Consider the following 72,089-nt stretch of genomic DNA (forward strand, 5'->3'; position numbering starts at 1 on the left):
CTAAGTTGAGAGCACGCAATAAGCTAATATGCGATATGCAATAAGCTTGAAATGCGAAGAAGAAGAAGAAGAATAAGTGCTTATTCAGTCAAACATTTGCTTCTTCAGATTTTAATCAGCTCAAATTGTTTGTTGGGGAGACACGACACATTGCGCAACCTGATCTTCGAGCGGACTTTGGATTGTCGAGCCACGCAAATGCGATGAAGCGACATGCTCACCGATCGCATTTGCTTTCTCCTGTGGGGTGTTTACGAGCCGATCGTCATCATGTTCATCTTTGAGTGATGGAATGGGTTTGGGGTGCATCTTTAGTACCTTGGCAACCTTCCAAAATGGTCTGGAGCGGTTGTCCAGATTCTGGACAACATGCCCGAAATTTTCATTTGGGAGTGAGTCCATTTTGGAAGCAGCCTGTTCAGATCGGCCCTTTCACGTTTTTTGCCCAAATCTCCACTCCTCTGAACCTGGCATCTACGAACATTTCTCAAGCGAATCAGTGATTGGGTGTGGGAATCAATAGCAACAAACTTACCCCTCACAGGAACTTGTCGAGCACACGCCCCGTCAGCCACGGATATGGCCCGGTCGATGTCATTTACGGTGTCGAGCGGTGGATTTTCTTCGATGTTTCTGTCCACCATTCGTCCGTACTGCACCCAGTTAACATGGTGGTAGTCATTTTGCATGCAGCTTCTAGCAGGAACCAAGATGACAACGACTGACTGAGCTGAGATCGTTGTGCGCCTCCGGCTTGGATAGTCCGATGTTCGACAGGAAAAAATCCAGGGTGGATGGATTACCCTCCGGAGAGATGAAAGTTGGTTCGTCTGGAAACTGCACAGTGTACAGTCCATGTTGGGCGTGGTCGAACAAAAGACATCCGTTCCGGTTCCACCTGTAGTTCCACTGGTAGTTCCGCCAAGTTTCATGGCGGGAATTCAGGTCGCCCCCAACGAAGAATCGGAAACTAGTACGAGTGGGGATGGTCAGGTCGTTCTTGAATATGCTTGCTAATCCGTTATTAGCAGCACACTGCCGAGAGCAGTAAACAGGGATGAACCGGACATTTCCAGTTAGCGATTCGACCTCCACACTAAGAGCCTCGATAGAAGTGCGGATGTGAGGGATGTGAAATAGGATATCTTTGGTTTTAGTGTGATTGCTTTGATAAAAAAGCGCAAAATTTCAACTATACCGAGGGGGCAGCATAACCAAAAAATCACCTTGCATACGGGGGGTATTCATTGGATGAAAGAGGCCGTGAAAGAAGACACTAATATAGACAGTTTTTTATTCCGACTGTTTCATCTTAGTATTCTTCTTTGTTACGTCGATGTTATGCTTGCGGAGAATATGAGCAAGCTCAATCTTTTTGCTCTTATAGAGCAAGCATTCTAGGTCACGATAGCGGTTTAGACGCCATACTGGATGATGAACTTACCGAGTACTGCTCGGGCTTGGCACTTACGAAGAGCACTGATCAAGTTGACGAAAATTTAATCCGCTGAGAACAGATCGGAGTTGTTGTTTTGCACTGTTGGTTGTCTCCAGAATCCAGCAGAATCACCGGAAGCTTCTTGACGGGGGACGGATTGCACCCGTGAATTCGCTTGTCCATGATGAGGTGGAAAGCCCTCCGCCCTGAAAACCGGGGCCTTATCCTTCCTTCGTCCTGGTTGATTGTTGGTGGCGCCTGTTTTCGGATGCGATTGAAATCCTCGCGTTTAGGGCACTGCTTTTCGGATCCTTGGTGAGCACCACCACAGTTGGCGCATCAGCCACAAGTTCATCCGCAGCACATTCTGAGGTGGCGTGGTCTTGAGCGCAATTGCCGCAGCGGGTGCCGTGTCTTAAGTTCAGACCGAGGTTCAGACATCGTTGGCACTGAATCACATCGCGATGGCCACCACGGTATGGCTCCCAGTGGACGATGATGGAATTGATGGAGCGGACGGCACTTGGGGCCAACTTGTACCGGTCCCTGATTTCAGCTTCGATAATCTTCGGGTCGATGTTTGGTAGGCCCCTGATGACGACCCTTCAAGGGTTTCTCATCGGGAATGTCGTGGGTGAAGAATTCCACCTTGGAAGTCTTCAGGTGGGTGACGACCAAGTCATACTCCGCTTTCATACGGAGCACCACCTTGGTGATCTGCCCAACTTGAATTCGGCTTTGACGCCCAGCGACGGCAGATCCGCGATGAGCTCGTTAAGATGGGCATTTTCACTACCAACGGAGGTAGCTTAAAAGGTAGAAATCTCCAACATCTCTTCGTCGCAGTGGTATCGTCACGACCAATCCTGTCATCGAACTGGCCCCGATTCTTCTTCCTCTTCTTGCTGCGCTTTTCAGTCACAACTGGCTGGTTATTCCTAACGATGGAAAGAACAGCAAACCTGTTGGATGTAATCCACAGTAGAGTAGAGTTGCGGCCTTGTAAATTATCTCAGAGTTAATATCAATTGTACCCATTTACTGGAACGTTCCTGGCAGCCAGTATAACATGGTCGTCACTTATTATCTCATTAGTGAATAAACTGGCAAACTTAAGAAAAAAAAAGGTGGACTCCCGGACTCCCTGCGTTGCTCGTTCACGCAGTTACAAAAGGATTTCGTGCGTAGCTTAAGTTTGCGCTGGATGCCTCGTTGGAAACTTGAAAAGCTTTCACGACTAACTCGCTGGTACATGTGATTCAACCGCACATACATAATGTAGTTTCAGAGGAAACGTGCGATACTTCGTAAATCTTCTCAATGCTGCTCTCTTGATTAACTTCAATCTACGCACCTAACTCTTTTGTCTGCCTATCTGAGTTCTTTTCGGGACGTGTCTGTCACTTTTCATATGCAAAGACATGTGAAAAGATTAGCGCTGCAGCCTTAACGTCATCAGGATCAAACATTTCTCCCATTGCATGCTAGACAATATATCTGTGATGATACGGTGGTCAGCTTTACGGAAGTCATAAGAAACCGCAGCAGGATAATCGTCGAAATCACGCATGAATTTGTCGTCAACAGTTACAATTGGAGGAGGGTGATGCGGAACTGGCTTAGTTAGTGTACAAGGAGCCGAGAAAATTAATGGAGCCTTGTCATGAGTGCTCACCAAGTAGCGGTCCACACCACGTTTATGTTCGTTAACTACATGGTTAATTTGAGAAAGCGTTGCTGCGCTGTAGTCGATAATACTAATAGTTCCTGCGTGAAATGTAGAGCTATTAGTGAAGTTACCCAAAATGAATATCTCATCAACTGGAGTGGCACTTTCGATAATTGTGAAAACTCTGTCGGTCAGTTTGAGTTTTGATGAGTTCATTGTCCCGGACTCGATCAGTTGGAATGTATAGAGCACATACAAATAGTGTGCGATCACCCAGATTGATGGCTGTCCAAACCTGCTCCACATTGTTCCATGATTCGTTCTTGATGGTCTTTGCCTCCAACCCGCCATGGAGTATGGATTAATGATGTAAATCCAGTACTATAAAGTGGGTGGGGGTTGATCAAGTTTTGATTTTTCAGGTCAAATAGTTTCAGGTTAGCGCTCGGAGAGTAGGTTTTATGATTTATCTTGGACGGACATGTGGAGGTGGCGGTGAGCCGAATGTAGACGTTTGAAAAAGCATGTTTAGAAAGCTTGGGCAGACCTGGTCTAGGTATATGTTTCTGAGATTAAAATAGCGGGCCTAGCTGTGGCAAACAGAAACCTTTAATTTTTGGCAGAGCAATCTGAATTTTGCGATAGAATAATAGTGGATTGCGAGTTTATGGAACTTCCAAAAGTAAGTCGCACCCAATAAGAATCTCTGCCTAGGAATGTTCACACATCTAACAGACAAAAATGTTTCATCTTTTCATCAGATTTATTGGATAAGTGTAATAAATTGAAAATCAAAGCAAATCTCCCATTCTTACCATCGCTGCTTAATCCTTCCTCAACTGGACGGTTTCCTCCTTGATGCCGTCCTTAGTAATGATATTGATTATAACCGAATCTCCCGTGTAGATGTCCCGTTCCGTAGCGGAAATGAAAGTATCCTTAATAATGGAGATGGCCTTATCCAGCTGCACTGGAGTCGGTTCAACGTTGACCATATTTTTCAATCCGATCTGGTTATCGAGAACCGGTTGCAGCAATGGTCCGGCCGAGCCACCTGCACGGTAGGTAGTCTTTTCACAATGCCCGATAGGATCGTAGCTGTAGATTACACCCTTTCCATCCTCGTCCAACCCGGCAAGGACATTGGACACGTAGTACGGGAAGAACCGCCGATTGTACATCAGAATAGACAACATTTGAGCCACTGCTGGAGTTGACATGTTCTTCTGGTGTTGATCCTTGTACATTTGCATTCGCACTTTGACTAAGCTGGTCAGAGCAAGAGTATCGCACCAGCATCCCGTCGAGGCAAGTACTGTTCTATCGGACATCCGGAACAGTTTGTTCTGCGTACGCGTATGAATGGAATATCCCGAACTCAAGCGAGTGTCCGCTCCAATCACTGCGAAATCATCTCCAGCAATTGCAACCACGCTCCTACAAGAACAAAATAGTATAAAACAATAATTCAACGTTAGTTTTCTTGTAAAACGACTTGTCATCCAAGCTCAAGCCATAACCTAACCGGTTGTCAGACAACAAAACTTTGAACTAAAAAATAACTTACCCTCCGTTAGATTCATACGGGTAGAATTGAACCTGGCGCACACCGGGGACTTCGTATTCTGGAAAGTTTTCAAAACCCAGCATCTTGATAGTAATTACAAGGAAAAATGAGAACAATTCGCGAGAACAACACAAATTCTGCTGACTGTTGACTGCTAAGGTTTTTGATTTGACGGACGACAACGAAAGCGAGCGAGTGAGATTGGCGGACACAGGGGTGTATTCAGGATGTGTTGTTATTTCTGACATTCGACGTGATGTTAGCTCAACACGATAAGAATCGTATACTCATATTTAGGTAAATATACACACTAAGTCCCAGCAATAAAGCTAATCATAATGAAATTCGCTGGTGCTCCTCATTTTTAGGTAACATGCCTGTTACTCAGAAAATGAGTTTAAACCCTCAGGAAAAAATTAGGCTAAATAGTTTAATGACGGTAATGCCATAGAGGTAACTCTAAGACTAGAAGGTCCCGAAACAACGTGCTCAACTTTTTGGCTCAGCTCTGGTACTCTCTTCGGTCCCAAGCTAATCGATTCACCCCTCGAAACATAGGAAAAACCAATAACCCCTCATTTTATCTGTCAAATTTTCATAGCGAATCAAAACAAATATTGCGTAGTACTAGAATTTCGATTAGAATAGGGTACGTTAATCGTTTGCTTGGGACCAATAGGCTAATAAAGTGGTGAGCCAATTTAAAATCGTTAGTTTCGTATTGATTGTTGGTAATGCCGTGATCAGACTCGAGAGTTATAACATTTTATAACGGTTGTCAAATAATTGCAACACAGAGACCACCATCAAGATAGCGCTATAACATGTTATAACCATAGAGGTATCTCTAAGACCACTGGGTCCCGAAGAAAATCATTATTATTTTTGGCTCACTCAGTACCAGAACAACGGTCCCAAGCAGTCCCAAGCTATTTCACTCACCCCTGCATGTTCTGCATGAATCCACACACCCCTGATGTTATCTGTCAAACTTTCATAGCGAATCAAAACAAACATAGTGTAGTAATAGAATTTCAACTAGAATAGGGTACGTTAATCGTTTGCTTGGTACCAATAGGCTACTAAAGTGGTGAGCCAATTTAAAATCGTTAGTTTCGTATTGATTGTTGTTATAACCATAGAGGTAACTCTAAGACCACTGGGTCCCGAAGAAAATCATTATTATTTTTGGCTCACTCAGTACCAGAACAACGGTCCCAAGCAGTCCCAAGCTATTTCACTCACCCCTGCATGTTCTGCATGAATCCACACACCCCTGATGTTATCTGTCAAACTTTCATAGCGAATCAAAACAAACATAGTGTAGTAATAGAATTTCAACTAGAATAGGGTACGTTAATCGTTTGCTTGGGACCAATAGGCTACTAAAGTGATGAGCCAATTTAAAATCGTTAGTTTCGTATTGATTGTTGTTATAACTCTGTAGTCTGAACGTACTATATAAGCTTCAACTCAGATTAACCTTTAATAACGTCCCTGTTTGAATGATCTGCAAAATTTTTGTTTAGAGTCGTGTTGATTAACTCTGATGTCGGCATCAAAGCATCCGAATATTCTTGTTACGGATTAAATCTGAGGATAATACCGGTTGGAGCTTACCACCATAAAAGCAACCGGTGGAAACTAACGATTTTAAATTGGCTCACTACTTGACTAGCCTATTGGTCCCAAGCAAATCGATTGACGTAACCCATTCTAGTCGAAATTCCAGTACTACACTATGTTTGTTTTAATTCGCTATGAAAGTTTGACAGATAAAATGAGGGGTGAATCTTTCCTATGTTTCGAGGGGAGCATCGATTGGCTTGGCACCGAAGATAGTACCAGAACTGAGTCAAAAAGTTGAGCACGTTTCTTCGGGACCTACTAGTCTTAGAATTACCTCTATGATAAAAGTTTGAATACATTTCTATTAACCTGACTGGCCCATAGTTATAGCTACCCTAATATTTGTTATGGTTATCATTCAAACCGTTCTAGGAATAGTTCTATCATTTGGGTTTTTGTTCATGTATGGAATTTTTTTTATTATGGTTTATACTGAGGCAAATAAACTTGTGAATTCCATAACCATATACAACATAATAAACCTTAACAATTTTTATTTTTTTCATTTTTTTCATAAGACACTTATGTATTGCATATGCGCGACTTTTTAATGATTATCGTACTACAGGAGCTAGTTCTTACACGAGAGTTTTCAAGCGTTGATAGATGTGAGCTCAAATCACGTATTCAATCATCTGAATGTTCCGAGGGGGGCGACACATCTAAATCTCAATTCTAGATGCTCGAAATATCTCACACTAGCGAATCAATCTTCTAAAAATCTTCTTTCATTTCTCGCATCTACTTGCATCGCGCATCATCTTTTTGCAGGAAATCTCCAAAATCGTGATAAATCTTCTTTCTATCTACTCAGCATACACGCAGCTAGCCACAACAAAACACAATAGTTCCTGCATCGTAGATAGAGTCTTCCCCCTCGCAATGTTCAAGGTTTGACCTCGTAAAAAAGCCATGGAGGAGCAAAAAAATGTATTGTAACCAAACAATAGACTTTATAAGTTTAAATACAATATATGGTTAATGCAGGGGGAACGACACTCATTTGGATGTATTTTTTCAGTCTAGTAATTACTTGGGATTTTCGGGGAAAAACATAATTGATGGGATTTTTTTGAGTGTGTCGTGTTGACGAAAATAGAGCAGGGATAGAAAAAATAGATGGGAATAGATCAGGCAATTGATGTGATGTGAGGGATGTTAAAAAATTTCAGAGGGATACTAGTCTGAACGCGTAGAGGATAGGTGTAGAGTCGGTGTATAATGAGTCACGCCAAGAGAAAAACAGTTGAACTCGCATCACGGTTTTCGAAAGATTCCCTTTCTTTTCACTTGGCAACAGAGGACTGCTACATCAACTTCAAATGACTTCTAGCGAGCAAAAAAAAATAGCGGCTGTTGTAAATCATTCTATCAGTGATTTTGTCAAATCATCTTAACAAAAAATAGTAGAAATTCTCATTACTGATCGTTACCAAACGTATCCCATGACAATTTAATGCTCACTGAGTGTTTATGATCATTTCTTCGATTATATTTTATATTTTATTGCGATACCTTTCGTGGACTTTTAATAGCATCGTAATGTTTGTTTACTTTGCACGATAGGTAGCCGGTTTGACAGTTCAATAGGTAGACTTGGCTTCACTCTTGGCGTGACTCATTATACACCGACTCTAGATAGGTGTAAAAAGAAGCAAAATTTGCTGCAATGAAGCGTCCATGAATTACGTAACGCTTATAGGGGGAGAGGGGGTCACCTATATCGTTACGAATTATACATAGGAGAGGAGTAGTAAAGCTTTGCGTTGCGTAAAAAAGAGAACATTTTGTTTTTTTTTTCGTTTCTTGATGTAAAGTTTGAAAATACAGGTCTTTTTTGACGTTTTTGGCAACGACAACGAAGGCTATCATCACTAAATCTTGCTTTACAAAATGGATCTGTTTTAATTTTATAAATTGAGATTTTTGCTATCTTGAACTTTTATGAAAAGGAGGTACTCGATGGTACGCTGATCTTTTGTTTTTGTTTTGAATATTAATAATATAATTAATTACCTAAAAATAAAAAAATACAAAACGAAATCAAACAATAATTAAATGAAAAGGCGGGGGAGGGGGGCTTATAGAGCGTTGCGTAATAAATAGAGGGGGGTCATTTTCAGTGTACCGTTTTGTTCCAAATGGGGGGGGGGGGGGTCAAACATATTGATTTTTAGCGAAACGGAATTAATGGACACCGCTCAGGACACCGCCCAACTATAATAATCAAAGCTCACAGCTCAAGTGCAGAAAACGGTTCCGCACCGAAAAGGTCGAAACTGCACAGTAGGATGAACGGGTGATGGCGATGGATTACAAGGTTCCAGTTAATATTCCCAGCTGTATTTGGACGGGAATTTGATCCGCAATATTCTCGCACAGAAATACATCACCCGGTGGGTGTCTTACTTCACCATTAGCTCTTTCTTATCCGAACCCTTGACCAGCAGCAGAGACGAGTAAAACTTGGGCCGAGTGGAAAAAACGACCTGAATTCCTTTTCCACCTGCTTGTCGTAGGGGGTTTCATTGGTAAGGCTTTTCCAGGGGCTAGAATCAGCAGTTCGAACGAAATCAACAGTTGCTTCGCGCCTGTTCGGTAACTTCCATGCTACAACACACAGAGACCCGGGCTCTTATCCGTCGAATTCGATCGGTTTGAGTCCGGGAAATGGATGTGCGTTGCCGTCTCCTCCGTGATGCACTTGATGTTTTTTGCCCCCGAGACCGATTATAGACGAATGGTCCGTCATCTTTTTTTAGTTTTCGCACCGATTTTTTACCGGCATGGTCAGCTGACATACGTGGTGTTTGTTGTGGAGAGTGTTGTAAACTGACAGTGAGTATGGTAGAGTGCTTCGCGGTTGACCTGAAAACTTCGAGAAACTGCACGGCTTGCTTGACAATTTGTGTGCATGCAGAAGTGATAAGTTGGGAATAGAAAGAATAGATAGGATGGATTGAAATTTTGTGCACGTTGAAAATTATATGAGAGGTTTGAGTAAAAATGGGATAATCTTGAAGTGTCGTTCCCCCTGGGTTAATGGGAAAATCTACAAGAAGGTTGTTATGTATCTTCTTAACTAAACAAAAACTCTTTTTTTCGAACAAACTTGAGCCATTTACCATTACTATTAATATTTTTCTATTGTTCACAATTCATGCTACATAGGATTTTTGATTTTTTTTAAATTGTTTTGACTTATGAATTATGTTTCATGTCAAAGTAATTATCGAAATTAGTTCCGACTGACTGTAGGGGAAACTCTTCCGGTTTAATAACCTCCATAGCAAACACGGCTCTTTATTGGGAGCTTTTTTGTTGGATGGATGTATATATGGAATTACAACTTGAATTACAAGATTGTCGAGAAGATTGTTATCATAGTGTAACATAATTGGTAGCGTAAATACGAGTGTGCATGTAGTAATGGTTTTTTTTTTAAAGTTCTGTGTGACTTACGTGTAATTCCCCTAGTGTAATATGACTGAAATATCATTTGCCGCCTTTTCCGGCTGCTGTGAATATGACATCCAGCTCATAAGTAGCAACTCGAGTGATTCTTCCCATTCAGCATCTTTTCTTCGATGGATATTTCGGCATTATTTGCTGGATCTACGAAGTGATCCAAGTGCAATTGACATTCCAACCCTAATAAACAAATACCATAAACGAACTGTATCCCGGATGGGTAAACTATCGCACAAATGGTTTGGATGATACCCCGAACACGTCGTTAAGCTCTCTTTTATGGTTATTTTTATTAGGGAAATGGTAAGTTCAATATTTTCAATGTTATAGTTTCGGATTTTTAGATTCTTTTTTAAATCAGACTACGCAATTTGCCAAGACGATCTGTTAAAGGATCAAGCCCTACGGAAGCGCTACGCAACGGATAAACGGTTCTTATGAAGTTCTTAATTTATTTGCCTCAGTGTAGTGTTCTTCTTTGCTATAAGGAGATTCCCTCATATTTCCTCATATTCCATCATAGGTACCATACACAAAGAATATCATAGATAGTGCGACCACACCGCATAGAGTTGGAATGATATTCCGTATTGGTGGTTAGCCACTTATTCTTATGGTTAAATAATATTTCTCGGGTTTCTATCCGATGAACAAGAGTGTGCGTGAAACCACGGGGTTACTTTTAAAGTAATTGTGATATTGCGATACCCTTTTTTGTTCTACGTCTTCTTCTTCTTCTTCTTCTTTTTATTCTTAATTTTTACATATGGAAGATGAACTTCAGTGTTCGTGAGATTGTGCTTGTCAAGGAACCAAATTTTGTACATTTAAATCAAAAATATAGGTATATGTTTATTAAATAAAAATATGAATAGTTTAAAGCAAATTAAAAAAATGTTTTCAACAAAAATGTGTATGTTTGAATTAAATTCAAAAGCATATTTATTTCATCAATACACAATCTGGGTAAACAACTTTTAGCGTGTCCTCCTTTTTATGCTTCTTGTTTACATTCGGCAAACTCAACCGAAAACGCCCTGCAAGCGTCGAAACCAAAGTAGAGGGTCCGGAAACTCACACAAGCAGGTGTTCCAAGCTCGACAAAACCGGTGGAACCCCACAATATCAACGTCACTACATGTCACTACGTTGTTTCTGATGCCGATCCCCATATCATCCTGACCCCCCACTCGACGTCGAAAGAAAAACAGATCATCCCCCAACACCAAACGTAGAAAGAGGGCGATATGAGGACTAGCGTCAGAAACGACCATACGTATTAGCTTTACAAAGTTTCAGCGGTTTTACTGATCTGAAACCCACGGAAACCCACCTCGACGGTCCCCCGGATCTCGGACCTAGATCCCAGCAACCAGGTGTCCTGTCTGCAGATTTCCATTTATTTGCGAAACATTTGAAATATTTTGTTTTATCCCGCATTCAAATGCAAAAATAATTCCAAAATATGTTTGTTTATTTTAAACATGAAAAGCATGTTTAAAAAAAAAACATATTTTTTTGTGATTACATATAGTTGTCAAATCAAACAAAAATATTCACGTTTATTTTCAACACGAATATTTTTAAAATAAACGTAACATTATTTTTGTTTTAAGCATTATTGTCAACCCTAATAAAAATTGTATGGTTAATTTGCTTAACGACGTGTTCTGGGTATCATCCAAACCATTTGTGGAATAGTTCAATGATTTGGGTTATCGTTCGTTTATGGTTATTTTTTTATTAGGGAATGGCTTCAAACATGGAATACGTTTGAAATCAACCTACACAGCAAACAAAAAATTAATATCGATCAATGTAATTCAAGCTGATGTATGAAATAATGATGTAATAACAAAAAGTAGATACAATATTACATCAATGAATGTAATTTTTTTTCGCAAAATCGATGTACATCGTACAACGTTATATTACACAACCGATGGATTGACCTGGTTGCAGCAATTTGGATGTAATTTTCAACAACTTTTTTTCTGTGAGTTTATGTTTGTGGCCAGAACAAACTAAGTTTACGATTAAATTTACCTCAAATATGTTTCGATGGTAATTTTTTCTGCGTGTAGATCTCTAAATTTTTGTTCATTTATCCGGCTTTTTTAGCTCTGACTGTAATATTATGCAGATAAAAAGAGCTAACGATGCGTACAGTATTGTCAATATTTCATAACAGTTTTGCTTTTGGTCGAGTCGAGTTTTGTACTTTTTGCGACTTTTTAATTTCGTTCAATAATTTTATATTGAATAACAACATTCACTGAACAATTAATAACTTGAAGTAATGGCAACGTACCGTTTGGGCACCGTTAGTCGCTCAGTTGTGCGTTTTTCGACTGGTCTCGGAGTGGTTCGCAGTCAACAGCGACACAATGTGGTTAGGTTGTTAGGTAGTTCTGCCGGGAGACAGTCTTCCGGTGGTTCGGTGCGACTTGCAATGAAAGGAATCGCTGTTGGAGCTGTACTGGGAACCGGCTGGTCTGGTTACAATTATTTCAGGGGTGCCCCAACTGATCATATGATTAACGAGAAGATTGGGCCTACGTATTTAGATCGATTACCGGATGTTAAAATTATGAGGAAGGTTGTGAATCCGAAGGATGACTCCGGCTTGGAACTGGTGCTGTTTCAATTTCAGACGTGTCCTTTCTGTTGTAAGGTAACACATGTTTTGAATATATACTACTAGGCACACTTTAACTCCATCTGTTAATGGATTTTAGGTGCGATCGTTTCTAGATTACAGTGGATTGTCCTATTCGGTCGTAGAAGTAGACGCGGTGCTGCGACAGAGTATCAAATGGTCTGGTACAAAGAAGGTGCCAATCTTGCTGGCAAAGACACAAACAGGAAAATACGTTCAATTGACCGATTCAAGCATGATTGTCTCAGTGTTGTCTAGTTATCTGAACGACAAAAACCAAGATGTTGGCGAATTGGCCAAGTTTTATCCGTCCATTTCATTCGTCAATGAGGCCGGTAGGAAAACGAGCGATATTATGAACAAGTACTTTCTCATGTTGCAAGATTCAAAACAGCACAAAGCGAATGATGCTCAAGAGTAAGTTACGCGTGCATCCGATTTAAGATTGTTTGAATATATCTAAATTTGTCACATCTTGCAGTGAAGAGCGGAAGTGGCGTTCGTGGGCAGATGATCATCTGGTACATCTAATCTCACCGAATGTCTACCGTACTAAAGACGAAGCGATGGAAACTTTTGAATGGTTTTCGGACGTCGGCGAATGGGATGTGCATTTTCCCAAGTGGGAACGGGACTTGATGGTGTACGTTGGAGCCATGGCCATGTGGGCTATCAGTAAACGGCTTAAGAAGCGACATCAACTCTCGGACGACGTTAGATCACACATTTACGATGCATGCGACAAGTGGATAGCGGCTATCGAGAAGAAGAAGTCACCGTTCCTAGGTGGACAAACGCCGAATCTTGCCGATTTGGCAGTGTTTGGCATTTTGAACAGCATGGAAGGCTGCCAGGCTTTTAAGGATTGTTTGGACAACACAAAGATTGGCGGGTGGTTTTATGGAGTGCGCAAAGAAGTCATGAGCAATCGGGGACAGGTGGTTTAAATAAATGATTCATAATTTATTGCCAGTCGTTGATTTTAGGATTGTTAATATATGTAGATTCTTATATCAAGATTAAATGTGTTTCCTTACTGGATATAATTCTTTAAAAAAAAACGTCAATGCCATGCGATTTACACAATGTTTACAAACCCCCTGTTGCTGATCAATGAGTTAATTAATCACGATATTGCCCTTTAGATATTTTTGTGATAGTCAAGAGTGAGGTTTTAGAGTATTTTATTGAATAGCTTGAGACATTTCTTGCAAAAGTTTTCTCCCCTTAAAACGATACATGTATAATTATGTGAAACTGATGAATTGTTCTGTTCGTTATTAGTGATTAGGGGTGATTAATATTTCTTGTTGTGTTGTATTCGGCAAAATAGATGACTACACTGAGGAATCCTTATTCCCGGATGGTTTTTATCGTTCGTATGATTTTTTTTCAGGATTCTTGGACGCGGTTAGTTAGCTGAAAAGGATAGCATATCCGGTCAGCATTCTACCTCTCGAAGCTAGAAACCCGAAAAAAGACTTAAAGAATAAAAAACCATCCGGGAATAAGGATACCCGACTGTAGCTTTACTTAATTTTGGGTCGCTAGTCTAAAGCGGAAAAATACCCTAAAATCGCTTTTATGTGGAAATTGCACGGTTGATCAGATCGTTCGAAATTGAGCTGAGTCGGCTCGATTTCGTCAACAGTGGATTTACTTAAAAGCGAGTTGAATTTTCCGGGAAAAAAAAAACTTTTCGAATATGATGAAAATAGATAGAGGTTTCACTCAGTCTATTAGTATACTCATAGACCAATAAACGGTTCATGGATTTTCCTCATATTCGAGAAGTTTTTGAGTAAAACTACTTTTGACGAATTGGCTCAAATCAATTTTGAGTTTGTCTGACACGGTCTGTGATTCAATTGCTACATTCAGGCCCTTCGCAATGCTGTTGTATTTTATAAGGACTGTTTCAATTGACCACTTTGTTAAGCAGTTTTGGCTTGACTTTCTACCAGCGATTTCACAAAACTGGACCAACTAATTTCTATTTTTTTTTATAAAACGCACAAATGTTGGCTACTTTTCTCGAGGTTCTAGAAGAAAAAATCTCAAAATAATGTTTTATTTCAAAGTTCGAGTGGTAGTAAACGTCATTTTAAGTGCTCGAATGAAGTGGTTAATTTGAAACTAGAACAGAAACGCACCTCTCGCAATGCTGAGTTGCAGTTTCATTATTCGAGCACGATTTTGCACCAGATTTGCAACTGCTCGACTATTCGGTTTTATTTCTGAGCGGGTTTGAAACACGAATGGAACTCTGTTTCAAATTTCTTTGAATGTTGTATTTATTTATGTTTCTCGTAAATGTTCAGAGAACTTCATATAAGTTGAGAATATTCAATGCAAATTTGGAAATTATACATAAATGTTGGGAGCTTCTGGGAAGTTTTGAGGATATTTTATAGAAATTCGGAGAACTTTTAGGCCTATTCTGCGCGGCGTGTGAGGTGAGGTGACAGTGAAGTGACAATTGTCACCTCGGGTGAGGTGACTCTCCATTTGATTTGCACGGAGAGTCACCTCACCCGAGGTGACAATTGTCACTTCACCATCACTTCACTGTCACTTCACCTCACACGCCGCGCAGAATAGCCCTATTTATTTCAATTACGAAGAGCTTCACAAAAAATCGGAGAACTTAAGTAAACTTATGGAAATAGCATAGACAAACAGACATAAAACTCGCAAGGACAGATTAAGTTTTTCTTTCACTGCGCGGATGGTGATTCGTGGATCTTTTTTAATCTCAGGGATAATCCTGGTGTCTGTTCGTGAATCACTTTTTCGTTTTTGTCCTCTTCCAGATTGATCAGCAACACTTCCAAGCAATTGATACTTTAAATAGATCTTCAGAGTTGCATCACGGCTTATCCCATATTTTTCGGCTATTTTGCGATGCGATTCATTTCGTTGGAAATCACGCAGGATAAGATTTCGGACCTGCAGAGAAATTTTCTTTCCGCCAAAACCATGAAATACGAGGGGTGTGCCAATGTTATTCAGACGGTTTAATATTTCTTCCGCTGGTGGATTTTTTTTTATGCCATACCGGAGTATCCTTATGAATTTAATTTACAGTTGGCTGAAACTGATGTTTTTTTTTCAATATGTGCTATGAAATTTAACAAATGATGCTAGTTTTATATTCAAAGTGTTTTTTATGTTACTTCATACGCGAAGTTAACGATTTTCAGAGTTGGTTGGAAATGCTAACATGAAACTTTAGTGTGATGATTTATTAGCTAGAGAATGATCTTTAGAAGAGGGTAGGTGGATAGTTCCGTTAGAGTACGGCAGTATGAAAATTGAATAGAAGTTGAAAATGAGCGAAGGGCCATTAAAGCGACAGTTTTCAAGATAGACGCACATTTTTGCCTAGCCCGTACGATGTACGCGGGGACTTGAAGTATGTCTCCAAGTCCACAGGCAAAAATGTGCGTCCCTCTTGTTGCTCATAAACTGACTGCGGCTGTGGAATAGTTCTAGCGACGTTTTCATCACTACCTAAAGCCCCACGGTGCGAGAGCGTACATCGTACGGGCTAGGCAAAAATGTGCGTCTATCTTGAAAACTGTCTCTTTAATGGCCCTTCGCTCATTTTCAACTTCTATTCAATTTTCATACTGCCGTACTCTAACGGAACTATCCACCTACCCTCTTCTAAAGATCATTCTCTAGCTAATAAATCATCACACTAAAGCTTCATGTTAGCATTTCCAACCAACTCTGAAAATCGTTAACTTCGCGTATGAAGTAACATAAAAAACACTTTGAATGTAACAACTCAAGGCGGGAGTAGCCGTCAACAATGCTGATGATGGTACAGCACGCAACAACCACCCTACTGCTTTCTCTCTGAGATGATCACGTTGGTCATGACGAGAGGAGCAACACAATAGTTGGGTAAAGAAGAACTGCATTATAACACACCATCGACTGGAAATGCTCTCGCACCGTGGGGCTTTAGGTAGTGATGAAAACGTCGCTAGAACTATTCCACAGCCGCAGTCAGTTTATGAGCAACAAGAGGGACGCACATTTTTGCCTGTGGACTTGGAGACATACTTCAAGTCCCCGCGTACATCGTACGGGCTAGGCAAAAATGTGCGTCTATCTTGAAAACTGTCGCTTTAATGGCCCTTCGCTCATTTTCAACTTCTATTCAATTTTCATACTGCCGTACTCTAACGGAACTACCCACCTACCCTCTTCTAAAGATCATTCTCTAGCTAATAAATCATCACACTAAAGCTTCATGTTAGCATTTCCAACCAACTCTGATGCTAGTTTTGTTAAGTTGATGTTTTAGACATTGTAACAGTTGGGGTACTCCCTGCCCAGCATTAATGAGACCCCCCTCTACACTGCCTCAGGGTCGGCATACACGTGTGACTATCGCGGCCAAGGAAACACTCAAATACTCTTAATACACCCCGATGAACTCTCTTTTTTTTTTTTTCCTTTGGTTTGTTTTTTCCGTCGATCTTGTTTTCCGTGCTGAGCACCAATGCTACCGACGTGCCAGGAAGGCAGCTCCCACACCTGGACCCTACCTATCGACTCATCAACTCATGAACCGGGGACCAACGGCTTTACTTCCCATCCGAAGGAAGACGTGATCAGAGATGTTATGCCTCAGAACATCCCGGCGGCGCCGACTGGTATTGAACCCAGGCCTGCTGGGATGAGAGGTAATCACGCTTACCACTACACCACCGGCGCCGTTAACGATGACCTCTCACACAGGTCTCGTTTATTTCCCTAACTTTCCCACTTTCTTATCGGTTATCTCCTACCTTAGCCTTCACTAGTTCTTCCTTCGTCTTCCGTAGTCGATGGGGGCTCCCTTCTCCTCCGTTCCGCTACACCTTCACCTTCACTTTCTCCTTTCCTTTGCTTCTGTTCTTCGTCCCTCGGTTTCGACTGTGGGTTGCCCAGTCGATTCACCTCTTAACCCTTCACTCTCCTCTTCTCCTACGGGTGCTCCCACGGTACCGTTTGCCGAGCCGTTCACGAACGGTATAACGTGTCCACGACGCTCAAGGCAGATCCACAATGGCGATGAACACGAACTAGTAAACGCGGCTGGTTCGCGCCGTAGATAAATGTTGACGGTAAACTACGGGGTCCTGGATATTTCAGTAGGTTGGCTCCTCCTCCACTACTGATCGAGTTTCGCGCCTCAAGACTCGTGCAGACTAATAACTTTAACTCGAATAACGATCTTTCACAATGATGTAGGGGAATTTACGTATTCTCGTCAATCTAAGCAGCGTCTGCACTTCTACTAGCATTTTCTCAGCGTCACGCACATATATGATGTGTCTGTTTGTTTACATTCATCTGCTGCTTGCTTCTCTATCCATTCCAATCGACAGAATTTTTCAAAACGTTTTGAAAGCGTTTTTACAACGCTCCAAACTTCTCAGGTGAGTGTGACTATTGTCGGCAGCCTCTTTTTCTTCGGCAACCTTCCCATTAGAACTGCGTGTTAACCAGCTGTTCTATTATCGGCAACTCGAAATCAACCCCATTTTGTAGTGCGTATGCTTTATTTGAAGAAAAATGTAGCATTACTGGATTGCTCGATCGTTCAAATATAATCAGATTGAAGCTGAAAGGCTAAACAATCGTTTGGACACATTCAGGGAAGTGCGTTGATGGGAAAACATAGTGAAATTAACGTTTAAATTTTGGTTGCCGAAAACAGTCAATGGGTGCCGAAGCCAACATTTACCCTATATCACATTCGTTTTGGGTTTGTCTAGCTTGGTTTTCGACTACCACTTTTGACTTTTGCCAGGCAATTAGCTAGCAACGATGGCGGGTGATTTCCTTGCGCTCTCGCTCGTTGATCCATTTTCCTTCAGCCCAATTTCGCCCCATCAAGGCCCCCTTTACACCACCTCCCGATGGCCTCCAATCCTGCTGTCAGCGGCATCTGGCTGTGAGTAGCGGAACTTCGTGGAGTGGTTGCGTGCTGTCTAGTGGGTGGTGGGCGGTGTTGGCACTAATATTTGAATCCTTTCCTGGCATTCATAACATTTAAATCGAAACCCTAAATTCGCGACAATCTCAACAATCTTAGACAGATAGACACACCACTGGTTACAACATAGTATGATATGATAAATAGACAATAATAGGCGTTTAACCTATATTTGAGTGGATTGATATTTTTTTGTGCCAGTCACTGTATTTGTTTATTTGGTTCTACATCATCAGACTGGGTTTAGTCCTACTGATGGATTAAGCAATACAAGGAAATACAATATAGCCAAGAAGTAACGAGCTGCAAAGGCCGTGAAGTCCAACTTAATTCCTAATTCTTAAAAATATATCACGAAATCTCTGACGCAGCGTCTCGCGTGCCAAGCAACACGATTGAAAACCCTTTGTAGCCCATTGATAGCACCATACGAACTATAGTTTGTACGACGAAAAGGTATCCTCAGCATTGCGTTGTTATTTAAAAGGAAGAGGTGACAATTGGCTTCTTACTCATTAATTTCTATCTCTATCTCTATCTTTATTTATGTCTATCTCTATCTTACGCACATCAAATCAGCCAATCACGAGCTGGTTCACGTTTGACAGAAAAGTGGTTCATTTTTGCCCCCGTATTGTCACCTCTTCTCTTAGGTTGTTACGGAGTGCTCGTGGTTGAACGTTAACGGCGATTTGTTGTAGATTAGAAGGACAATCGATTCAGCCCTGTAGAATGTCTGCCACAAACAGGGCCCTTGTCCTATCTCTTTGACTCCATAAAGGATCCAGGTGAATTAACTGGCACCGACTTTCGTAGCTTGGAAGTCGATGAGGATCCCTCCAAGGCAATCGTCGAAGGTCAAACCAGATGAATCGTCGTTGAATAGACTCTACTCTTTGTACACTGTTTTGGTAATTGGGATTCCATGCAGGGCAGCAGTATTCTAACACCGACCGGACGAGGGAGCAGTAAAGCGACAGTAGATGTCCGTGAAACTTTTAGCTATCCTGAACATGAAACCGAGCGTTCTGGATGCCTTGTCGATCACGTACGAGATATGCTGGCTGTATGTGAGTTGACAATCTAAGATGACTCCCAGATCCTTTATGTGATTCACACGATGTACGCTAGACTGATGCAAATTTCGACTTTTTCGCTCCACAGTGCTTAAATGGTTTCAAATCGGGTCCTGATTAGCCTCCCAAAGTAACAACTCATTTGGTTAGAAACAGACTTCGCACAAGCCATTTGAAGTTTACATGTTAATTACTATGGGAAATCTCAACTTTTTGTTCATTGCCTTCTAGTCTTTTTTTTCCATATTGAGCTACGAAACAGTTCGAAAGTATAGAAAATTTTCTCAGCTGCAACTTTGATGAAGATCGTTTCTATGTAAAACGAGACAGGAAAAAGTTATTAATTATTTAATAGATTGGTAAACTTATGACATGATCAAGCAGCTGCTCTGTAGGCAACACTGTATTTTGCAGTGTGACATAGTAGCCATGATTTTTGTGTCCTATTCAACGCCCCAGAAACACAAATGTTGCCTGCTGAGCAGTTGATTGAGCATGATCATAAGACATCAGTGCATTGAACCATTGATAACTTGCATTTAATCAAAAAGTGGTCTTCAGCAAAGTTGTAACTGGGAAAATTTCCTACAAGTACATTGAAAGTTTTTGAAGCAGACTGATATGGTGAATTATTAGATAGACATGAACAAAAATCTTGGTTTTACCATAGTAATTCCCATACAAACTTCAAATGGTTTGTGCCATCTCAGTTTCTCACCAAATGGGTTCAAATTTTGAGAGGCTAGTCAGGATCCGATTTGGATTCGTTTAAGTATTGTGGAGTGAAAATTTCAAATTTTGCATCACTCTAATGTACGCCTTCTAGGATATAACTGAATGTAATTGGATGTTTCTTCCGCGAGAACGTGATTACTGAACATTTTGTTGGATTTACAACCATGCGGTTCAGTTTACACCAATTAGCAAAAGCGTTGTGTTGGAGTTGGAGAAGGTGTCAATCAGCGATGGCTCGGATTCGGAGATAGATATATTTTCATGTCGTCTGCGAACGACAGTCGTGGACCGTCGAGGACTATATTGACGTCGTTTTTTTTTTTTTAAACTTTATTTAAGAGTATACACAAGAAATATCAACGGGCCGAGGTGGCCACCTTGCGGAATACCCGAAGTGGCAGGGAACGAAGGAGATCGGCAGTCGTCGATTGCAACTTCCAACTTACGATCAGATAGATAGGATGCGAACCATCGTAGGAGACTGCCGTTTATACCGAGCCTATCCAGTTTGGCGATCGCTATAGGATGGTTCAACTTGTTGAAGGCGGCTGGTAGGTCAGTGTAGATGACATCTGTTTGCACTTGGTCTGTCATACTCGCCGTAATGTACGAGGTGAGACACAGAAGGTTGAAAGTAGTCGACCGCCCTGCCATGAAACCATGCTGATCTTCGCTCAAGTGCTGCCTGAAATGAGAGACTAATGGTTGGTTCCATAACGACCAACTCGAACAGTTTAGATATGCGACACAACTGGAAACATCTCAGATGATTTCCAGCAGGAAGGAAACACCCCACTGGAGAGGGACATTTCGAACAGAAGGCAGAGAGGAGCCACCAGGCTATCGATGTGTTGCTTGAGAAAGACGGAAGGAACTCCGTCAGGTGCAGGCTTAAATGAAGACTTCAGTTGCGAAGCCACCCTAGTTATCATAGCGAGGTCGATGTTGATAGCTGCCAAAGATTGACCGGACATTGGAACATTACTGGCTGCTTGAGAAACGTGCTCGTCAGGTAGGTTCTCATCCGAGAATACACTCGCAAACTTGGTTGAGAACAGACGGCAAATGTCCTGAGGGGATGAAGCTTCTTCACCGTTCAGTACCATAGTCGATGCCAGACTCCTTTCGTGGCTCATTCACATAATTCTAAAAAGTTTTCGGGTGAGATCGAAGCTTCCGTTGAACATCTCGTTGATATAGTCGATAACATTGGCGACAGGTTCGTTGATACGCATGATTGGTCCTCGCATAATGGTCCTTGAGTTGTAGGGTGTGGTACTTGGTGTATTTTTTTTAGCGCGGTTCTTTTGGAAGACTTTAACATACGGAGTTCACTTGTTTGCCAAGGATGATGATTACCTTGTTTAGGAACTTTTTTCGGAACGTGTCGCTCAATGGCGTAAGCCAAAATATGCGAGAGCGTTTGGGCAGCTGCATTGACATCGGCAGGGACGAGTATCCTGTGCCAGTCCAAATTCGAAAGAAGTTCCCCGATACTGTCATGGTCAGCATTTCGGAAATCGTAGGAGACCTCTAGGGGGGGTTGGAATGATCTCAGGAATTTGGTTGCCTTCAAGTGCAATAACAAAAGGAGGATGGGGGGTATTTTGTCGTGCAATCGATAAAAAATAACGAGCAGGTTTACGATTGATTTACTTAATAGTTTTATAAAAGGATAAATTAATTTTTAAACCAGAGAGAATTTTTTAAACCAGAAACTTTCTGACTTAATCGTTAGACTTTAAAAGGTTTTAAAAACATCCTTAAGTAAAGCAATAATCGAGAATGTTTTGCAATATTAAATGCTGTATTTAAACTAAAAATATTGCTAAATGCCGTTATAAAACCACAATAAATCAGAGTGAAAGCCAAAAAGCTGTTATATTGTTACTTGGGATGGTCAGAGTTAGAGATAAAGTAAAACAAATAATTATAAAAAAACGATTTCAATAATTTATCATATAAATAAATATCATTCGATTTTGGCTTGGTTCGACTTTGACAACATTTAATTTACAGGCTTGTTGTCTAATCGAACGTGGACACTGAACTTATATTTTCCTTTTTTCAAAATTTGCAGGTTTGCAAAAAAAAAATAACACTTTTCTGGAATAGTTCAATCACAGACAAACAGACATAACACTCGCAAGTTGTTCATCGAACAAGCATTTAACGGTCAATTCAAAAGTATCGTAGTTGGTAGTACCTCTACCTGTGGCGCGCATAGTCAATTCCCAAGTAACCAAAAGTTCCACATTCAACGATTAAAATCACTTTCAAGTTCCGTAAAGTTCAAATAAAGTTCATACCGAACCTTCAAGTTCCATAAAGTTCAAATTAAGTTCCGACAGAACTTTCAAGTTCCATAAAGTTCGAATAAACTTCTGACAGAACTTTCAAGTTCCATAAAGTTCGAATAAAGTCCCGACAGAACTTTCAAGTTCTATAAAGTTCAAATAAAGTTCCGACAGAACTTTCAAGTTCCATAAAGTTCAAATAAAGTTCCGACAGAACTTTCAAGCCACATGAAGCAATCCGCACAAGTCTTTATTAGTAACAAAATTTAATGTACGTAAATATGAAATGATCAGTGGCCCGAATAAATCATAATTCTTATATTTATGCAGTGCATCAACATTCTATCCAAACATAAAAAATAATTAAAAAGTAATTTCCTGGATTCGAACCCGTGTATTCGGTATGCGATCTACGAACGCTAACCACTGCGCCACAAATGTGTTGGAATACTATGCGGGCAAACACCAATTTAAAATTCATCAAGGTGTTGTGTTTCGTATTCTAGTCCGTCAGCTGGCACTGAAAACTTCAACAGTAGGCGGGACAATATCTCAGATGGCGCAGCGGTTCGTGCTGGGGCTCTCACGCAGAAGGACTGGGTTTAATTCTTCAAACAGTTCCAATTCAACTTCTAATACTGATAAATTAATACACATTAATACCTGCCTGAAGAAAAAACTTTCATAAAGTGCGAATTAAATTTATAATTGGTGTATAGGACAAAAACCTTTTTTAATTTATTTTCTAAAAGTTCCGTTCAAGTTCCGCCAGAAGCTGCTTAGAATGCTCTTCAATTATGATACCGGTAGTTCTTATAACGACTTAAAAATGAGGCTGCTTAGAATTCTATAGACCACCACCAACCAAGCTGCTTAAGCCACAAATAGCCTTTTATCAGAACTTTTGGTTACATGGGTTCCCTTGCGTTTGACGTTTACACACTACCACCATCTGTTCAGCGTAGTGCCCACCACAGTGTGCTCAACAGATGCTGGTAATGTTTAGCGACGATGTTTTGCAGTGAGAAATATTCAATGTGTTATGTCTGTTTGTGTGTGGTTCAATCATTTGGGTTATCGTTCGGGTATGGTATTTTTTATTAGGGAAGGTAATCAACTATTTTTTTTTACAGAGCGTCCTCAAGCAATGATCTGTGAAAGTTGGAATGATTTATCCAATTTATTTAGCTTTAAACTTTTAATTTAGTCGAACCTCTTAACGGAATCCCTTTATGAAGAACTTTTTGAGTGTGTTGATTTATTTCCTTTTAATTCCGTTATAATTGCTTATCTTTTGTCAGATACGCGTATTTCGTCAGTGCCAAGTACTCAACGCCAACCCCTGGTGTTGAGTACTTGGCACCGAGCTTGGCACCAGGCATGAAAAATCATTTGCATTCATTTAGTGCATTCATTTACATTCATTTGCCCCTAACTTTTTTCATCAACAGAATTTCGCAAAATGATGTATGGAACTTTTGTAGGTTTTGTTATTAGCTACAACTTTTGTCAAAAAATCCAAATCCGTATCTCTTATGCATGACGAACCAAAGCAGACAGAATCCACTACTGTTTTTCAGTGAATGTATTTTACATTCACTGAAAAACAGTAACGAGTTCTGCCCGCTCTAATTCGTGATGCATAAGACATACAGATTTGAGTTACTGCCAAAAGTTTTAGCTAATAACAAAACCTACAAAAGCTCGATACATCATTTTGCGGAATTCTGTTGATGAATAAAGTTAGGGGCAAATGAATCTAAATGAATGCATGAAATGAATGTAAATGATTTTCCATGCCTGCTTGGCACTGATGAAGTCTGCAAGTAGTAGATGAAATACGCGTATCTGTCAAAAGATAAGCAATTATAACGAAATTAAAAGAAAATAAATCAGCACACTAAAAAAACTCTTCATTTAAAAGCTATTTTTTTCGTTATAATTTGAATCAGAATGGTACGATTTGATTTGAATAAAACAAGATCGTCTTAGCCCGCTAGGTTTGTACAATCAACAAGTCACCCGTTGGCTAGCACCCGCGATAAGCTGCCCACACAACTTGATCAAGGAAGAAAGCATATGAACGCTATCTCGATGCGCGTATTGATGTGTTCACGCGAGGTCCAAAGGCTCCCTGTGCTCATCGCCGAGTTCTACTTCGGTCGAAACAGAGATCCTCAGTTGCGCGCTGACGATCGAACCGAACGGACGTGAAGGAAAAAGTGATCAAGTGTGAACGGTGAAGGAATTAAAAGTGAAGAAGAATATTCAAATGAGGAGCTGCCTATCTGATTGAGAGGAGTGGAATATATTTAACATATACTGTGTGACTTGGTGATAATTAAGGCAAGAGGCCCATCGAGGGGAGGTAATAGAGTGATTTTCTTTTTGTTTCGCTGGACAAAATTTAAATATGTTAATCACGTTTCTATGCTACCGGTGCCGCGGTTGCAGTTGTGCAAGATTTGCTGTTGGATGATTTGAAGAGCTTAAGAAGGGTTTAAGCGTGAAAATCTTGGGTTGCCGTGATTCGAGCGGTATGGGATAAGAAACTTCGCGCGATGCATGCGAGGAATTTGTGGGTGATCTCGCTGCTCCTAGCACATGGGGCCTGAACCTGAATAGTTTAGATGACGGTTGCCTGAAGGCATGCGAAATACTTCGCTAAGGAAAAAAGCAGCATGAAATTAGCGCTGGTCGAAAGTGCATCCGTTCGGTTAATTTGAACTTGCTGATGCACCAAAGTGCACTCATCATCATCATCACCAACCACAAAACCGGACGAAGCAAGTGAGAATGGAAAAATTGATGAAGATGCATTCATGGGCCGTCGTTTTTTCGTCGTTACCGTCGTCATTTAATCTTTTTTTTTTTTGAGGAAGCCAAAGTAACCGTGATCGCATAGGGAAACGAAGAACCAGAAAGTTATAATGTATTAAATATGTTCGGAGGAGTTGAAGTGAAGTGACTTAGTGTAGAAATGGAAAATGAAAAAGCAAAAGACGGAGCTCAGAATCGTATTAATCTTTTCGTTGTTTCTGCTGTTGCTGGCTTTTCTGGGAATGTGCTGGCTGATGATGTGATGTTTGGACGGTCGTGTGGAAACATATGTGTGTAAATTTAGAATTTTATGCTCGTCTAGCTTTCATAGGGACCGGTTGCGAACGGCTGTGGATGTTTAAAACGTGCTGGCTGGATATATTTACTACGTTTGAATAGCATGTGTGGAGGGTGTGGAGAACGCGGAGAATGAGGAAAGAGTTGAGCTAAAATAAACAGAAGATGTAAATTTCAAATCGCAGGTCCATGTGGTGCTGCGGATCGGCTCATGGTGTTTATTTTGGTGAGATCATCTTATCGGGAGAATTGCGTAATCGAATGCATCGGTCGGTGATGTTTTGTTTGGAGATCGCTGAACGGGGTTCTGGAATCGGTATGAGGGAAACCGCCTTTACAAGTGATGTACATATAACGGTTGAACGTGAATTAAATGTTTAGAATTATTTAGTTTTATTTTGGTCCGTTTTCCAATATTTTTTTTACAGTTGAACAGTTTTGAAGCAGTACATTTAATTGATAGATTTACGATTATCGTGAGACAGGGGTGTAGTGTGGTAGGGGCGAGGGGAGTGGTCCTTCCCGGGATGTCATCATTGGAGGGGTGATACCCACGAGAAAAAACTTAAAGGTCTACAAAGCCCTATGTGCGGAATATTAAAAAATAAATCCATGTTCAAGATATATTTTTTCAATGTACAGAAATTCAAATACATTTTAGTACACAGCAAAAAAAATATTTTGATATCACATCAAAGTGGATACAATTCAATCATGTCACAAATATGGTGTAATATTATTTTCCAAAAAGGACAAAATTATCATTTATACAGTGCATGAACGGACATTACACTGCTTTTACTGCTTTTTTTTTTTTTTTGGTGGCCATAAAAATTACATGAGATTTTCGACATGATTGAAGTGCATCCTCTTGGATGTAATATTAAAATTTATTTTTTGCTGTGTATCAGAATCGATCGATCACGGTGTCCCTGTGACCGTTATTCCAAAATAACCAACAAGCCCGCTAATTCGCAATTTTGCAATATAAGGCCAATATGCGGCTAATATAAAGCTTCGCATGCCCTATGTTAGCCGTGTATCAGCCTTATATTGCAAAAAGGCGAATTAGTGGGCCTGTTGGTTACTTGGGGTATGAACCAAAAATGTCCAACAATTAAATGTATACCAGTCGATAGAGCTGGTAATTTTACGAATCCTCTGTGAAAATCTAAATCCTTCGAGAGATATTGCAATTTTAACCGATTTTAACCCATTTCCCCCCTGAAGCATTGTTTATCTAAATTTGTAACTTTTTTGGATGGATTCCTAAAACATCCAGTCTTGAACAAATTTGTTCAGAAATCAATGTTGTTCGTCATTTGTAGAACATTGCATGCTTCTAATATTGTATCCAACTTAGTTAAATAGAATCATGTCGCTCAAACTTTTGGTAATTTCCGCCGAGGGGAACGACTCTATCTACGATGCAGAAGATGCGAAATAAGATTTATGACGATTCTGAAGATTTCCTGCAAAAAGATGATGCGTGATGCAGATTTATTCGCTAGTGTGAGATTTTTTTGAGCATCTAGAATTGAGATATAGATGTGTCGCCCCTCGGTTTCCGTGAATCTCTGTATATTGTATTACTGTATGTTAGGGGCTGTTCATAAACTACGTAGATTGATTTTTAGAGGTTTAAAATCAGGCAAGAAATCTGACATCCGTTATTATCATGGAATTGCCATTATCTGTTGCATCCCAAAACTTTTTGAATGAATCGTAAACGACAAAAAATTTCAGCAAGTAAAAAATCAAATTACAAACAAACCGCACGGCTCTGTTAAAGGTTGTTCAGCAACCTTTAATCTTCTTGAATTTGTAACCTTCATTCTTAAACGCAATGGACAATGGCAAGCACGTGGAAGCTCTTTATACTGACTTCAGTCAAGCATTTGACCGAATTTACACACCATTATTACTCTTTAAATTGCAAAAAATAGGAATGGAATCTAGACTTCTGAATTGGCTCCAATCATACTTACGCAACGCAAACAAATAGTTTGTTTTCAGAATAAACTTTAAGAACCTATTTCGGTCACCTCTGGGGTGCCCCAGGGCTCTCATTTAGGCTCAATTCTTTTTATTTTGTACGTAAACGACATTTCCTACAAACCTGTGTGGTATTGTTTTGGTATTGCATTATCATAATTTGGTATTGGAATAGTATTGTGGAAACATTTTTTTTTTGGTATTATTCTTTGGTATTTTACCTCTTATGTCATGCTGGTCAATACAAGATTCTGGAATCAGGTCAGAATTAGGTATTCATTAGTTATTTTCTCTTGCTCGGGTATGAAGGTACTGTAGGTTAGAGTCGGTGTATAATGAGTCACGCCAAGAGTGAAGCCAAGTCTCGAACTGTCAAACCAGCTACCTATCGTGCAAAGTAAACAAACATTACGATGCTATGAAAGGTCCACGAAAGGTATTGCAATAAAATATAAAATATAATCCAAGAAATGATAATAAACACGCAGTGAGCATTCAATTGTCATGGGATACGTTTGGTAATGATCAGTAATGAGAATTTCTACTATTTTTGTTAATTTGACAAAATCACTGATATAATGATTTACTACAGCTGCTATTATTTTTTCTCGCTAGAAGTCATTTGAAGTTGATGTAGAAGTCCTCTGTTGCCAAGTTAAAAGAAAGGGAATGTTTCGAAAACCGTGATGCGAGTTCAACTGTTTTTATCTTCGCGTGACTCATTATACATCGACTCTACTGTAGGTTTACTGCTGCTTCTACTACCGCCGCTGGGTATTTTAGGTCGAGTCCTTTCTGTTTTGTAGGTTGTAGTAGAGTCGGTGTATAATGAGTCACGCCAAGAGTGAAGCCAAGTTTACCTATTGAACTGTCAAACCGGCTACCTATCGTGCAAAGTAAACAAACATTACGATGCTTTGAAAGTTCCACGAAAGGTATTGCAATAAAGTATAAAATACAACTGAAGAAAGGATCATAAACACGCAGTGAGCATTAAATCAAAGATGAATACTAAGATGAAACGGTCGGAAGAAAAACTTTCAATTTTAGTGTCCTCTTTCACGGTCCCTTTCATCCAATGAATACCCCCAGTATGCAAGGTAATTTTGTGGTTTTGCTGCCCCCTCGGTACAGATGAAATTTTGGGCGCTTTTTTATCAAAACAATCACACCAAAATCAGAGATGTCCCATTTTTCAATTACTCGATTAATAACTAATCGATTATTTTTTGTTCGCTGTGCTGTCATTTTTCCACCAATGAGAGTTCAAAACTTGTTTGAAACGATCGGTGATGATCCTCTGCAGAAGTTAATGCTTATATCGGCATGTATAACTGATTACAAATATTTTACTGTTTGGCTCGTTAATCAATTAATCGATTATTCGAATGAAAATCGGCCATCACTAGATGAAAGTGAAACGTCATTTCAAATAAGAGGACCGTACATAAATAATGATACAATTTGAAAGGGACCGGGGCTAATCACAAATTACGTCCCCACGGTAACTGAAATAAACACGAGTGTTCACCGGTTGACTAAATTGTCATGGGATACTCTTTTTTGATAATATAATTTGACAAAACCACTGATATAATGATTCACCATAGCTAGTATTTTTTTTCTCGCTAGAAGTCATTTGAATTTGATGTAGAAGTCCTCTGTTGCCAAGTGAAAAGAAAGGGAATCTTTCGAAAACCGAGATGCGAGTTCAACTGTTTTATTTCTGGCATGACTCATCATACACCGACTCTAGGTTGTAGCTTTGCCCGAGAAGCATGATGATAATGCAGAGAAGATGTGTATTCCACTTGCCAGTTGGGTACTTGGTTTCGGCAACCGTCTGCCAGATAAACGCAAGGTACATAACTTTTCCCTACTGGATGGATAGCTTCTGGCATCAGTCACCTTTCCTTAAAGCCGGCAACGAGCTCGTTGAATATTGAAATAGCCGGCGCCGGTGGTGTAGTGGTAAGCGTGACTGCTTTCTAACACCCCAATGGGTCTGGGTTCAATCCCAGCCGAGGTCGGTGGGATTTTTCTGAGGCATAAAAATCTCTGGTCACGTCTTCCTTCGGAAGGGAAGTAAAGCCGTTAGTCCCGGCCCATGTATGTTGAATGGGTGCGATATCCTACGCAGGTGTGGAAGCTGCCTTCCTCCACATTCGTTTGCCGTCAATGGATGGCAATCGATGTCCGTCGGTGATTGGCACTAGATTTCGGAACAGAGACCGACGTTAAATAACGGAAAGAATATTGAAATTTATTGCCACAACTTTTTTTTATGTTTTTTATTTGAAAATCTAAACAATCTCAAAAGTCATAACTGCAGGGTTGCCAAACTCATGGAATACTGAGACTGATATCTTGATTGCCACACTTTGGCACGTTAGCCACAACGCTTGACCCAGATTTCGGCACAAATAAAATACTCAGCATAGAGCGATGCCGGTGGTGTAGTGGTAAGCGTGATTACCATTCACCCCAGCAGTCCTGGGTTCAATCCCAGTGGGCGCCACCGGGATGTTCTGAAGCATAACATCTCTAATCACGCCTTCCTTCGGAAGGGAAGTACACCCGTTGGTCCCCGGTTCATGAGTTGATGGGTCGATAGGTAGGGTCCAGTTGTGGGAGCTGCCTTCCTGGCGTCGGTAGCATTGGTGCTCAGCACGGAAAACAAGATCGACTGAAAACAAATCAAGAAAAAAAAAATGTACTCGGCATTGATTGGGATGTGCAGAGCTTAACACCCCTTGCTCTTTATTAAAATTCAAAATATCCGCACCGCAGAGTCACACTCTGTGTTTTCACTGAAGGTGCACTTGAGAGCGCTCTCAAGTGCATCTTCAGTGAAAACAAAGAGCGTGTCTCTACGGTGTTTCTTGAAAACATTGTTCCTCAACATATAGAACCTCAGCAACGACATCTCTCGACGAGCTAGCTCACTAAGAGCAAAAAATGTTGTTAGCAAGATATACAAAATATATAGAAACGACAAAGTTATCCGATGCCATTGTTGCGGTGAGTACCCAAGTAACCATAGGCACGTTATTTCGCCTTTTTGGCTATATACGGCTCAACAATGGCTATATAAGTGTTTGTAAGTTCTGATAACGTCCCTTTATAGCCAAAATGGCGAAATAACGTGCATTTGGTTACTTGGGTAGTTCGCGGAAATGATAATATTCAAATCAATCGTTAAATGCGTGAAGCTAGCATTTCACATGACTTACTTTTGATTCGATTTACGTGTAAAATAATAATTGAGTGCATCGCAATATTTTGTACCTTTCTTGGTGCCATTAATTAACCAACTAAGATCAATTAATCAATATAGTTAGAATATTGTTTTTGATTCCAAAACCTAGTTGAATTTGAGAAACACACGAAACATAAAGAATTTCTGTTCGATTGCAATACTCTCAAATTTAATGTATGTAGTAAGAATAAGAAATCCTCGGAAAAATTCCAAGGGGAATGTTCGATTGGCTCAGATTTTGACAGTTCATTTGGCTCAAAACATTATCTCCGCCCATCTCTCCCTCTGAGTATTTCTAGTGGAAACTAACGATTTTAAATTGGCTCACTGCTTGAATAGCCTATTGGCCCCAAGTACATCTATAAGCGTACCCTATTCTAGTAAAAATTCTAGTACTACACTATGTTTGTTTTGATTCGCTATGAAAGCTTGCCAGATGAAATGAGGGGTTCGTGGATTTTCCTATGTTTCGAGGCGTGCATTGATTATCTAGGGACGGAAGATAGTACCAGAGCTGAGCCAAAAAGTTGAGCACGTTTCTTCGAGACCTTCTGGTCTTAGAGTTACCTCTATGATTAAACTATCTACACTGATAGGCAAAATAAAGTGCCCACCCCATCATTTTTGAAATTTCTCTCATTTATTTGGTTCAAATTCAAATAAACACACCGTAGTCTGTTTCGATGTCTTACCTTTATTATTCTTTTAAAGTTACACCTATGGAATACTGAAAATATAAAGTTTTACTTGAAGTAAAAGAAAATCAATTTGGATTGAAAAAGAAAACAGTGACAAAAAAAAGTGCCCACTTCAAAAATCGGTATGTTTTCGATAAGTTTCCATCGGAAAACCCCTCGATTGTTTTTGTTTTGAAAGTTTGACATGTATTGAAGCAAACGGGTGGAACTGGTGCATTTGTACACGTGATCGCATTTGAATCAGTTGAAAAAAATGGAGGACGTAGTGATTTCGAAAGCAATTCCCGTGTGTATCCGAAAATTGGTTGTTCGTGATGTGCAAAACGGTGAATCGCACCGGTCTGTCGCTAGGAAGTACAATATCAGCAAAACAGCGGTCGGGAAAATTCTGCAGAAAATGAAATCGTTCGGATCAGTGGTGGATCGCCCTGGCAGAGGCAGGATGCGCAAAACGGATGCGAGAACGGACACCAAGATCATGCGTGAAGTGAAGAAGAACCCGAAGGTAACTGTCCGCGAGATCCAGGAGGCTCTTCAGCTAACAGTTTCCAGTCGAACTGTTCGTCGCCGTCTCGTAGCACAGGGGTTGAACAGCAAAGTTGCTCGGAAGCGCCCATTTATCAGCAAGGCAAACAAAGTCAAACGGCTTAAGTTTGCTAAGGAGCATGCTGATAAGCCCCTAGAGTTCTGGAAAACGGTTCTCTGGACGGACGAATCAAAATTCGAACTGTTCAACCGGAAGCGACGGGTTCGTGTGTGGTGTAGATCGGGTGAGGAGCTTCAGGAGCGCCACATACAAGGCACGGTGAAGCATGGAGGAGGAAATGTGATGGTCTGGGGGTGCTTTTCGTGGGGTGGAGTGGGAAGCCTGGTGAAAATCGACGGGATAATGACGGCAGATTCCTACATCGACATCCTGCGGGAAAATCTGGAAGTTTCGCTGATCCAGACGGGCCTTGAGGAGAAATTCGTATTCCAGCAGGACAACGATCCGAAGCATACTGCCAAGAAGACTAAGTCTTTCTTCCGGTCATGTCGAATTAAACCACTGGAATGGCCTCCACAAAGCCCGGACCTCAACCCCATCGAGAATTTGTGGGCGATTCTCGATGCCAGGGTTGACAAAACTGGTGTTACCAATAAAAATAACTATTTTGAAGCCCTGGAGCGCGCCTGGGAAGAACTAGATCCACAGCACCTGAAGAATCTAGTGGAGAGCATGCCGAAGCGCCTGCAGCTGGTCCTGAAGGCCAAAGGAGGACACATTAACTATTAGGCTGGTATTCTTTTACTTTATTTTATGTTTTCTGGAGTTAAAATGCAGTGGGCACTTTTTTTTGTCACTGTTCTTTTTTACACCCATTTTGATTTTTTTTTCTTCGAGTCAGTCTCTTCTTTTTATCTGGTATTCTATAAGTGAAACTTAAAAAGAATATAAAGAATAAGATATAAAAAATACTACAGTGTATTTACTTTAATTTGAACCAAATAAATGAGAGAAATTCAAAAAATGATGGGGTGGGCACTTTATTTTGCCTATCAGTGTATTTTATGATGGGTTAAAAGAAAATTCAACTGTCTTTTACGTTAGCATTGTACAATGAAAAGTAATCCAAAAGTTTCAAAAGAGCCATCGAATTGATTATTAACAGCTATTGATTAACCAACAGCAAATCTTTGTAACAGCTGCGCGACGATTTTATCCGATTTAATTCTAATTTGACAAATAAATATCCTCAGACCACCCCGAAAAAACCCCATCGCCCCCATACGCGATCGAACGATATGGGTGGTAGTGGAGTGCGCCTAGCGGCGATCGCACTGTTCCTATCGGCAACGGTAGCAACGGTCCGATCTGAACTCACGCCACCGTACTTCAATCTTGCCGAGGGACGCCAAATTACCGCATCGGCTACTTGCGGTGTAGACACCGATGGTCCGGAACTGTACTGTAAGCTGGTCGGCGCCAACACGGAAAACGAGCAACAGAACCAATTCCAGTACCAAGTCATTCAAGGACAGGTAAGATCATATTGTTAAATTCTTAGAAATCGAAGTATATTGTCCTACTTAGAAACTGTAACATGTGCTCGCTTATGAATAGAAATACCAACCGTTTTCACTTTCTTATCGGTGCCCGTTGCGTCGATGGGTGACCGGAAACGAGCATAGTTCATGCTACTTCTTGATAACGCTATCGCCATTGATTCGTTCTTTCTGCTTTTTACACACGCGCAGGTTTGTGACTTTTGCGATCCCAGCATCACGGACAAGAGTCACCCGGCCGAGTATGCCATCGATGGAACAGAAAACTGGTGGCAAAGTCCTCCGCTATCGCGCGGCATGAAGTACAACGAGGTCAATCTGACCATCGACTTCGGACAGGTTAGTGTGTGGTTGAAAAACGAACATTCTTGCGGATGTGTAGTATTGTTGTATTTGGATCATCATCTAGAATGAAGCAAGCAGATGGGTAACGTGTGGAATGACATAATCGCGGTTTGAAGCGGGATTGTTTAATTTACGGCTTCCAGTCTGATGTAATCATTAGGCAATAAATAGGTTTTTAAAGTCAGACGATTATAATATGTTTTTAATGACGCGGATATTGATTGTAAATGTAATATGGGGCTGTCCATAAATTACGTAGACAGTTTTTAGTTGAGAATTATCCACGGCCCATACAAATTTTAAAAATTTTGTATGGATAATTGTCTACGCAGGGGGAGGGGGGGGGGGTCAAGAATCCCAAAAAAAACTGTCTACGTAGTTTATGAACAGGCCCTATGTAGTACCATTTTTCTGGCTATTCTTGACGATTTTTGTTTTTCTACATTAATACATTGGAAATCACGCTTCGTTACTTTTTCCGGATTGATTAAAGTTATTATAACTCAATGGTGCTTCAATATAACCTAGTTAGTAATGGTACGCTGGAAGCGGAGGGTTCGATGGTCTAGGAATTTCTTAGGTTGAAAAAATGTCGCATAATCTCTGATTTCAGTGTTACATCTACCTAATGCTGTGAGCTGAGGAGACATAAAGCTGTAAAATATTTATTATTTTCATTGCAGCTATTTTATTGTATTTTCATTATTTCATATTGTTCGGATATATTTCATTTCTCCATTACATATATTTACTTTATATAAATAAATACTGGGTTGGGAGGGAGCATCAGTGTATAATTTGACCTGAAACTGGACGATGGAGTGGTATGACAACCGGAGTCTAGGAGGGAATAAACACTATCACTTTCTTTATCCTACCGATTCGATGTGGTGTGAATTCTACTCCAACAGTTTCAGTGAGATTGACGCGCCCTTGTTATCAAACCATCCTGTAGGAAGCTTAATAAGTATTGCGAATTGCGTTATTCGATTTGTTGGATCGTATCGTTGGAAGGAGATTCTTAAATTTCCGTGGATTTCGCGCAAGTGTCTCTGCCCTTCCGTTTTTGGCCCTTCATACAGTGATATTGTGAATTCAGATCGGTAGTTCAAATTGATCTTGCTATTAAGTGGAGCTGCATACAAGACAAGCTCTTCGAAGGGATGGTGGCTACCTTACATACATACATACATACATACATTAGCCTGTCGCATAATCTCTGTGCAGAAAATCAGCTCATTTGCTTAACACAGGGCCTGGCCCAAAGCACTTAGAAAAAAAAAATTTTTTGATTAATTTTTCACTTTGATGGCTCATAAGTCACTCAATATACTGTATAAGTACCTCGAACATACATTTCATAAAGTCTTTAGGTAGGGGAAATGGCTCTAATGTTTGCCTATGGATCTAAGATTGGGCCCATCGCTAAAAATGACCTATTTATCAATTTTATCTAGATAAACGCGTCATTTTGATGGTAGTAATGGATATTTTTGGTCGCTATTGAAAATTTAGTCGATCGATGAATTCATCTTCATCAATTCCAAATTAGAGACATTTACACACTTAAAAATTATCGCCGACTTCGGTAATTTTTACCGAAATCTGAACAGCTGAACTGTTCGGTAAACTTTATGCAATTCAATTCAATTGATTTTCAGCTACTTTGAAACTAAATCTTCACTAAAATGACAAGATTTGATCATTTAAAAAAAGTTGAACATGTTTTTAAATTATTTTCAAATTCAATAGCCTTTAAAATGAAGGTCAAAGTTTTACCGAACGTTCAGCTGTTCTGATTTCGGTTAAATTAACCAAACACGAAAATAAAATCTTAGTGTGTAGGCCGACATTACATCAATTTTCCCTATATAGAACAACTTATATGAAGAAATTATATGCTTAAAATGCACGGAAAAAATATAAAAATAAAGTTTCCCGTCTTGCACCAAAATTTACAGGCAAGCTTACACATATTCGGTGCTATCACATCACATCATACAACTTTAGTATGGCTGAAGAACTTGTAATTTTGACGATTTTTCAGTGTGACGAAGGAGCGAAATTGAGTCATGAGATTAATTAGCATCAGAGGCAAGATTGAATGAAAAGGAGTCGTTTCGAGTGTAGTATAGAAAAGAGTAGGTAGTTCAAGAGACTCATATGCTCATCTAAGTAAAGTGATAATCCATCGATCTTTTCTAAGGTTATCTGTTGATTTGAATACTGATCTCATGACAGTTAGGAGTTTCTCAGAACAAATAGTTGAGTCCTTGAAGAAGGTCCCAAGCGGACCAATACGTTGGATAACAGTTAAATCGAAGTTTTTTTTTGATTTTGTGTGAGAGAATGAAAAACACGAAGCTTTACGAAGCCGATAACTTATTGTTCATTGTTTGTAACAAAATTCGCTTAGAGGGGTATATTGTCGAAGGATAGGATTAAAGAGGAGCATGGGGAGCATTGTCACCATTATGATCGATAGTGCGGTTCTAGATTCGACAGGAGTTCGACCGATGAAGCGCAGAAGACAAACAGAAACTAATTAAGAGAGACAAAAGACAAAGGAATTGAATTCTTATATATAGGGGAAATGGCTCTAATGTTGGCCTATGGATCTAAGATTGGGCCCATCGCTAAAAGTCTGCTATTTATCAATATTATCTAGATAAACGCGTCATTAGGATGGTACTAATGGATATTTTTGGTCGCTATTAAAATTTAGTCGATTGCTGAATTTATGTATGGGCCCAAATTAGGGACATTTAGGCCGACATTACATACATTTCCCCTACTATACTAGACATTTGCAGAAACACATAAATCGACTGCATACAGCAAATCACATGATAAATAATAATATCTCGATTGCTAACGACAATATCTTATCCATAACAAATTGAGATATCTTTATTTTTTTTTAAATCACCCTTTGTGTCAAGTTTACGCGACCTAAGATCTGCTTTATTTTCATCGTCCACACACGAGTCAGTCTCGCAAACATCCTGGGTTAAAGACTCGTTAAATCCGATATGTAGCTTTTTCAATTGTTATATCTGTCAGTGCTGTAAATTCTCAAAATCATTTGAACATTTTTGATGAAAATGAGAAAAGTAGCTATTCGCTATCAAAGGGGACCTCCTCCGAATGGATGATATCAGTTGCTTAGTCATTTGACGAAGGCATGGATCATTCTCATTTGAGAAACGCTATATATCATTCAATTGAGTGTAACCTACACAAAAACGGAGCTCTGGTCGACATTCCGGCAAAAAAGCGAAGCCAATCCGACACCAACCTGACTTCTATCAAACCCCAACCCGATGTTGACCCGACATAAACTCAAAATTGACCCGACAACAACACGACATTGGGTCTACATCGACCTTAAATTAGCCTTACATTGATCCGACATCGGGTCGACTTGTCTGTTCGGGACCATTTTGCTGGATTTCTTCCATACTGCACTGTCGTATATCAAATGATTCTGAGTGACTCAATTGATAGTGACAATGAGCTTCGAATGAGAAAGGGGCTCTTCAAATTATGGTCATATGAGAATTCGTTTACACAGAATTGATTGAATGGTTGTATTGGTCCATCTTCAATCAAATGATATGAAAATTTACAGCACTGATATCTGTACTCAGAGCTGGTAACACGGGCAAGTTTGGTCAGTGACGTTTGACGAAAACCAAAAAAAAAAAAAAAAAAATCGCAGTACAAAAACCATCATTTACATAGGGGAATTTACGTATTCTCGTCAATCTAAGCAGCGTCCGCACTTCTATTAGCATTTTCTCAGCGTAACCCACATATATGACGTGTATGATTGCCCAATCGATAGAATTTTTCAAAACGGTTTTAAAGCGTTTTTACAACCCTTCAAACTTCTCAGGTGAGTGTGACTATTGTTGGCAGACTCTTTTTCTTCGGCAACCTTCCCATTAGAACTGCGTGTTAACCAGCTGTTCTATTATCGGCAACTCAAAATCAACCCCATTTTGTAGTGCGTATGCTTCATTTGAAGAAAAATCTGGCATTACAGGATATATGGTCATACAAATATAATCAGATTGAAGCTGAAAGACTAAAGAATCGTTTGAATACAATCAGGGAAGTGTGTTGATGGGAAAACATAGTGAAATTAACGTTTAAATTTTGGTTGCCGAAAACAGTCAATGGTTGCCGAAGCCAACATTTACCCTACATCCTTCGCCATTGACGAAGAGAGGCCGACAATAATCCCTTTGAACAAATCCTATCGCATCGTTTAACTTCACTTCACTTTTGTCTATCATGCATGGACAAAAAAAAGCAAATACCGTCGAACGTGCATGTGAGCAGACTAGTTACCACACTATGAGCGCTTCTTGTTTTCCTTTAGCCTAATGAGCGTTGATGGACCAGTGGTAAAGATACAAGCCCGATAATCACATCGTTGATGGTTCAAGTCCGTTTTGTAGCCGTTTTTTTAACATAACGTATTGCTTCTAACGATCTGTTTTTTTTTTCAAACAATATGGAACGGCTGACTAAAATGTACAGTTTTTAATCCTCTCCCAGTAACCGACAGATCTAAGAGAGAGAGAACGTTCTGAGATAGTTTTTTTTCACGACGTAAATGAAAGAGGACTGTATTGCTGATTGCATCTGAAACTGGACTGTCCCAAAAATGCAAAAAGTGTGATAAAAGTGCACGTTTCCGTTTTATCACACTTTTTAATAAGTGAAAACGCGCTTATTAGTCCAATTTAGTATGAAACGCGCAATATTCAGATGGAATTTGTTATGCGCTGTTTGGAGCAGCGTTGCCAGAATGTTTTAAAACTTATCGGTATCAAAGGTTTTAAAAAATCGGTATTTATCGGTATTTACTATTTTAATTAATTTTATATTTTTGTCGTTTTTCAAAGCGAAAATTTTAACTTTTGAACTATGCTCGGAAAATTCCGGAAGAAAACTCCGAGGAATGTTTTAATTAGTTTCTGAAGGAAGCTGAAAACAACATCCAGAGAAAGAAGAAAAAGCTATCCTGGAGGAAATTTGAGGAATGTTCTGAGAGAAGTCGGAAAACATCAGTGGAACTTCCAAGACATAAATTGAGAAACTTCTGGCGAAAATTTAAAGAAACTTTCAGAAAAAAATCGGATTTCACATTCAAAGGTAGGCAGAAAAGTTTCGTAAATTGGAAATAAATTTACAGGGAAGCCAGAAGAAGCTCGGAAAAATCTTCCAATAGAAGTTAAAAAAAAAGCAACTGGACAAAATTTCAGAACTAGACGAAAGAAATTTCTGGGAGAAGTTTAATTGAACTTCCAAGAGAAGATGGAAGAAACTTCCAGGAGACGCTGGCAGAAACTTCCTAAGGTAGATTGGAAAAAAAAATCTGGAGAAAGTTGGAAGCCAGAGGGCTTACGGAACAGTCGAAAGAAACAAGGAGATAATTCCTGAAGAGCTTCTGGGGGATGTTCTAAAGATCTAGAAAATTTTCCAAATGGTCATAAACATCCCTGAAGATCTCGCAATGCCCCTGAAGTTTTTGGAACATTCCTGAAATGTACTTAGGAATATTCCATATTTCCTCGGGCTGTTTTGGAGTACTCTGATCATTTTTTAAATACTTGGAACTTCCCTGATTGTAATGAGACTACCGGAATATCTCTAATCAACTTTGAAGGTCTCTAGACTTTCTTGAAGATTATGAAATTTCTTAAGCAAACAAATTTTCTTGAATCTATTGTAACATCAGCATTGAAGTTTTCTGATCTTTTTCTAATTTTTAAAAGTTATCGACACTGCCATTAATAAGCACGGAACTTCCCATAAAGTGTTCTCACAATGTGTTCCTGTAACTTCCCTTACGTTTCTTAAATTTGCATGAGCCCCTCGGAACATTGCTGAAGTTTTCGGAAATTGCCTGAGTTTCTCGTTACTCCTTTCAGCGAATTCCTTGAAATTTATTGATCTGTCCTGATGTTCTCCGAGCTTCCTAAAGTTCTTTCAATTCTCCTGAAACAAATGGAACTGTCCTGAAAACCTTAAATTTTCCAGAAGTTCTTTGGACTTGTGAAGTATCCAAAATATTTATGATGTTTCTTTAAGTTCACTGGAGTTCGCTGGACCGGGTTTTAGAGTTTTAACAGAAGTTATTGAAACATTCTTTAATTTATCGAAACTTACTCAAAAGTCTGGACTTATCCGAAGTTTTAGAACTTCTTTAAAGTTCCTGCAGCTAGTGTGGATCCGCAATCAAAATCTGGAAGCATCCCTGAAGTTCCGGGAAAGTTGAAAAAAATTGGCGAGAGAAGATGGAAGAATCATTCGAGCAAAGGCTGAAAAAGCTTCCAAGGGAAGTCGGAATAAGTTTCCGAGAGGAATCGTAAAATGATTTACGATGTAAGGTGGAAGAAAATTCCAGGGGAAAATTGGAAGAAAATCCAGGAAGTTGAATAATGTTTAAAAAGTATTTCCCGATTCCCCCAAAATTACCAGAAAGAGCCATCGACTGTTTATCGATTCATGGGTAGCCAAAAACGGTGAGGAAATTGAAACATTAATCGAAAGAGTATCCATAAGACATTTTCGACGATGATTTTTTTTTTAGAATTTTAAAGGCTCAAAAAATTTAAGGTATTCAAAAAGATATTGCTATTCTGAGGAAAAAAAATTGCTATTCTGAGGAACCTTATCTGTATATCGGTATTTAGTATAAATACCGATAAATCAGTATATCTGCCAATGCTGATAGTAATACAATATTTTTCATCACTCTCTACGTTGATGCAAGACAGTCCTGTCTGTACTAGCTCAATCTGATATTGGTTTGCCATTGTGAAGCTCAAAACCTCTGTAATTCATGAGATATGATGCCAATAGCTTAATTTGCTATTGCTCACTTCTTCTGCCCATAGGTTTTCTGATATTATTTTTAATATTTTACCTCTTATATCGATCAAACCAATGGCAAAAAGAGTTCTTTAGATTTACTATTTTTAATTACAAAATTTGCTATCGGTAAGATATGTTTAATGTTACTCAGGTTGCTCTCCTGAACTACTTGACAATTCAAAGTGGTCCAGAAACCGTATTTACGCGGAATAAAATGTTTGTGTCTAAATAATTGGTTTTAGGTATACAGTGCATTCCCGATTTTTCAGCCCCTTCTTAAATTTTAGGATGACAAAAACTGGAAACTGACAAAATCGGGAAAAACAATCATCATTATTTTTTCGATCAAAATTATCTCAGAATAATAAAATTGTTATACTTATGACTATTAGTTGTGAAAACTCTTCTAAAATATCAAATATTTAAAATTATTAAATCAATTTTCCCTTGGCGAAATAGAAATATCGATGGGATTCTACCAACATTGATTACCAGTGCGTATGAAATTACCACGAATTATTCCGATTATTATACAATTATTATACGCTGATTACAAACTTATACAATACTTAACAATGATTATTTACTTATACAATACATACACACTAGAGTGATGCAAAATTTGAAATTTTCGCTCCACAATACTTAAACGATTCCAAATCAGATCCTGACTAACCTCTCAAAATTTGAACCCATTTGGTGAAAAACTGAGATGGCACAAACCATTTGAAGTTTGTATGGGAATTACTATGGTAAAACCAAGATTTTCGTTCATGTCTATCTAATAATTCATCATATCGGTCTGCTTTAAAAGCTTTCAACTGTTTTTGTAGGAAATTTTCTCAGCTACAACTTTGAGTCAAGACCACTTTTTGATTAAATGCAAGGATCGAAAGTTATCAATGGTTCAATGCGCTGATGTCTTATGATCATGCTCAATCAACTGCTCAGCAGGCAACATTGGTGTTTCTGGGGCGTTGAATAGGACACAAAAATCATGGTTACTATGTCACACAGCAAAATACAGTGTTGCCTACAGAGCAGCTGCTTGATCATGTCATAAGTTAACCATTCTCTCAAATAATTAATAACTTTTTCCTGTCTCGTTTTAAATAGAAACGATCTTTAGCAAAGTTGTAGCTGAGAAAATTTTCTATAAGAATGGCTATCGAACTGATTCGCAGCTCAATATGGAAAAAGACTAGAAGGCAATAAACAAAAAGTTGAGATTTCCTATAGTAATTTACATGTAAACTTCAAATGGCTTGTGCGAAGTCTGTTTCTAACCAAATGAGTTGTAGCTTTGGGAGGCTAATCTGGACCCGATTTGAAACCATTTGAGCACTGTGGAGCGAAAAAGTCAAATTTTGCATCAGTCTAATACACACATACAATTATACCGTAATTACATACTTCGTGCTGCATCGAGTAAGAACTGTTAGCGCAGCAAAGGAATCAAATACGTTTCGACGTGCACATTTTCCCAACATTGGGCTCTTATCTTCAAATTATGATATAGCATAAGAAAACTCAAATTGCAGGGAACTATTGTTCAGTGACACAACAAGTATTGATGGTTGGTTTTTTAGAACAATTTCACGAGGAAATTTGCTGTCGTTAGCTTTCAACTAAAATGATTTTCAATGAGGGCGAATTGGGATTGATTTTTAAAATGTTGCCGTCAGAATCATTTGTTGGTTTGGTCGATAAAATACTCCAGGGCGTAAAATTATCAAGCAAAGGATTACATTCATGCCGTATTCTAATGTTATGGCAAACAACAAACTGCGATTGGTGGTTATTGGAAAATCCCATAACCCCAGAGCATTAAAAAATGTTAAAATTTCCGTAACAAAACATGGCTGGATGACACCTGAGTTGTTCCAAACCGTGTCCATAATAACTTTGTTCCAGGAGTCCGACGCTTTGCTGTTGAACAACTGATACCTATTCAGCTCATTATCTAAACGATGATCTCGAAAGTGATGATGGTTTGATCACATTCTACTTTCTGCCTGCAAAAGTAAATGTTGTAATTCAACCGATGGATCAAAATGTGATCCAAAATATTAAACTACGGTACCAAGAAAAGCTCTTGGGCCTGCGACAAGGATAACAACACCAATTAATGTTTGAATCAGATCTCGTTAAAATAAGTCTGTTTTTGGGTACATGAAGCCTGGGCAGAATTACACGACGATGTGATTCAGGAATCATGGATGAAAATTGGAGGATTTTTTTTAATGAAGACGGCATTCCGTTGGCGCAACTAATGGACTGGAGCAATAATCATGACGACACCGTGATCGTTCATAATGTGGAAAAGTAATATGCTTGTAAAGCTCATGACGATATTTTGAAACTTGTGATGAATGATCAACAGGTGATAAATAAAGATCAGTCAGAAGATCCGAAGCAAAACGAGTCTCATATCTCCGCATTCAGCGAACCAGCAAATCCAGGAGCAAGCAGCAAGTTAGAATCAATAAGAATGAAAATAATTGATTGAGCTGAAGCATCGTCCGTTTCAATTTACGATGTTATTTATCGCCGTTGAATTCGAGAATTTGTGATGACGAAGTATCTTGAACATTGAAAGTCAATCAAAACTTTTATGTACAATGGATTTTCAATACACTATGTAATGTTCTTTTTTATTATCGGAGAATAAATTGTTGAACATGTAGCAATGTTTTTTATTACGATAGCTAAGAAAACATAGGTTTCCATGGTAAAAATTACACAGCAATTCAAAACTACTAATTCCTAGTTGGAGAACAGGGAGTAAAATGTACAATTGATGTTTTAAACGGAGAAATTATGTTAGTGAAATTCTATTAAAAGATAAAAGGTATATTGGTTGAAAGACCTGTGCGTTGAATTGATTGATATTTGAATAAATAAGCACTTAAAATCGTTAATTGTTCATTTTACCCCTTATGTCCTTTTTCCCCCCATTTCCCCTAGCATTAAAATTTTAACTAAGAGTAAGAATAAAAATTATTCAGTGCAAAAAGTTTGAGAATCCATGTTCAAAAACTTGACAGTTTTAGTGAAATCTGCAGGCTGACAAAATCGGGGAAAAAAAGATATCCACGGGAAAACACTGTATAGCGTCTTCGGGAAACTTTTTTTTTATTTATTTTTTTATAATCTTTTGTTGTGCGAGATATTAGGGTGGTCCATTCAGTTGATGAATTCCAAATAACAACTTTTTAGTTTTTTCGAAAAAGTTGTAGAACAAGTTATTTTAAACTAGTTTGTCGAAAGAATAAATTTTCTATGTCTAATGGTTTACGCTTCATAATAATAATCAGTATATATTAATAAGTAATTTAGGGCGGCCCCTAAAAAAAGTTTTTTCAACATTAACTGTTTATACATTGATATTTCGTAAAATATAATGTTCAAGAATATTTTAAAATTTTTTATAGTCCACATTTTTTCCCAAGTTGCTATCTCATTTTTTGAAAAGATACTAATAAGTATGCATTGCATTCTTACAGTTAGTGACAGGACAGACAAAATTAAGCAGTATAATTTTTCATCATCTCATTGCAGGACGCTATGCAGTAAGATGATGAAAAAATTTTCTGCTTGGTTTTTTCTGTCCTGGCTCTAACTATAAATAATTTCTTTGGTAGATTTTTTTTCTGTAACGGAGAGATTTTAAAAGCATACATATATATATAGATGAAATATGGAGTCACGCTCAATTAGTGTTGCTGAACTCCATTGGAAATTCTGCATTCAATAATGTGTTATATGTTTTCATGCTTAGTCAAACTGACAAACAAACGGATAATTCATGACCTCACTTAAAATGCACATTCAAGTCTGAGCCGTAGTGCATACGATGCTGAAATTTGATCTACTGCATCATCAGCAGCTCTATTTAAACATTCAAGTTTATATTGATAAAACGACAGCAATTAAACGTCTGCCCACACTTGACTCGTTCACATTCTATCCATCCGTGTTGTGCTAATCATAGGAATAAATTTCATAATATGTATGAAACTTTTTATTTTTCCTAGGAATTCCATGTGGCGTATCTGTTCATCCGTATGGGCAACTCTCCCCGTCCCGGTCTGTGGACACTGGAGAAATCGATCGATTATGGAAAGACATGGCTATCGTGGCAGCACTTCTCCGACTCACCCGCCGATTGCGAGGCCTATTTCGGGCGGGACAGTTTGCGTCCTATCATGCACGACGATGATGTGATCTGTACGACCGAGTACTCGAAAATTGTACCGCTCGAGAATGGTGAGGTGAGTTGATCGATTCATTGTGTTGCGCCGTGTTCGTAGGCAACCGTGGTGCATATTGTGGTGAATATGGTGCTATTCGAGCAGTTTTCAAGTAGTGATCGCATGCTGATGAAAATTATGTTTCATTCGCTTGTAGATCCCAGTGATGTTGCTGAACAATCGTCCCTCAGCAAACAACTACTTCAACTCGACCGCCCTGCAGGAGTGGACTCGTGCAACTAACGTACGAATTCGGCTGCTCCGAACGAAAAATCTGTTAGGACATTTGATGTCCGTCGCCCGGCAGGATCCCACCGTTACTCGAAGAGTGAGTTGAATTTTGTCAATCTTACACTAATCACTACATAATTTAATTTACATTTTGTGCTTCACAGTACTTCTACTCGATCAAAGATATTTCGATCGGAGGCCGCTGCATGTGTAACGGTCATGCGAACACTTGCAATGTGCTAGATCCACGCTCGTCAAAACGTATCCTGGCGTGCCAGTGTCAACACAGCACTTGTGGTATTCAGTGTGCAGAGTGTTGTCCAGGTTTCGAACAGAAGAAATGGCACCAAAACACGAATGCTCGACCTTTCCAGTGCGAACGTAAGATCTCTTTTATTCACTTAGCGCTCTCAAACCACTTCATTTGAGCTGTATGTACATACTATTACAGCTTGCAACTGCCACGGCCATACGACTGAGTGTATCTACTCCGAAGAAATTGACGAGAAACACCTCTCGTTGGATATCCACGGCAACTACGAGGGAGGTGGTATCTGCCAAAATTGCCAGCACCATACCGAAGGTATCAACTGTAACAAATGTCAGAACACGTTCTACCGCCCATACGGAAAGCAATGGAATGAAACCGATGTTTGCAAACGTAAGTTATCGTTTGTGTGAACATATAAGCATTTATTAAGCATTTCAATCTTTACAGCTTGTAACTGCGATCACTTCTACTCCACTGGAAACTGTGAAGAAGAAACGGGTCGTTGCGAGTGCCGACCGGAGTTCAACCCACCGAATTGTGATTCCTGTTCGTATGGCCATTTTGGATATCCGAACTGCCGTCCGTGTGAGTGCAATCTGAACGGAACCATCGGTTATCACTGCGAAGCCGTCAATGGGGAGTGTCCATGTAAACCAAATTTCGATGGTGATCACTGTAGGCAGTGTGCCAACGGCTATTACGACTTCCCGGATTGTGAACGTAAGCTGTGCTGGTTGATTGAAGATATAGGAATGTTGCCTAACTGGATCTTTTACTTGTAGCTTGTGGATGCAACGCTATTGGCTCAGTAAGTGATGTGTGTGATTTCGGATCTGGACAGTGTCAGTGTAAGCCGAATTTCGCTGGTCAACATTGCGAAAAATGTAAAGATGGTTTCTTCAACTACCCTGCATGTACATGTGAGTATTTTGAAATGCAATTTTGTAATATGTCTCAAATTCAACGAACTTCATCTTACAGACTGCAACTGTGACGTAAGCGGAACCTTGGATGAAGTTTGTGACAAAGGCAACGGGCAGTGTCTGTGCCGTAAAGGCTACGGAGGACCTCGGTGTGATCAGTGTACCCCCGGATACTTCAACTATCCCAATTGTGAGCCATGTCACTGCTCCGGAGCTGGAAGCGCGTCCACGGTTTGTGATGTTACTGGAAAGTGCGCTTGTCTACCGAACTTCTCTGGTAGACAGTGTACCATGTGTCTTCCTGGATACTACCAATATCCTGAATGTTTGCCGTGTAACTGTGATGCTCATGGGTCGATCGGGTTGTCCTGTAACAATGAAGGTCAGTGTCAGTGTGCGTACAACTTCGATGGAAAAACCTGTAACCAGTGCAAGGAAAGTTTCTACAATTTCCCAGCTTGCGAAGAGTGCAATTGTGATCCGGCTGGTGTCATAGCGAAGTTTGCCGGTTGTGGATCAGTACCTGCTGGAGAGTTATGTCAGTGCAAGGAGCGCGTTCATGGAAGAATTTGCGACAAATGCCGACCGTTGTATTGGAACTTGAACGCCAGTAATCCACATGGCTGCGAGGATTGTGAATGTTTCATCGATGGAACAATCGGTGCTTTGGACACTTGTGACACCAAAACTGGTCAATGTGCTTGTAAACCCTCGGTAACTGGTCGTCAATGTTCGGAATGCAAGGACGGCACCTTTGATTTGTTTGGCGCCAGCTTGTTTGGTTGCAAGGACTGCGGCTGTGACATTGGAGGTTCGGCTAACAATGTCTGCAACAAGGAGACCGGTCAATGTAAATGTCATCCTAGGATCACTGGAAGAACTTGCACCTATCCTTTGACGACTCATTATTTCCCAACTTTGAACCAGTTCCAATATGAATATGAAGATGGATATACTCCATCGGGAGCTCAAGTCCGTTACCAGTTCCATGAAGATGTCTTCCCAGAGTTCAGCAAACGAGGCTATGCAGTGTTTTCTGGTCTGCAGAATGAAGTTATCAACGAAGTCTCAATACATAAGTCTTCCGTGTATCGCCTAGTAATTTACTACAAAAATCCAACGAAAGACAATGTCATCGCTCAGATATTGATTACTCCTGATAATCCGGCTGAGCTTGAACAGAAAGCTAAGGTACTTTTCAAGCCAAACACACATCCGGAATTTGTAACCGTTTCGGGGGCAAAAGGAGAGATTCCTTCTCCCGTCGTCTTGGATCCTGGCCGGTATACCATCAGTATCAAGACTGATAAAAATGTATTCCTCGACTACTTCGTCCTTCTGCCTGCAGCGTACTATGAAGCTTCAATTTTGACCAAGAAAATCGAAAATCCATGCGAGTTTACCGACATGGAACTGTGCCGTCACTTCAAGTACCCAAACATTATCGAGTTCAAGCCACAGCTGGAAGCGCATATTGTCGAGGGAGACGATTCGTTCAAGCCTGGAGAATATTTCAAGGATTACGATCATCTGGATGTGATCAAAGAAGAGAACCTTCCTCTACTGACAGTCGATCAGAACGAACTGAGCTACTCGCTGGATGTCCCACGGCCAGATCGATACGTACTTGTGGTGGACTACATTACCAATCGTAATTACCCGGAAATTTCTGTTCTACAGATCAATCAAATTGGAGATATTGAACAAGATGGCACGGTTACTGCCTATCCTTGTACGTACACCACCGTTTGCCGCCAGCCAGTCATTGATAAAGAGTCTCGCGAAAAAGTGTTCTACATTGACCCGAACAACCGCAAACCGATCACCGTTTCAAGCCAAGAACCTACTGGAGCTGTGGCTATCAAATCCGTCACTGCTATTCCCTATGAAGAATGGTCCACCGATTACATAAGTCCTAGCCCAGTTTGCGTAATGCAGAATGGCAAATGCGTGCTGACAAGTTACCGTACAGCTTCGGACTCGAAAAAAATTGAATTCGAAGCGGACAACGAAGGTCGTATTGCAGAGACCAACCCAAGTGATATGTTGGATGATGCAACGAAACTGATTTATTTGGATAAGGATGAGCCAGCGTTGAATTTTAAGGCAAAGGTATCACATCCTGATCGCTATGTGATTATTGTAAAGTTCTATCAACCGAACCATCCAGTGTTCAACATTCAGTACCGAATTGAGACGGATCGTCAGAACTTTGATGGAAAACTGCCATTGCGTCACTGTCCGGCTAATACTGGATGTCGTGAAGTGTTGAAACAAGATAACGGATTCATCTGGTTCGATTTGGAGGACACGTTCGATTTCACTTTGTTGAGCAGTGCCACGAAGGGAGTTTGGTTGGACTACATTCAGTTGGTGCCAGCTGATCAGTTCCACGATGATCTTCTCCAAGAGGAAACCTTCGACCAAACTAAGGAGTTCATCCAGAAATGCGGCCAAAATCATTTCCACATCCAATTGAATGCAAGTGATTTCTGCAAGGAAGCTGTATTCTCCTTGACAGCAGACTACAACACTGGAGCTCTGCCCTGTAATTGTGATTACTACGGATCCAACAGCTTCGAGTGCGAGCAATTTGGAGGACAATGTCAGTGCAAGCCACACATTATTGGTCGTCAATGTGAAGCTTGTAAAACCGGTTATTACGGATTTCCTGACTGCAAGCCTTGCGACTGTCCATCAACGGCCCTTTGCCAGAAAGATACTGGAGAATGTATCTGTCCGGACCGTGTGACTGGAGAGAAGTGCGATCAGTGTATGCCATATACTTTCGGCTATGATCAGATTATTGGCTGTGAAGAGTGTAACTGTCATCCATTGGGTGTTGCCAACAATAATCTTCAGTGTGATTTGCAAAGCGGTGTATGTGATTGTAAATCCAACGTAGTGGGCAGATCCTGCGATCATTGTCAGTTTGGGTTCTTCAATTTCCCATACTGTGAACCTTGTAAGTGTGACATCCGAGGAACAACGTTTGAGATTTGTGATCAAAATGATGAGACTTGTTTCTGTAAGAAGAATGTGCAAGGTCGAGAGTGTAGCCAATGTGTGGACGGAACTTACAACTTGCAAGCCTCAAACCCGGAGGGATGTACCAAGTGTTTCTGCTTTGGACATACTTCCGTTTGCGAGACGGCTTTCCTTCGACCGTTCAATGTCAGTATGATGAAGGACGTCACGTTAAATACCATCAAGCTATCAGGTGGGAAACCACAGATCGCACCTTGGATTGTTGATGGGGAAATAATGATCAACGAAACATCAGCTGAAGTGGCTTTGAGCGACGTGGATAACGAAGAACTGCTCTCCGGATTGGCTTACTTTGGAATGTTGGATTATCTGCTTGATTTGAATAGTCATATTACTGCCTACGGTGGTTATTTAACTTACAAGATCATCTACACAAATGGTCTATTTGGAAGTTCGTTGATTGGACCGGATGTGATTTTGGAAGGAAAGAACATGGTGGTGACTCATCAGAGCATTGAACAACCCGCATCGAATACGCTGTTTAATGGGCGTGTTCAAATGGTGGAATCAAACTTCCAGACCGCTTCGGGAGGTTCAGTAACCCGTGAGCAGTTTATGGTATTGTTGCGAGATCTGAAAGCTATCTACGTCAGAGCCTCCTATTGGGAGAATGGCCTCTCAACGGTTGTTTCCGACGTAAGTTTGACCATGGCTCACGATGATCCAGGCAGTTATGATATGTATGAAGAATTGTCCGTCGAACGTTGTTCGTGTCCCCCGGGATATACTGGATTATCTTGCGAGGATTGTGCACCGGGTTATTACCGTGATACACATGGACCATACGGAGGCTACTGTATCCCTTGTCAGTGTAATGGTCATGCCGAAAAATGCGACTGTATTACAGGAATTTGCAATGAATGTAAGCACGATACGACCGGTGATCACTGCGAACTGTGTATCGAAGGGTACTACGGAAATGCTACTCGAGGTTCTCCGAATGATTGCATGATCTGCGCTTGCCCATTGCCGATTGATTCAAATAATTTTGCGACGTCTTGTGAAGTATCGGAGGATGGCTATGAGATTCACTGTGATTGTAAACCGGGCTACACGGGTGAGAAATGCCAAAGCTGTGCTTCTGGATTCTTTGGACAACCGGAAGTTGAAGGTGAAGTTTGTAGACAATGTGACTGCTCCGGTAACATCAACCCAGATGAACCTGGTTCATGCGATTCTGTATCAGGAGAATGCTTGCTTTGTTTGAACAATACATATGGCAGAGCTTGTAATTTGTGTGCACCTGGATTCTACGGAGATGCAGTCAATCTTAAGGACTGTCAGAGCTGTATTTGCGATGCTGTTGGTACTGAACATTGTGATAACTTCATTGGAAGCTGCAACTGTTTTCCGAATGTGATAGGCGAGAAATGCGATCGTTGTGAAGAGGATCATTTCGGATTCGAGTCCGGACGTGGTTGCACGGCGTGTGATTGTGGACTCGCCTCGAATAGTACTCAGTGTGATGATCATAGCGGAAAATGTGCCTGTAAGCCAGGCGTTACTGGTCGACAGTGCGATCGCTGTGAGCCAGGCTATTGGAATTATTCCGAGGACGGATGCATTCCATGTTCGTGTAACACAGACTACTCCAGAGGTTTGGGATGCAATGCTCAGACTGGACAGTGTGAGTGTTTATCCGGTGTCGTTGGAGAGAAGTGTGATTCGTGTCCGTACCGATGGGTTCTGATTCCTGATACCGGTTGTCAGGAGTGCGATGGATGTCACCATGCTTTGTTGGATGTGACAGATGAGCTGAAGGAAACGATCGACCCAGTCTTGCTAGATATCGAAACCGTTGCTGATGACTACTATACTTCTCAAAAATTGAAGTACTTTGACGATTTGGTGGATGAAATTGAACCATCTGTTCGCAAACTGGATCCTCATGGAGTTAACCTTAATCCACCCAAACAGCAGGTGGAGTCATTGGAGATGGATGTAAAAAATCTTGATCGTCGCATTCACTATGCTGATCAAAATGTTAACGACCTTTCCACAAAGAGTGATAATCTTCTACGGGGTTCTTCAGATATTTTGGACTCGTGTCGCTTTGTGGACATTAGTACCAGAAATACGATCATGGAAGTTGAAAAGTTGGCAGAAAATTTGGGTAAATCAGAAAGTCACAAGTTGGAACAGGCACATGCGGAGGCTGTCAACTATCTACAGTTAATTAAGCAATATTCCGCTACTCCTGGAAGCCTCAATGTCCATTTGGACAATGCTACCGACCTACTGTCGAAGGTAGAAGTGTTCGCACTGCCTGTGCACGATCAACAGAATCGGCTAAATAAGCTCATGCACAGCATTGGAGCGTTTGACGTAAAGTTGGAAGACTTGTACAACTGGAGCCTTAATATCGAAGAGGAAAGTCGTACCACAGCTAAATTGAACAAGAAGAATAATGGAGCTTTGGATTCCAAGTTTGATACGGTATCTGCTCAACACAAGGAGGCTAATGAAAACATCGAGAATGCAAAGAATCTGTTGGATGACTCTTCGAAGATAAGCCTTGACATCTTCACCACTCACTCGGAGCTAGATAATGCAAATTCAGAATTGAAGCAACTTAATGGCAAAGTTGATCAGGAGCTTCCTGAAAACGACAAAGAGTATCAGGATCTTTCGTCGAAGATCCAGGATTCCATGGAATATGCTGCAAACTTGAAGGAGGAAGCTCAACGTTTGACTGCCAACTATTCGAATGTCACAGCCAATTCGGAAATGGCATTGAAGGCTGCTACAGCGTACTCAATGATCGCTGATGCAGTGAATGAGGCCAAAGCCAATGCCGAAAAGGCTGAGCTTCTGGCTCAGAATGCAACGGAGTTGACAAAGGGAGTTGATGATCTAGCAGGAGAGTCGGACAGTGATTCAAGCGAGCTACTGAGCGATGCTATGAAATCACTTCATTCCTTGCAATCAGATTTGGAACCACATATTAACAAATCGGTGGGAACAGTTGAACAAATTAAGAAATCCAACGAAGATAGCGATGATGTTTTGTATTCAATCAATCAGTCGTTGGATGGCATCCCGCAAGAATCCCACACTAACAGCTGGGAAATCGCAAGGGATCAAGCCATTGATGCTCAGAAGGATTCCCAGAACGCTTTGAAGATCCTAGACCCAATCATTTCGGATCTCCCGAAAAGTCTCTATGTGGCAGAGCAATTGCCGAAAGAAATCGATCGTACGAATAAGAGCATTCATCAGGCTGCAAGTCAAATCGATCAATATAAGAACATGATTCCAAAGGTTGCAATGATGGTGAACGAAGTAGAAGAGAAACAGAATATGATTGATTCAATTGTGAGTGACATTGGTGATCGTTTGGAGTCGCTGAAGAAACAAATTGCCAGTGCACGATCGTTGGCCAACAGTATCAAATTTGGAATGACGTTCCATCCGAACACTACTTTAGAGATCAAACCTCCAGAGGTGCTATCACAGATGGCTTCGAACTCAACCGTATCAGCTTACTTCAAGACGAACAAACCGGAAGGATTCTTGTTCTACTTGGGTAACGAAGTAAAACCGGATTCCAAGAAGACTTCACGAGATGATTACATGGCATTGGAGATTGAGAATGGTTATCCTGTGCTATCGATTGACCTGGGTAATGATCCGGAGAAGGTGATCAATCCGAAATATGTGGCGGACGATAAGTGGTATCAGGCTATCATCGATCGAAGTGGAAATAATGTCAAGTTGACGATTCGTGAAGAGCTGGAGAATGGAACAGAAATGATTCATCCGAAGGAGCAGACATTACCGGGAGTTTATAATGTATTTAACGTCGATCAAAATAGTAAGCTCTTTGTTGGGGGTTATCCACCGGAGTACAACATGCCTAGCGATGTGAAATCAGGTGGATTTTCTGGTCAAATTCAAGACTTGCAAGTCGGAGGTGAACACGTTGGCTTGTGGAACTTTGTACAGACTCAAAATGTCCACGGTGGCAGAGAACGTGATAAGCTACTGGATGAAGATAAGCCTACGACAGGGTTCCGTTTCGGTGGCAATGGATACGTTATGGTGGATGCAAAGTCATATTCATTCAAGCATCGTTCACAAATCCAGTTCCGGTTCAAGGCAACTCAAGATACACAGGACGGTTTGTTGTTCTACGCTGGTAGAAACCGTCACTTTATTTCGATTGAAATGAAGGACGGACGGATTGTGTTCCAGTTCAAGCTTGGTCAACATGCGGAGGTAGTATCAATCGGATCCGGGCATGGTTTCAATGATGATGCTTGGCATACTGTATCGGCTGAACGTGATGGGGTTGTTGGTAAGCTGACGGTCGATGGAAATGTGATCTATCAGGAAGCATCCAATGTTCACTTTGAAGGCAATGTTGAACCGTTGAGGATTTCGGAGTCGATGTTCTTCGGTGGTTATCCAGGCAAGATGAACCATTCGGAGGTTACGACAAAGGGCTTCGATGGTTGTATTGATGATGTATACATTTTGGGAACAAAGGTGGACTTGAGTATTAACCAGAAGGCATTAGATATACGTCCAGGATGTCCAATGAAATTCTCTTCATTGCTATCTTTCCCACCACACCAATTTGGATATGTAAGCCAACCAGAAGTGGCATCAGCAAATGGTCTTCAAGTAAATATCAAATTTAAAACGCATCAGACCCACGGAGTACTGTTCTACACTGCCAACGATGATCAAAGTGCAACGTTCGGATTGACCTTGGAGGACGGAGTGTTGGTTTTGAGGAGTACCAAAAAGGAAATTACCACTGGAAACAGTCGTTACAATGATGGCGATTGGCATGCTGTCACTGCAACTCAGGAAAATTACCGCTGGTCATTGGTTGTGGACGATAGTGATCCATTTGTATCCGATGAAGAACCTCCGCCGTTGGATATTGTAAGTGGGGAGATTTACTTCGGTGGTTTACCAAAGAACTTTGTCACCCCGAGGAATGCCATTGCAACTCCGGCTTATTTCTGGGGATGTATTCGTGATGTGACAGTCAATGGTCAAATCGTGAACTTTGCCAACTTGAAGGATAAGAAATCTGCGGTACTGGACCACTGCTCGAAGGACATTTTTGCAGTCAGCCCAAGTGAAGTTCCTCTATTTTATCCGGATGGTGGAAGCGAACCAGTAGTATTCACATCACGGGTCGATGCAGATGAACATAAACCTGATGACAAGCTAAATGAAGTTGAAGGATTGCCCCATAGGCCATGGGAAGAAGATATTACCGACCAGCCAGATGATTTGGAAACTACTACTACTACAACTACAACTACGACAACTCCATCTAAACCAACAACAACATCAACGACTACTACTACTACTACTAGGCGACCTCGACCACCACCCGAGAAACCAGAACCTACTTGCAGACTACCAGTCGTACCCGAACAAGACGTTGACTTCGATGCAGGTTATCGATTCGGTACGGGACCTTTCAGCCACATCGAGTTCAATGAAATACCTCAAAAAATCAAGAAACAGTATGAATTCTCGCTCTCATTCAAAACCGAATTCTCCGAGGGTGTGTTATTCTATGCTGCTGACTCTCGACATACCGATTTTATAGCCCTGTATTTGCGAGATGGAAAAGTATTCCACTCGTTCAACTGTGGCTCTGGATCGGCTAATATTAGTTCGGAACGAAGCTACGACGACAATGAATGGCACACTGTCCATTTCTCTCGAGTCCATAACAAGGGTCAATTGGTGGTCGATAGTGAAGATGAGGTACATGGAGAGTCTGCTGGAAACACTAGAACCATGCAAGTACAAGCTCCGTTCTTCGTTGGAGGTGTCTCTGGTGGAGAACATTACGAAGATGTTGCTCTCAATCTTAAGATCGATAAGAATATCTTGGAGCGCGATCAATTCGTTGGATGTATTACGGAAATCAAGGCATTCAATAAGCTTCTCGGTTCTCCATCCAACATTACTCAAACCATCCCCTGTTCGTCTCAAATCGAGACAGGCATGTTCTTTGGAAAGGGAGGTGGTTTCATAAAACTGAGAGAGAAATTCAAGGTTGGAAATGAGCTGACTGTCAGCATGGACATCAAACCAAGATCTACGACAGGTTTGCTGATGTCCGTACATGGCAAACGTGCCTTCTTCGTTCTTGAATTGGTCAATGGCAACATCAGCCTGACGGTGAACAACGGCGATGAACCATTCACTGCTATGTTCATCCCAGATCCCAGTGAAAATCTGTGCGATGGCCAATGGCGTACGATTACGGCCATCAAGTCGTTCTATGTTATTACCATCAAGGTCAATGACGTCAGTTCCAACCCGGCTATTGGAGATGCTCGTTCGGGATCAACGGACACCACCAGGCCGCTGTTCCTTGGAGGCCATCCTCATCTTCAGAGGGTAAGCTCGACCCGTTTAGTTGAAAAGGACATCTCATACAAAACATACCAATATTTTCAATTCCAGATTCGAGGTCTTACGGCTCGGGAACCCTACCAGGGTTGTATCCGCAATGTGGTGATCCGCAACCAGCAGGAGCCAGTTACATCGAAAATGTCTGTTGGAAACGTACAGACTGGCATCTGTCCTACAATATAATAAAATTTTAATTTTGAGCCAAACTACAAAAACTATTGATGACTTGACTTTACGCAATCGAACTACGGACAAAATGATTTTTGGACAATGGCTTGATGATGATAAGAGTTAACATGTGGAAATTCGATGACGACTTTTGGCTATTCTTGGAAACTGTGACAAGATACACTCTTTTCAGTTTTCTTTTATTTTCTATTCTTTTCTTTTCTACCTACTAACTCTAAAATTGAAAGACGCAAAGAAAATTGCAGTGGATGGAAGCATATTTCATTTCTGTCTTTGAAGTAGATCGTGTTTCATGACAACGGGAGAACAGTTTATAATACACCCTTGGAGGAAAATATCCCCGCCCCTGAGCAATGCTGCTCAGTAAATCAACGAATTGACGATCGCAAAGCTACACGGGGAATGAGAACAACCCAAATTTGACTTTAGTTCACTCATAATCGCCAAAAGTGCAGGAACGCAGCGATGAGTTAAATTTGTCTCATGGTTTCCTGTGGAAAACCTAAAAAATCTGCCGGAAAATGAGGAAATTGACGAAAATTTAATTCAGTCTCGGAGTAGTATCAATAGACTGAGTGAATCCAATCTTTACTTTTCTCAAATTCGGGATTTTTTCCCTGGAAAAACCTGGGAAAACATGAAACAAATTAACTCATCGCTGAGTTCCTGCACTTTTGACGATTATGAGTGAACTAAACTCAAATTTGAGTTGTTCTCATTCGCCGTGTATGAAAACCAGCACGGAGCACTTTTACCCCAGGGGTGCGTTTAAGGCCATCCTACCTTGCTATGTTTTTACGGTTTTTTTTAAACTTTAATCGTCCTGTCGCATATTTGCTCTGATTCTTTCAACTCAACATAACGAAACTGGCATTATGATCAGATAATTGCAATTTTAATTGAATTAAAAATCGAAATTCAGTGACAGAAGTAAAATTAAACACTCGACTCGTTTTGTCATTTTAGTTCTTTGTTGTTTCCATAGTTTCTATACAATGTACAACCATTGATTGCAAATGTCAGTAATATTTTGAAAATACAATTTATGTGCCATGTTTAATTTTCTTTCTCATATTTTTTCGAATAAACTAACACACAAGAAACGAACATTATTTTTCAAACTTCCGAAATCGACCTTGAACGTTAAATTGTCTCTACCTCAATTGCCATAACTTGAACTGTAAATGTGTTGATGAATGATAGAAAAACTATACATTTGAAACTTCTGCCCATAATCGCATAATTGTCCTATATGCATAGAGAAGATGGGATTGATATGCGATTATGGTTATACCTTAACAGCAGTGTTCGTAAAATTATTCTCAAGTCCTCCGAAGAGAATAAACTAGCATGTGAATCTGACAATCAAACCGCTCAAACGTCAATTGATAGCATGCTTATACATATTTTGTTAGTTTTGCGTCCACTGATACAAAAACAACAAATAACAGTGAAATACGCCAAAATATAAAGCAATGCATTTTTGAACCTGAAATCTCATCGGTGATTTTTGGGCAGTTGAATTTCAAGTGTGAGATTTGAGTTTTTAGATTTTCCGAACACTGCTTAAGAGATAACGGTATGTTTGGTCTTAAGGGCTCCCTCTTCAGTTAAAAAAATGTTTCCAAAAGTTGACGTCCTATGATTTTTGTTTATTTTAAATCTACACCGAATCGGAGGATGTAAGATTTGCTTACAATAATGAGGGATTCATCATCGAAGGATGTTAGTGACGACCGCATGAACGGAGGGTGAGATATACCGAGCTGCGGTCCAATCCAAGAAAATAGAGATCGATAAATGTGGAGTATATTAGTGAGAGGAATGAATTATGTAGGTAAAAAGGTTTCCGACTGGCCTCGAACCACGAATGTTGAGAATATCAGATCTGTACTTTCTCCCCTGCTCTCTTCATGCTTCGGAAGATGGATAGGCTAAAAGCGAATAAAAAGCAATCATAGTGCGATAACTCGATTTCGTATGCTTTTTCTGCTGAACGGGGATTGGAGGCAATCGTTGCAAGTGTGTGCGTCGTCCTGCAATATTATAAATAAAAGGCAAGACTAATGCTTGCTTGTGACGTCAAAAGCGTACTAACTAATCCAGCAATGAGTTTTTCGGTATTTTTTTTCCTGGGCTTGCATCGTAAAACGAAAGAATTTCTAAAAATTCAGTTCAAATCTGGTGAATAACCAACTTTCTGTAAAACACTAACTGAACTTCGGTATCGTTTCATGCAAAATACTGTACACAGAATATACATTTACTGAGAAAGTCATTAATTTCAAAATTTTCAAGATTTCACGAAAAGTCAGTAAAAATAATTACTTTTGTGCACAGTATTTATTTATTTACCGATCACGAATTGAAAAATTCACACCTGTTAATTTTATTCCCGCCGCCAGTTTAGCTTCAGTAAAATCCAGAAGCAAGTGTTTTATCGTGAAAAATTCTGTGAAACTTTGTAGGAAGCATGGATTATATCATGACGGAACTGTGTAATTTCGTTAGATAAATTGAAGAACTATTTCGTAAGTACCAACAATTATTATGGGTCGATAGGTAGGGTCTAGGTGTGGGAGCTGCCTCCCTGGCGTCGGTAGCATTGGTGCTCAGGACGGAAAACAAATCAAGGGAAAAAAAAGTTAGCGTGTAGACAAAAAGATAAAAAATGATTCCATCGTCTGCAAGAACTTATATCATTTGCTGCGGTGTTCGCTGGATGATAAGCCATGCAACTAAAATTCAATGTAATACTTTTTGGAAAAGCTTTTAAATAAAAAAAATAATAATATTTTTAATCCACTGTTATTGTGAACACGTGTATTTAAAAAGTTTCAAAATTGGTCCACTATTAGTATTTCCCAACTACCTGGAAATAGGAAAACGGCTGATGGCGCTTCCCGGGAATTCCCCTCCTTCAGACTACTCCCGCAAGTTTGTTTTATCTTTCCTCGGAAATTTCTCCGACTTTTGGCTTTTCCTGGAACTGTCTTTCTCGGAAGATGTTTCCCTTGGTCGATTTTTTGACTTCTCTTGGAATAATTTTTAGAACATCCCTGGATATTACTTCTGATTATCCCCGGAGGATTCTCCTATTCTCCATGGAAATTTCCTTCAACTTCTGCCGGGAGATATTTCCGGTTTCCTGCATTTTCTGCCAATTTCTTCCGTCTTTCCGCTGACGTTCCATCTATATTTTTCAGAAATCTATTAGGCTCACTCGAAAGTGTTTTCTAAAAGCCTTTTCCTTCTTTTGGAAGATTCTTTCGACTTCTCCGCAATTCTTGAAAAAATATACACGGTTAAAAAAATGTGTTTTTAATGAAAATGTAAAAATCGTGAAATATTCAAAAAAAACCATAACCATACCATCACCAAACTTTGCAAGTTAGTAGCAAACATTATGAGCTTCAATGAGGCTTAAAACGAAAATTTTCAAAAATGTACTTTTTAAGAAATTAACTTTTTTAATAATAAATATATTTTTTTCATTGATACAAACGAATTTTTTTACAGTGTATATTTTTACACAATTGCCAAAATAATATCTACAACTTTGCTCTAGACCCCAAATCAATCGAACAAAGCGTTTCGGCAATATATATTTTTAAACTCATTAGTACTATTTTTACACAAACCCTTTTCAAAAAGTAGTCGTAATTCAATAAGAAAAACTGAGAGCACAAAATGGCGCCTTTACTAAAAAGGAACAACTGTGCAAAGTTTCAGCGTAATTGGAAATGATCGGTCAGGATCGATATGCGAACCTTCGTGGAATGCCTCAATACTAAAAAATAATACCAAAAAATGTTCCTACAATACCATTTCAATACCAAATTATGATAATCCAATACCTAAGCAATACTTCACAGGTATTTTTTTGTATCCAAATATAATTTTTTGGTATTCACAAAGTATTTTGTATGAAATTTTTTGGTATTATTCTTTGGTATTTTACCTCTATGTCATGTTGGACAATACCAAATTTTGGTATCAGGTCAGAATTGGGTATTCATTAGTTATTTTCTCCTGCTCGGGATAGGGTGTCGTTGTGCCAATTTGGTCATGGCACATTTCGAGTATGAGAGAGTGATTGCAGTTAGATCAAAAATGACTGAGAAAAATGCAAGTATTTTCGCGGATTATCCGAAGTTTTTTTTTTTTTTGTTCATTAATTTATTTGATAAGGCTCAACCGAATTAACTTAACAGAGCCGAGGATTCTTGGTCACTATACAATACATCTTAAAAATATAGTCAAAAGGTACAACACAATAAACACTTTATCTTCCACTATCCAAAAAGCCTCCTCCATCAGAACTGGAGCCGCTTCCAGTAGTTTCATTGTATGGCAAACTGTTGTACGCCAACGAGGGTCAGAGCGCGTCCATTGCAGCAATGGACGCAAAACGTGGTCAGCACTCACACACTCATCACGAAACGGTTGCTTTCCAAAGTCGACGACGCATCGACCGAAAGAACTGCTGATGAAGAACAATGAGGAGGACCACACAATGGTTGCTGCCGAGAAAACAGACAATCGCGTAGCACACATCGAGAGTGGTCTGCTTTTGTCGACAGCCGAGTGAACACTCAACTTATCCGAAGTTGCATTAGTGAAGATATGATAACAGAGCAGATATAACACTCTCAAAATATTCATCGAAATTGCTTTTAACGACAAATTTAAATGTTTGTTAGTTGGTAGTACCGCCACTTGGCAAAATCAATTCCTTTGCGTTTGACCTTTGCACATTTTTTTTTTGGCTAGGGGGAAACCTTCAAAAGGCCATCGTGCCACCGCTTGATGACTGGGCGCACAGTCGCGGTGACATGGTGTGTGGGATTCTTACCGCACTAATACCTCCTTGGACGCCTTGCCCTTTTCCCCCGGAACCACTTGTGGTATTACTTCGGAGGGGACCGTGCATTACGCACCTCACTTTACCTCAGCTAATTGGCGCTTCCTCAGCTAATTGGCGTTTGCATATCGTCTCTCCAATTTGTGAGCCATTTAGCTCTACTCGGCTAATCCCCGGTGGTGGATTCAGCCTACTCTGACGGAGAGTTCTCTCGGCCTCGGCTTTCACTTCGCACTTGTGTGAGCATATTACTACTTTCTAGCTGGTCCTCTCGCCATTTTCGCTGCAGCGCTGACATGATCTGCGTTACTGCTCAGCTGACGGCGTTAAAGGTGCCCTCCTCTCGACAAATTTCTTCGACGACATTCTCCGTGTTAAGGGCAACCATCACTTCTCGCACAGCATCAAATCTAGGACATTCGACGACCACGTGCTCTGGTGATTCTTCCACATTCCCACACTCCGGACAGAAGGGTGACGTTGTGTGTCCAAACCGATGCAAGTACTTCCTGAAGCAGCCATTACCAGACAGGAACTGCGTCAAGTGGAAGTTGACTTCTCCATGCTTCCTGTTCACCCAGGTCGAAAGAATCGGTATTAGCCTATGTGTCCATCTACCGTTCTCTGCTGCATCCCACTCCTGCTGCCACTTAGCCATCGATACCGTTCTCACCATTTTTCGTACTCCTCCGATTTCTCTCGTCATATAGCACTCGTAGTCCTCCGCCAAGGTGATGCCGATTGGGATCATACCGGCGATAACGCATACTGCCTCCATCGAAATGGTTCTGTACGCACTCACGACTCGCATGGCCATGAACCGGAACGTACTGCTCAATTTCCTTTAGTTCTGCTTCGTTTTCAGCGATTCAATCCAGGCTGGACCTTCGTACCCTAGTATCGATGAGGACACACTAGCCAGAAGACGCCTCTTGCTGCTGCTTGGACCAGAATTGTTCGGCATGATTCTGGCTATTGCGTTGATGACCTTCGCCGCCTTCTCGCAAGCATATTCGATGTGGCTGTTAAAGCTTAGCCGGTCGTCGATCATCACTCCCAGATACTTCAGCACGCGCTTTGAAACAATGGTGTGCTCTCCAACGGTGATTTCTGCCTGCTGCACTGCTTTGCAATTACTGACCAACATCATTTCTGTTTTGTGGTGGGCTATCTGCAGCTTCGCTCCTTGCATCCAGTTACCAATCGTATCTATCGTCTCGGCCGCCAGCATTTCCACTTCTTCCAGCGTCTTATCGGTTACCGTCAAGACGACATCGTCCGCAAAGCCAACGATCTCAACTCCTTTGGGCAGCTTGAGCGTCAGCACGCCATTGTACATTCCATTCCACAGCGTGGGACCTAGTATGGAACCTTGTGGAAATCCCGCCGTGATTCTAAGCGATTTCGCGTAGACCACACAGTTCGAAAAGTATTGTAAATTTCTGTTCAATATGATGCACACAAATGGAGCGTCATATATCATATAAGTTTACATTATATATCATGTAAAGTTCTAGCACAATTCATGCAATGTAGCAAATATTGTATACAAAAGCCCATCTTTGTAAACAACATTGTTTACAAGTTGCTCGATTGTGTGAAATTAAATTTAAGTTTACGTGAATGAATGTTTACATCACAATTAAAATTCAGAATTTTTATCTGTGCAGGACCCGGTTCTGGAAGTAACTACTTAGAATCCTGCAGAGGTAGTCTGGAACCCTCATTCTATGTAGCGCCTTGGCGATGGCCTCCCAGCTGGCGCTATAGAATGCATTCTTCACATCAATCGTAATCACGGCGCAGTATCGATTTCCTCTCCGCTTCTGTTTGAAAGCTTTCTCGGGTCTGTCAATTACTGTCCGAATTGCATCCACCGTCGATCTCCCTTTCCGGAATCCAAACTGCCTCTCCGACAATCCGTGTTCACTCTCCATGCATTTCGTCAGCCTGTTCAGGATGATCCTCTCCAAGAGCTTTCCGACAGTATCCAGCAAGCATATTGGCCTATACGATGCAGGATCCCCCGGCGGTTTTCCGGGCTTCGGCAACAGCACAAGCTTTTGTACCTTCCACCTATCAGGGAACTGACTCTCGTGCAGACATTTCTGCAGCACCATTCTGAAAATGTCCGGGAACGTCTGGATCGCCGCCTTCAACGCCACGTTGGGAATTCCATCCGGGCCGGGAGCTTTATTCGCTTTCAACCCTTTCGCTGCTGCTATGAGTTCCTTGTTGGAGACTTGTTCAACGTTGTCTTCATCTACCTCGCCATATGGTGTAGGTGGCCAGTTCGTTGGGTCATGCTGTGGGAAAAGTCCCTCCACGATGACTTTCAGCTTGTTGGGACACATTTCAACCGGCATCGATGGACCTCTGACCTTCGCCATCGCGACTCGGTATGCGTTGCCCAGGGGTTGGCATCGGCGTCGCGGCATGTGTGTGTGTGTGTGTGTGTGTGTGTGTGTGTGTGTGTGTGTGTGTGTGTGTGTGTGTGTGTGTGTGTGTGTGTGTGTGTGTGTGTTTTATAGCTTGTATATACTTTCTATGTTTGAATATGGATAGTTGGGGAATCCGATGAAACTGCCACTTCTTGAAACTAATTCCTTTCGTATTTCTTTCATTTTATTTTCGTACTTTGCATATACCACCATCTCATACTAATCTGTACGGACTGCTCGCTGGACCAGCTACTTTAGAGCAAATTACCATGACAATGCAAGACAATTATTTTTCGTTGAAGGAAGTATCACAACACAGTTAATTGCTATTTGATATTTTTGGAGACAGTGACAGTGGTAGACATGAAGATCCAGTGAAGGTGCCAAGCTAAGGTGTTATATCCTAGACAAATGGCAGGAAGACGAAAAAAAAAATCACAACAAACTCCCCGACGGAAGGGTGGAGGAGGAAGGTGTCTACGGTAGGCTCCCTGACAGAAATGGGCAGTGGAGTAGGCCGGGAGACTAAAAATAGTAAAATAATAAACTCCCCGATGGAAAGGCGGTGGAGGAAAGCATCTCCGGTAGACTCCCTGATGGAAAAAGCAGTGGAGTTGGCCAAGAGAAAGAGAGGCAGAGAGAAAGAAAGCTAACATACAAGTGGTTTGGCAAATAAGGTGAATTTCGTTCGGAGATGAGCGGAAAGAAAATTGACAAACGAGTCTCGGCTGCAATGGCAGAACCCTGAGCATAATTGAGCGATCCCATTTTTTAATAGTTTTTATGTTGATTTTCAGCAGCATTGAGCGTGCTTGTGTTTTTAATCGATTATGTGTAATGATTTTTTAACTTAACATTGACTGATAGAAACTTTATATTAAAAACTACCATCAATGCTCTTCGCGTGCAACATACATGGTGGTAAGCTTCAACTGGTATAATACTCGGATTAAATCCCGATCAAGAATAATTGACATCAGAGTTAATCAACGGAACTTAAAGCAGATATTTTGCAGGTCATCCGAACAGGGACGGTATTCAAAATGAGAAGTCTGAGAATAATTATTAATGAAAGTTGAAAAATATAGCAAGCTCGTGATTGCTCAACTGGATAACTCTGAGTACGGTATAGATATTTTTTAAATAGAGTAGAATGTTGCGCTAATGAAAGGTGGTTTGATAACATATTGCCTCGCATATTGCGTACTTAAATATGTGGATTAGCATGTCTTTTAGTGGACCCTAGACCCTAGATTGTTCTAACAAAATCCAACCCCTGAGTGGGTTGGAGCTAGGGTTACCATATCAAAAACTTGAAAAGGAGGACATTTCATTTGAGGTTTGGTGATTAAGGAGGACAATGATTACTTTTCTTAACATTAAAGGAGGACAATGAGTTTTTATCATATGTTTTAATAATATGTGCGCTATCACAAAATTCATGATTTGCGAAGGTTCAATTGATATTGTTCATAACTTGTGGTCGTTATCAATTCAATTCATCTTCTCTTTGTACTTCTGAAAAATGCATCAAACTAGCCTTCACAATTCATGTTTGATACTTGGAAATGATCTAGTCCAGCTGATTTGCATGAAAACTGCAACTTTTATCATGTACAAAAATCAGTAAACATGTCATCGCTGATTGAAACCAACATGGAACATCTAAGCAACCTGTTAATTTTACCATTGATTCAGCATAGGACTCTAATACCCCGTACAGACTATGGATTATATCATGTAATATAGGCTGTCTTGCAATGATCACTCATACATAGGATTTCCAGTGAAAACTAAATGTATGAGTGCTCATTGCAAGACAGCCTATAGCTATAGCTTAGCGTTAAATACAAAATAATTCCTATTATTGATATAATTCCTTACATTCGACTTCACGCTTCACGTGCCTCTTCGCTCTCAGTATGGCAGCGGCCAAATCAAGCATAACTATTCAAATCGACGAAAAATGCTTTTGTAAACAATCTCTTCAATCGACGATTTTTCTTAACTGCTAACTCACCCACGCAAATAAAGACCATCATCAGGTACAGAAATCTTTCCCCTACTAGCTAGTGTTGTTAGTTTCTGTGAGTGAGCTTGCAGTTGCCACAAATCGACGATTGAAGTGATTGTTTACAAAATCAGATACGTCGATTTGTATAGTTCTGCTTGAAATACCCATAGAACCAGAACGTCAAAATCGAACGCATGTTGGATTCAATCTGTGTGGCTGTATTTCATTTGGTGATTTTTTAACTTAAATTTGACAGATATAAAATTTTCAAATAAACCTGTTATTGTACCAGACTTATTTCTGCCACACCAGGAATCAATTTTGACAAATTTCTTCTCAAAAATCACATGATCAACAGCAGAGAGATTTTCGAACATTATAATTTATTTTCGAAATGTCAAATTTAAGTAAAAATTCAGAAAAATTGAACACAGTCAAAGGTTGCGTTCCATTTAAGCTGTGAACCGTTGCCGAGTTAAATTTAACTCGTGGTTAAAAGTGACATTTCGAAAGTTATTTCTTATGTTCAAAAATCCCTGTGTTACCGATCGATCGGTTTTCGAGCAGAACTCAGCCACGGTTGTCAAAATTTAACTTCTTGTCTGTCAAAAATAACCACGCTCGGATAGCAGGGTTAATCGATAACTTTCCATCTGTCAAATTTTAACCAAAAGTTGAAATAATTCACCAAATGGTTCGGAGCCTTAATGGATTTTCACTGACTCTTCGAAAATAATACATAATGTTTGAAAATCCCTCTGTTGTTTATCGTTCAATTTTCGAGAATTTGTTTGTCAAAATTGATTCCTGGTTTGTCTGAAATAAGTCTGGTAGAATAGTAGGCTTATTTGAAAAATTTCCATATGTCAAATTTAAGTTAAACTTTACGACATGGACGGCAGCCTTGACCGCAGCCTAAATGTAGCGGGGTTGGCAGATGTAGTATACTCCTAGTCCCACCATCAAATAGCATTTGCTAGATAAGATGAAGTTGCGACATAATTAAACAAATAAGCTCTGCAAACAACGCTCTTTGAAAAGAAATTTATGAATATGTTATTGGAAAAAATGTAAGGATTAAAAAGGAGGACATTTTCGGGCAAAAGGAGGACGTAGAAAAATTGTTGAAAAAGGAGGACATGTCCTCCTTTAGGATAACATATGGTAACCCTAGTTGGAGCAGCACTATAGTAAGAGAAAAAATATGATCTTTCGTTGTTTAAATGGACAATTTACAGGCTACCTTAAGTATTGGATTTTTAACGAGATGAAAATAATCTTCATGAATAATTGAAGATCTGATTTTTATTGTGTGTTTGATTGAGCTTGATAAATAATATTAGTTAATCTATGCGAATTTAGAATGACTTACATTCAAAATAAGACGATGGAATATTGATTCAGATGTACTTTGATTAACATTGATGTGTGTGTCTAGAGCTTTCTTTGAAAATGTTACAAGGAAAATGTCGGAATATTTTCCCCCTCATACGTTTAAGTTGTAACATCTTTGCAGTGACAATTTAAATTTATCAGCTCGTTTAGAGTGAATTTTGAGTAGAAAACTTGAAATGACTTGTATTTCGTTAAATGATCTTTCTGAATAATTGAACTTTGGGTTTTTATGCTGTGTTCTATAGATTCATATGTACTTCAGTAAGCATTGACTTGACTGCCTAGAGTTAAGTATTTGAGAGTTTAATAATCTTTCTGAATCATTAAAGTTCTGGCTTTGCATTGCGTTTTTAAGAGCTTGGCAAGCTCACAAAAAAAAACTGGCTAGTTAATGAGAACTAAGAATTGAGAAATTCGAATGTAGGATTTTTTGACGACTTTGAGACTTGGATATTGAGTCTGATATACTTAGGTAAGCATGGAATAGACTGTCAAGAGTGATATTTTAGAAGTATAAGAATTGGATGATATACTTTATAATTGAAGCTATGGCTTTTCTTTGCGCGTTTATGAAGCTGGTAGGCAAAAAAAAATTCTACTCAAAGAGAATTTTTTTTTTGTTTATTAATTTATTTGATAAGGCTCAACCGAATTAACTTTACAGAGCCGAGGATTCTTGGTCACTATACAATACATCTTAAAACTATAGTCAAAAGGTACAACACAATAAACACTTTATCTTCCGCTATCCAAAAAGCCTCCTCCATCAGAACTGGAGCCGCTTCCAGTGGTTTCATTGTATGGCAAATTGTTGTACGCCAACGAGGGTCAGAGCGCGTCCATTGCAGCAATGGACGCAAAACGTGGTCAGCACTCACACACTCATCACGAAACGGTTGCTTTCCAAAGTCGACGACGCATCGATCGAAAGAACTGCTGATGAAGAACAATGAGGAGGACCACACAATGGTTGCTGCCGAGAAAACAGACGATCGCGTAGCACACATCGAGAGTGGCCTGCTTTTGTCGACAGCCGAGTGAACACTCCAAAGAGAATTTATATTTGATACGATTTTCAAATGGAGAGTAATCAGACGAATTTGAGTATTGAACATAAATTTAGATGTAATTGGATATCTTCCGACTGCTTACAATGACATTTTTAATAAAAATGTATATTAGATAGAGTAAATTAAATTATCGATCTGAATAATTAAATGATTTAAGATGAAAACATAGACTTTACTACCCAAAGTGATATTTTTCATGTAGTACAGAAGTATAAGAATTGGATGACATTGACGGATGAAATGATGAGGCTGCAAAAACAAATAGTTCACTGTTTAATGGCTGTGCCCTGCAACAATGAGTGGTATCCTTAACATACATACAATGCCAATTTTGTTCTACCTTTATCATTCGAAATTTATCGTGAAGACGACGTGAAGTACCTAAAGTTGTTAAGGTGAAGTTCTATATAAGTCTTTTTGTAGTAAGTTTTTATTTTTAGGCCTCCAACATACAAAGATCTATTAAATTGTTACCACTCGTTTGCTGCACGGGAATAACATTTAATACACGAAATTTATGTACTTTCTGAGAATCGCAAACATTCATAGTTGCAAATGCTGATTCTATCAACCGTCATGGAGGCGAACCAGCCCAAGGCTGAAAGCCTCCCTAATAAAGATAAATTAATTAATTCTATCAACCGTGTCCTTAATATGCACAATGTGCATTAGACTGATGCAAAACTGGAAATTGGTTGGAAAATTTCTCGACTTCCCTGGGTATAGAAGTATGATTGGTATGATTGCCCCGTAACGTGGGTAGATCACCTTTTCGTGGTACGTTACGGGATGTAAGATCTACCACCGATTCCTAGTCTTGACTACTTCAAACTAGGGGAACAGGATTTTACAGTAATCAAAGGAACACATCTTAGTCCTTGTTACTTTTTATGCCTTGTTGATAGTGATAAGTCCTCGCGTTGCGTGGACTGAGGATGATCTTGAAACAAGGAAAAAATGAGTTAGTTAGTCTTCACCTATGTGATTCCTAATCTTCTATTCGTTGTTTCCTAGTTTGAAGTGGTTAAGACTAGGGTTCTGATGCATGGTCATTATCGGTGTCCTGTCTTGTTTTTTTGCTAAGGAATCCAATTTTGACTGACAAAGGGGCGCGCCTTTGGAGGGTGTTTCAACACTCCGAAGGGTATAAATAGCGGGACCTTTCAATTAGAATCGATTCCTTGCGATAAAGGTAAGAATGACAACTGTATCAAAACCGAATACTTCATCATTTCTCAATAGTGATGGAGTAATACGACATGCACTAAACTAAGGACACGGGATATACTACAATAGATGAAATTACTGGTCGCAGTGGTTTTATGTCCCGAACAGAGGAAAAAAAAAATGATTGGACTTGCCACACAATTATACCAATGCAAAAATGGTACAGGCATCGAAAGCTCTCAATAACTGTGGAAGTGCATCTAGAACACTAAGTTGAGAGTACGCTATAAGCTAATATGCGATATGCAATAAGCTTGAAATGCAAAGAAAAAGAACTTTGCAGAAGATCGTTTTTCAGCCTTTTGTCATGATCACGCAGCTGTTTTATGGGCAACACAATATTGTCACAATTGACAGTGACAATGAGCTTCGAATGAGAAAGGGGCTCTTCAAATTATGGTCATGTGAAATTCTCACATTCTCTCGTTTACACAGAATTGATCGAATGATATGAAAATTTACAGCACTGAGTGCGACATAGGGGAATTTACGTATTCTCGTCAATCTAAGCAGCGTCCGAACTTCTATTAGCGATTTCTCAGCGTCACACACATACATGACAGGTTTTTTTGTTGATATTTATCTGCTGCTTGCTGTTCTACCAATTCCAATCGACAGAATTGATCAAAACGGGTTGAACATGTTTTTACAACGCTCCAAACTTCTCAGGTGAGAGTGACTATTGTCGGCAGTCTCTTTTTCTTCGGCACCCTTTCCATTTGAACTGCGTGTTAACCAGCTGTTCTATTATCAGCAACTCGAAATCAGCCGTATTTTGTAGTATGTATATTTCATTTAAAGAAAAATATGGTATAACAGGAATTCACAGTCGTAAAAATGTAATCAGATTTAAGCTGAAAAGGTAAGGAATCGGCTTAATACATTCAGCGAAGAGTTTTGATGGGAAAATACAGTGAAATAAACGTTTCAATTTCGGTTGCCGAAAACAGTCAATGGGTGCCGAAGCCATAATTTACCCTAGTAGCTATGATTTTTGTGCTCTATTCTACGCGCAAGAAACACCAATGTTGCCTGCTGAACAGGTGATTGAGCATAATCATAAGACATCAGTAACTTGAATCAGTAATAACTTTTGTTCTTTTAATTTGTTCGACAATTCAACTTCGACAAAGTTCAACAACAGCTGAGAAAATTTTCTATAAGCACATTTATCATGTTTAAAAGCAGAGTGAAATGGTGAATTTTGAGATGGATTTGAACTACAAAATTGGTTTTACCATAGTATTTTCCATATAAACTTCATAAGGTTTGTGCCAAATCAGGTTCTTAATAGATGAGTTCAAATATTGGGAGGCTAATCAGGACCCAATTTGAAACCGTTTGAGCACCGTGGAGCGAAAATTTTGAATTCTGCATCAGTCTAATGTACATTGCACATATTTGCCTAGTAAAGTAAATTGAAGACCACGAGATTTTAATGTGTTTTTGGACACAGTTTGATACATGAAACCAAATATATGTTTTTTTGGGTAAAGTTAAATAAACTCAATTTGACATTTTAATTGTATCAGAAAAAAAAATTGGAAGAATTTAAAAGATACTGAGAAGCAGGAACAATAACAAACGTGTAATTACATGACTTACAGTCGATCAATCTTAGAAAAATTGATAGCTATTTCTTCAAGAAATCAGAACACGTGCATAAATACTTTTGTAAACATCTTGATAAGTTGATGATTTATACGAGAAATTATATTCGACGAACAGAATGCCGAAAAAAGTGTCAGTTCGGAGATATTAATCGTTGAAGTTCATGCATATTCCAAGCACACACTGCTGAAATTCATGCTAGGTCTGACCGGGAATCTAAGCCCTCGGGATATCCCGATTTAGCTAATGGAGGTTCCATGTTTCAAATGTTTTAATTTCTTCAATAAGTTAAAGCATTGAAATTTTATTTCATATCAAACTCATGATTAGTATAAACCTTCAAGAAAGGAAGGAACGAAACCTTTGAGCCCGTAGCTCTAGCATCTAATTAAGTGTGTCATTTCTAATGCGAAAGGTATATTTTTTTTATGAACGCTATCAATATTGAAGCATTTATAGTCGCAACTCATCCTACATTCCATCATGCGAAAGCCCCCCTGGTGGCGCACAAGAATGTAATTACAGCGTTGGATAATTTGATTAACACACCGGGTCGTTTATTTTATTATTTTTTGCATCACAACTCGGTAATGGCACGCAGGTCACTCTATGAAACTGCCCGGCCAGTAGGATCCGTACGTGAGCAGGTGAGTGAGTGTGCGCGACTGTGCTGTACATGTATGAATATTAATAACAATTTCCTATGCACGAAACCAGCAGCCTGTGCTGCTGGCTCCTAGTCGATCCTGGTCGCGGCTATAATGATAATAATGACCACCAAACTACTGAGGCTGCTACCGGCCAACGTCGTCGTCGGTTGCACTCTGGTTCGCGTTTCTCTCCACTGGGACCGGCCAAAGTGTCTGATGACTTAAATACCCGGTGGTGTGGCGAACGCGACAGAGGACTAGACCAGGCACCGACCACGTTGACCGCCAGACGCGCGTGCGTGGTTTACAAGAGCATTAAAATGTCTGTTCAGTAGCACGAAAGCTAGAATTAAGTTGTAATCTAATAAAAAAGAACGCAATTAAGACTCAAGTCTACATGCTACCGGAGACTTCCTGCTCCTAGAATCCAGGCACCCTCACGTTTGTACCTACATAGGTACGTCTAAAGAATGTAGGTAAAATGCAAATACGTTTTCGGCGCGCGGTGAAAATTTATTACTGGAGAAGTATGATTAATTGATTAGAATGTGCGTTTTCTAATGCGCCGTTGAAAAGCAGTTTCAACGTGATGTGCTAATTGGACTTGAGGTCGGCTGGG

The 72,089-nt window shown here is 40.1% G+C and overlaps 3 protein-coding genes across 3 annotated transcripts; 2 read left to right on the plus strand and 1 right to left on the minus strand.

Moving 5' to 3' along the window:
- Positions 1–3,851: 3,851 nt before the first annotated feature.
- Prosbeta6 (proteasome beta6 subunit) lies at positions 3,852–4,846 on the minus strand. The gene is made up of 2 exons (XM_065218055.1): positions 4,675–4,846; positions 3,852–4,544 (listed from the first exon to the last, which is right to left on the minus strand). Exons 1-2 carry the CDS (start codon positions 4,755–4,757, stop codon positions 3,932–3,934), a joined length of 696 nt encoding a protein of 231 aa, XP_065074127.1. The 5' UTR covers positions 4,758–4,846; the 3' UTR covers positions 3,852–3,931.
- A 7,162-nt stretch (positions 4,847–12,008) lies between these two features.
- Su(P) (prostaglandin E synthase Su(P)) lies at positions 12,009–13,381 on the plus strand. Its single transcript, XM_065218057.1, has 3 exons — positions 12,009–12,448; positions 12,513–12,850; positions 12,915–13,381. The coding sequence occupies exons 1-3, from the start codon at positions 12,074–12,076 to the stop codon at positions 13,378–13,380; spliced, it is 1,179 nt and encodes a 392-aa protein (XP_065074129.1). The 5' UTR covers positions 12,009–12,073; the 3' UTR covers position 13,381.
- Positions 13,382–24,709: 11,328 nt separating this feature from the next.
- LanA (laminin subunit alpha) lies at positions 24,710–56,714 on the plus strand. The gene is made up of 11 exons (XM_065218074.1): positions 24,710–24,907; positions 33,349–33,630; positions 33,847–33,993; positions 44,928–45,164; positions 45,301–45,471; positions 45,539–45,755; positions 45,826–46,035; positions 46,093–46,365; positions 46,428–46,565; positions 46,627–55,994; positions 56,061–56,714. Exons 2-11 carry the CDS (start codon positions 33,394–33,396, stop codon positions 56,190–56,192), a joined length of 11,130 nt encoding a protein of 3,709 aa, XP_065074146.1. The 5' UTR covers positions 24,710–24,907; positions 33,349–33,393; the 3' UTR covers positions 56,193–56,714.
- Positions 56,715–72,089: the final 15,375 nt, after the last annotated feature.

This window comes from Ochlerotatus camptorhynchus, unplaced genomic scaffold (assembly GCF_037179485.1).
Source record: "Ochlerotatus camptorhynchus isolate MF236.1 unplaced genomic scaffold, CSIRO-AGI_Acam_v1.1 ptg000083l, whole genome shotgun sequence".
NCBI lineage: Eukaryota > Metazoa > Arthropoda > Insecta > Diptera > Culicidae > Ochlerotatus > Ochlerotatus camptorhynchus.

What these genes read in the sequence shown, in the direction of transcription:
- Prosbeta6 (XM_065218055.1), bottom strand. Translation starts at nt 4,757, where the DNA reads ATGCTGGGTTTTGAAAACTTTCCAGAATACGAAGTCCCCGGTGTGCGC. An exon ending in CCGTATGAATCTAACGGAGG is followed by an intron (nt 4,545 to 4,674) that starts GTAAGTTATTTT and finishes TTGTTCTTGTAG; the next exon opens with GAGCGTGGTTGCAATTGCTG.
- LanA (XM_065218074.1), top strand. Translation starts at nt 33,394, where the DNA reads ATGGGTGGTAGTGGAGTGCGCCTAGCGGCGATCGCACTGTTCCTATCG. An exon ending in ACCAAGTCATTCAAGGACAG is followed by an intron (nt 33,631 to 33,846) that starts GTAAGATCATAT and finishes ACACACGCGCAG; the next exon opens with GTTTGTGACTTTTGCGATCC. An exon ending in TGACCATCGACTTCGGACAG is followed by an intron (nt 33,994 to 44,927) that starts GTTAGTGTGTGG and finishes TATTTTTCCTAG; the next exon opens with GAATTCCATGTGGCGTATCT.